The 62931-nt window shown below is 40.6% G+C and overlaps 10 protein-coding genes across 13 annotated transcripts; all 10 read right to left on the reverse strand.

Moving 5' to 3' along the window:
- Positions 1-491: 491 nt before the first annotated feature.
- LOC6573419 lies at positions 492-2162 on the reverse strand. Of its 3 annotated transcripts, none has more exons than XM_001999464.4 (2): positions 1952-2162; positions 492-1027 (listed from the first exon to the last, which is right to left on the reverse strand). In XM_001999464.4, the coding sequence occupies exons 1-2, from the start codon at positions 1973-1975 to the stop codon at positions 602-604; spliced, it is 450 nt and encodes a 149-aa protein (XP_001999500.1). In that variant the 5' UTR covers positions 1976-2162; the 3' UTR covers positions 492-601. The 3 variants fall into 3 exon arrangements, with proteins under 3 accessions (XP_001999500.1, XP_015022404.1, XP_015022403.1); XM_015166918.3 differs by lacking the exon at positions 1952-2162 and adding an exon at positions 1760-1877; XM_015166917.3 differs by lacking the exon at positions 1952-2162 and adding an exon at positions 1085-1475.
- Positions 2163-10558: 8396 nt separating this feature from the next.
- On the reverse strand, positions 10559-11914 carry LOC6573417 (protein lifeguard 1). The gene has a single exon (XM_001999462.4). It carries the CDS (start codon positions 11647-11649, stop codon positions 10858-10860), a length of 792 nt encoding a protein of 263 aa, XP_001999498.1. The 5' UTR covers positions 11650-11914; the 3' UTR covers positions 10559-10857.
- A 10311-nt stretch (positions 11915-22225) lies between these two features.
- On the reverse strand, positions 22226-25900 carry LOC26528623. Its single transcript, XM_015166916.3, has 3 exons — positions 25329-25900; positions 25025-25268; positions 22226-24963 (listed from the first exon to the last, which is right to left on the reverse strand). Exons 1-3 carry the CDS (start codon positions 25748-25750, stop codon positions 22729-22731), a joined length of 2901 nt encoding a protein of 966 aa, XP_015022402.1. The 5' UTR covers positions 25751-25900; the 3' UTR covers positions 22226-22728.
- Positions 25901-26434: 534 nt separating this feature from the next.
- LOC6573416 lies at positions 26435-29621 on the reverse strand. Its single transcript, XM_001999461.4, has 3 exons — positions 29091-29621; positions 28772-29024; positions 26435-28712 (listed from the first exon to the last, which is right to left on the reverse strand). Exons 1-3 carry the CDS (start codon positions 29516-29518, stop codon positions 26484-26486), a joined length of 2910 nt encoding a protein of 969 aa, XP_001999497.2. The 5' UTR covers positions 29519-29621; the 3' UTR covers positions 26435-26483.
- A 36-nt stretch (positions 29622-29657) lies between these two features.
- Positions 29658-32636, reverse strand: LOC6573415. The gene is made up of 2 exons (XM_001999460.4): positions 32051-32636; positions 29658-31991 (listed from the first exon to the last, which is right to left on the reverse strand). The coding sequence occupies exons 1-2, from the start codon at positions 32467-32469 to the stop codon at positions 29744-29746; spliced, it is 2667 nt and encodes an 888-aa protein (XP_001999496.2). The 5' UTR covers positions 32470-32636; the 3' UTR covers positions 29658-29743.
- Positions 32637-32693: 57 nt separating this feature from the next.
- Positions 32694-35855, reverse strand: LOC26527429. Its single transcript, XM_015166915.3, has 3 exons — positions 35275-35855; positions 34989-35217; positions 32694-34930 (listed from the first exon to the last, which is right to left on the reverse strand). The coding sequence occupies exons 1-3, from the start codon at positions 35688-35690 to the stop codon at positions 32849-32851; spliced, it is 2727 nt and encodes a 908-aa protein (XP_015022401.1). The 5' UTR covers positions 35691-35855; the 3' UTR covers positions 32694-32848.
- A 193-nt stretch (positions 35856-36048) lies between these two features.
- On the reverse strand, positions 36049-39531 carry LOC6573414. The gene is made up of 3 exons (XM_001999459.4): positions 38807-39531; positions 38492-38744; positions 36049-38434 (listed from the first exon to the last, which is right to left on the reverse strand). The coding sequence occupies exons 1-3, from the start codon at positions 39220-39222 to the stop codon at positions 36128-36130; spliced, it is 2976 nt and encodes a 991-aa protein (XP_001999495.1). The 5' UTR covers positions 39223-39531; the 3' UTR covers positions 36049-36127.
- A 95-nt stretch (positions 39532-39626) lies between these two features.
- LOC6573413 lies at positions 39627-41990 on the reverse strand. 2 transcript variants are annotated; one of them, XM_001999458.4, is made up of 3 exons: positions 41325-41987; positions 41007-41262; positions 39627-40932 (listed from the first exon to the last, which is right to left on the reverse strand). In XM_001999458.4, exons 1-3 carry the CDS (start codon positions 41741-41743, stop codon positions 40129-40131), a joined length of 1479 nt encoding a protein of 492 aa, XP_001999494.1. In that variant the 5' UTR covers positions 41744-41987; the 3' UTR covers positions 39627-40128. The 2 variants fall into 2 exon arrangements, with proteins under 2 accessions (XP_001999494.1, XP_015022400.1); XM_015166914.3 differs by having other exon boundaries at positions 40880-40959; positions 41325-41990.
- A 154-nt stretch (positions 41991-42144) lies between these two features.
- On the reverse strand, positions 42145-45388 carry LOC6573412. The gene is made up of 2 exons (XM_001999457.4): positions 44823-45388; positions 42145-44764 (listed from the first exon to the last, which is right to left on the reverse strand). The coding sequence occupies exons 1-2, from the start codon at positions 45266-45268 to the stop codon at positions 42319-42321; spliced, it is 2892 nt and encodes a 963-aa protein (XP_001999493.1). The 5' UTR covers positions 45269-45388; the 3' UTR covers positions 42145-42318.
- An 850-nt stretch (positions 45389-46238) lies between these two features.
- On the reverse strand, positions 46239-47871 carry LOC6573411. Its single transcript, XM_001999456.4, has 2 exons — positions 47291-47871; positions 46239-47224 (listed from the first exon to the last, which is right to left on the reverse strand). Exons 1-2 carry the CDS (start codon positions 47719-47721, stop codon positions 46288-46290), a joined length of 1368 nt encoding a protein of 455 aa, XP_001999492.1. The 5' UTR covers positions 47722-47871; the 3' UTR covers positions 46239-46287.
- Positions 47872-62931: the final 15060 nt, after the last annotated feature.

Here is a 62931-nt window from a genome sequence, read left to right on the forward strand (position 1 = left end):
GTCGAGTAATTATTTAAAATGTTCATTTGCCTCATTTTGTACAGCTTCGTTTTCGCCTTTCGACTTCTCCCTGGTATCGTCAACTGCAACTATCACCTATCTTATGTAGCGAGTGTATTCGCACTGGGGCTCTATGATAGCTTTCCTTTCATGGCATTTTGTTGCTATTTTTGCTCTCTATGAATTTGACGTAATGTTTGGCCCGCGGTCTGTGCTGGCCGATGACAAAAGGGGATTAGTTCTTTGTTGTGATGCTGGAGCTTTGAGTTGGCTTTAGTTGTGGCAACCAATTGACTGACAGTTATTAATTGCCGCTTGACGTGAGCCCGTGCGAAGCGCGTGAAATTGAGACTGTCAGGGGCTTTGGGGGGTTGGCGCTGTTGCCACCGCCCATCATTCAGCGGCAAATGCGGCCGCCTTTGTTATGGATAATTGAAATGGCATGTAAATCGTCTCGCCAAAGCGTGTCTGATAAGAGCCTTTCGGCGGTATTTGAACAACTCCAGAGGCATTTATTTATAGCGGCTTATATACATAACATAAAAAACTTAAAAGCTTAAGTGCAACAAGGATGCAGCACTCGGAACTACACTCCCCCTATTCACTTCTCGCCGTTGCGGAAAACGGTGATCGCATAGAACTCGGGCAGTCGATAGACCTTCAGGCGCTCGTGACTGAATTGTCCATTGGCTCGCGCCTTCACAAAGAATATGTCCTTAATGCTCAGCTCTTTGCGCCGCTGCGGCTTCTCCACGTGTCGCTGTTGCTTGGGTCGGTAGCCTTCCAATTTGTCCGGGAGCAACTTGACGTAAATTATGTCCTGCTCCCCATCGCCCGCCGCTGTGCGCGCCTGATAGAGGAACTCCTGCGTTTCGGGATAGATCAGCAGCGGCTCAATGGGCAACACTTCACTTGGGGCCTCTGGATATGACACGAGATTCCTGTCAAAGTTTGAGACTGGAGCACCAAGCGATTTATCGACAGTCAAGCTGAAGCACATGCACATTATCAATGCTGAATGGACGAGCTGTGGAAAGGAATGAATGATTTAGTTACAGAATATAATTAAAATAACGCTGAATACCATAAACATAATAATTTAGAAACGTGAGCATTATGCTCTGATATGATGAAAATAATTTTGATACAATTTCAGTTTAATTTAAAGTAAATTCTAAAACATGTATCTTTTCAAGATTACTTCGCGAAATAATAAAAAAAAATAGTAATAATAATTTGATATGAAATTTAGAAAAACAAATGCATTATACTGTAATTTAAAAAAAAAATTTAAATTAAGAAATTAACTGGCAATGTTACACTATTCAACATAATTTATTAACCATTAACTTGACAGTAAGGAGGAATATTTAAGCAACAAGCTTACACTAGTAATTCAATATATATGGTATGGAAGAAGATTTGAAGGATTATTACAGACGAAATAATGAAAATATATTATAATAAATACAATAAAAATATTATAATAAATTACAAGTTTTAAATTTTTAAGTTTTCTTTTGAATTTGTACAATTTTATAAGTGAAATATTTAAAAAATATATAAAAATTATAATATGAGTATAATAAATATAGTATACAAATAATAGCAAATTAGAACACTATATATAGTAATATACTATACAATTATTGTTGCCATTAGGCAACACGGTGGCTAAAACGAGATTTTAAATAGGCAAATCCCAAAACATATTATTTTAGATTTTGTTATTCGATTGTGATTATTATTTAAAATGTACTTAAGTTTGTTGTTATATAAAAATGCTTGGTAATCAAGCTACTAATTAGTTTTGCGATAGTATCCGACCATGGCCAGATGAAATTGTTTTGTTATCTAAACGAAAAATCATCTTTTTTTTTTTTTTTTTTTGTTTGTTACTATTTTTAAATCATTTGTACACTGTTTAATTTGTGTCCCGTTTTGCAGTTACCGTTTTGAACTTATGCTGCGACATGTTGACTGATAAATCGTAGCACGCTGATTAGGCTTTAAGGCAAATTGGATTCTATAATTTAAGCCGATTTACGCGCTGCCAAAATATATATAATAATAGCCGAATGTCGCGATCAGAGCCGCTGTGTGCAAATAGTTTTGAGGCAGTTGAGTTTAGAGCCAAGCGCGACGCGCAAATGTTAAGCAGAGACTGGCGCGCGACAAGGCCAGGTTACTTCATTTACCAAGTCCAAGTCCAAGCCGGCGACGGCGACTGTCTCTGCGTCTGCGTAAGCGTCGTCAGCGTCATCAGCGACGACGGCGACGGCGTTCTGCGCAAAATGAATCGTAAATTGAAGGTAAATAAATAACGGCTAAGTAAAATGTTAAATGTAGAGGCGTTGGGGCGTTGCAGCTTTGAAGTTGCTAAGTAGCTGCCGGTATCTTCTAATGACAGCAGCTAATAATAATATTCATAATATTATTGATATTAATTGATCACTAGGTCGTTGGGGCCGAGCCGAGTCAGCGCGGGTTCAATGCTATCGACATGCTGCGCTTCGAGTAGCTCTCTAACACCCGCAGCAGATGCTCAGCTCACAGGCATTTACATTTAGAAATAACAAGGTTTGCTTGTGTATTTTATGCTTTTACGCGCAATGATGTCAATTTTATTATTATTGCCCAGATAAATACTTCAGAGTGAGAGAGAGAGAGAGTGAGTGCGAGAGAGAGAGGGGGAAAAACATGCGCAGAAATGTTTAATTAGCAAATATTTGCGCATAGCTGAAGAACTGTTTGATTCTGCTTGACTATTGTCTTTGGCCAAATTATAATAAACATTTCTATGATTTGTGGTATTATTAGCCTAGCTGATTGGCTACTTTGAATTGACATTGATGAGTTTCTGCGACTGTTGATTGCAATTGAACGTTGCGCGCTGTAAGCAGAAGCGTTTATTCAATTTGAGATTTATGAATATGAATGACGTGGAAACCCTTACGAAACTTTTGCTTTGGTCGTATAAGTAGTATGTAATTGATAATTATAATTGTCAGTAAATTGTTGAATATTATTATTGCTGCTTGCTGGTGCGAGAGGAATTGCATTATTAGATATATTTTTGAGTATTCTTCGTTATGTTAATAATAAAATAATAATAAATAATATTGATCTTCTTATTGGGTCGATCAATAATGAACGATAGACTTGCCATGAGCATGAACTAAAATAGGTAGCTCCCGGTTGATCTCTTTTAAAGAATTATAGGCTTTAATTACATTTAGTTTTAGTTGTTGTTGTTGCTGTTGCTGTCCAGAAAGAGTATTAATCAGTCGGTTATTTATACCTATTTTCGCAATTTTGGGGAGTTTAAAGAAAGGTGTTAAATACCTCAACTAAGTGACAATAGGCATCAAATTATTTTTAATTTTTATTTTATTTTATTTTTTTATTTTGAATGATGTTTATGCTGATAAAAATACTTTTTGAGCAGCAAACTAACTTATATTAGATAATTGAAATTTTCTACATTGCATATATTTAATTATTAAATTTATGTTATTTCCAACATCTTTTAATCTAATTTAATAATAATGCCTTTTAATCTAATAAAAGAAAAATATATAAATAAAACAGCAGACCCATGAAAATTTTTTCCAGTTTCCTACTTCTATAATTTGTACTCACAATTGGCGTGAAGCCCTTAAATACTTTACATAATTTATTGGGTTGACCTCAAGTTTAGCTATTTACCAAATAGAAACGAAATATTGTTATTTTACTGTGTAAGTAATTTGTAATTAATCATGCGTCCCATGAACTCCACTACCTCACAAGCTTTCCAGTAGCAATGAAAAAAAAGCCTGCTTAACAACATTGTAGACACTATATCTAATGATGTTTACGCAAGCCAGAGGAAGCCATGCATCAGCTTTTGAAGTAAAAATCACAATAAACTAAGCCCAAATAATTGAAGTAGTAACACAACACGCTGCGCTCTTAAGAGTTACCAACTGGGCACCATCAAGGCCACAAGCGAAATTTAATCGCTTTAAATGTGAAATTATTTACAAGCTAGAAAAATAGAAAAAAGAGCATACAAACAAAAAATGAAACTGAAATGAGGCTGAAATTGAATTCGAAGCACATCACATAATCAAAACAGTTGTCGCTTGATTTCATTTTTGAGCGCGGGTCGAGTACGAATTCGTGATTTTTTAATTGTAGCAGCGCATCTCTCACCTGTTTTGATTACGGCTTACGGCTTATGCTTCGCCAATGGGCGATCTCATTTGAGCCACTCTACGCTCTGGTATTCAATGTTCGTTTCGTTTCGTTCTATTCCACCAGAAGCGAACACGATTAATGGCCACATTCGTATGCAGCCGGGGAGTTGTGTGAAAGGTGAATACTTATCGCATATCGAGTCGCCTCTGGCGTTACTTAGCTTTGATTCCGATGGTGCTACCGTTTCAGCAAATGGCACGAAAAGTGAAAGCCCAGCTGTGGCGCCAGCATTAGCTATAAATATATACACATATATGTATATGTATATACATATGTATTATGGTTTATTTGTATGGCAAAGCGATTAGCTCACAGAGTTATTGGTTTGTTAGTTAGGGCGCCGAATTTAAACTGGCGAGCATTGGCATTTCTCTTTAAAATGCAAACATGTTTATTACAGCAAAGTCAAAACTCTCATGATAGATAATGTTTCGGGCTACATTTTCAGCTCATTTTGCTTTCATCATTCGCTTCCGCATATCTGGATTATATCTATGTAACAATCTTTTTGAATATAATTTAATTGTAATAAGTATTTCCTTTAAGTATTTACTCTAAGTATTTCCTTTAAGTATTTCCTTTAACTATTTCTTCTGAGTATTTTCTCTAAGTATTTCCACCAAGTATTTCCTCCTAGCCTTTAGTGCTTAACTGAACGGTCACTCAATTCACTTCACTTTACTGCACTGCACTGCACTGCGACTGACCCTCACCAGGCGTGGGCGACTGAAGAAATGCTGCAGCTGCTGCCCTTTATATAGGACGACTTTCACTCAATCATTTAGTCGCTCTCAAATGTTGAGCCCGACGTCAGTCGAGCCTTAAGTGACCAATGGGAACACTCTCTGCTGCTGTAACACTCTAGCTTCGTTTTAAATGATCTTCGGTCCTCCAGCTTCGTTCCTTACTCTTGTTAGGCACACAGACAGAGACACTGCCAGAGAGACATACGAACAAATATGTGTCAACGCGTCGATCTCTATAAGCTATTAGAGCTAGAGAGCTAGGCTCATGCAGATCGAAGAATGCTAAGCATTTTTCCTCTGCGCGTGCACACATACATTCAAACACGCATGGTCTGTATTTTATGTGGATATGCGTGCAGTGACTTGATGAAAATCTTTCAAAGAAACTGTATGGAAATATAAACAACATATATTGACACTTATAATGCAGCTCATTATTTATACAAATTTTTGGGTAGTGATATATTATACATACATACATATATGCGAACCATGTTTAACTTGATGTCTGTTGCTTTTTAAGCAAACTTCGGGCTTAAATTTGTTAGGTAAACTTCACACCTGCTCACCTGCTCTTTTTTGTGCTTCCTTCTATTTATAGTTATTGTCAAGCACTTTGAATCTAAGCAGCTTTGCCCCTTTAATAAAATTGCTCTTTCCCTGCTCATTGATTTCAACTCAATCATAACACAATAACATTTTAACAAAACATATATATGTATATTTCATATATATTCAGCAGCTGAATTTCACAAAGATTTATTGAAACTATTTTAGCAAATTGGTTTTCCGTGTCATACTATTTAAACTAGAGAAACATTCAAAAGTCAAGAAAACTTCGGGAAAATAGTTGGGTACGTACAGACAGGCAGCTATAAAATGTTTATCTGTAGCCAGCTTTAATGGCCAAAACTTGTGTCTGCTATGGCTTGTTCAATGTGCTTTTCCAGCTACGTGATGAAATAAAATTATACTGAAGGAGAATCTCAAAAGCCAGAAAGGTGCTTCACTATACAATAAGGCACGAGGAAGACAAGTCGGTGCTCTTTTAATTACCATAATTACATAACTGCACACACGCACAGGCACACGCACACTCACACTCACACACACACACTTACAATGATAATATTGCGGTTGCCTATAAGTATGCAGCAATTTTAATTGGTGGAAGCGAAACAGCAAATGTTTGTGGAGTGGGCTAAGTGCAAAAACGACAGGAAGAGAGTGAGAATGAGAGAGAGAGAGAGGGAGTGAAGCTACAGGACAGGCATGTGCCACCCTGTTGCTCTGCTTTTATTGTCCTTATCGCATAAACTTAAATAGTTTTTACCAGCCACTTTGCGGTTTTTAAGTTATTTTGCGTGCAGCACTCTCAAGTCGCCTACTCAAGCACGGGGAAGCCAGCTCTCCTATACGCCTCTCTCTCCCTCTCTCTCACTCTCACTCGTTCTCTCTCCCTCTGCTGCTTTTCCTTGCTCGTATTTTCTTTATTGTTTGCTGCCAGGGCAAATTAAAGCTGACTTTTGAAGAGCTGTGCGAGAGCTGCAAGGAGCAGGTGTTTAGAGTCTTACGTGGGGCGCCAAAGTTCGAATGTTAAACTAGTTATTTGGCTAATTAAATCGCAGGTCCAGTCTGATATTCATCTGGCCGCAAGCCTTATTTGAAACTTTTAATTATTTCTCATAAGATGGGGTTAACCTAAGGTACATTCAGAGCCACAATTCGCACGCCAACCAAACCCACCTAATGCTTCCTACCATACCTTAGCACTTAGCCGCCCAACTTAAATGTTTCGCAATTAATTTTCATGCAACTCGGTTATTAACCCACCTAACATATGAGGCGAGTGGGTCGATGTGGTCTTTGTTGGCCTCTTTAATTATCCCAGCGATTTGTTCAGCTTGGGGCGTGTTGCCGGTGGGCGTGTTCACCGCACTAAATCAAAGCTCTTACCTATTTTTATTCAAACGCTCTTGCATTTATAATTGAAAAATAACTAGTGATTAGCACGTTCAGCTATTTGGGCCAATGGTCTGACTTTAGTTTTTATACAAAGGTGTTTACTGATGGGAATTAAATTTATATCAAATCTATTTCAATAAATATAAATTTCTAATTAGTAAAAATATGTGTTAATTAGTCACTGTTAAAGAGAATATTTTCCCACACAATATACAATATATACATACATATGTACATAAAATCCACATTTTTTATTGCTGTAAAATATTTTCATTTATTGCATTTGTTCGATCATTTATTCTGTCGGATACAAACTTATGCAGAGCACTAAAAATTTACATAAAAAAAAAAAAAAAAAAAAATAAGCCTTAAATTTGTTACATATGCAAATTCCATTCCATCAACAATAAAAAATATGCTGTCAAACAATTTAATTTTCAATTGCAAGCGAAGTATTTGTTTGTGACATAATTTAAATTTATATCAGATTTTCTTTTAAATGTGTTAACAGTGATTTCTTAGGCTTATGACATTAAACTGTCGCTCTATAAGAAAATTATTGTTAAATCAATTGCAATCAGGAATTGCAAGCTAAATTGTTGACTGTAACAAGTTGTCTTGTACTACTACTATTACTTTTACTACTATTACTACTACTATTTTTACTACTACTACTATTGCTTTTTCTACTACTACTACTTTTGATACTACTACTACTATTGCTTTTTCTACTACTACTACTTTTGATACTACTACTGTTACTTTTCCTACTACTACTTTTACTACTATTACTACTCCTACTTTTACTACTACTACTGTTACTTTTCCTACTACTACTTTTACTACTATTACTACTCCTACTTTTACTACTGCTACTACTAATACTTTTACTACTACTACTACTACATCTCTTCAACTACTATTGCTACTATTACTAATAGTACTACGACGATGTAACACTTCTACTACCACTTCTACAACTACTACCACTTATCACTACTTCTACGACCATTACTATTAATACTAATACTAATAATAAAGCTACTACTAATTATATATCTCAAACAATTCTATTTATGACAAATTACATATTTGGACTTGACTTGCGTTTTCTGGCTTGAGTCTGAATGCAAATAAAGGAATTTATTAGGAAAGCATTGGTACTTATGCTTACCTATTTATTTAGCAAACAATCTGAGACTAGAATTTTAACTTTATTGACCTGTTGTCCAATCGGGCAAAATGGCCAAGTTATACGTGCGTGCGTGTCTACCAAATTGCCTTTGCTGGCAATTTCAATTTCATGATTCGGTCACAATTTCCATTGTCGAGTGCCCCAAATGCATTTGGCTTTCATAAATAAATAAGTCCGTTAAATTGTCTATGCTCCAGAGGCTCAGTGCCTTTGGTAGCATGTTCTGTCTCCTGGCCATGCTCTGCTTTCTGCTTGTTTGTCACTTTGTGGCATCGGATTTGAATGTTACTTTGCTATGCTTATCACGTGCCCCAGTCCATGTCCATGTACTGAGTCCATGTTAAAATTGTCAGATGTTTGCTAGCTATTATCCCCACGGCTCAAGCGGCCATTTAAGCGGCTTACTGAAAATGCGATTGAAAATTTCCATGAATTTCTGTTTTGTCAAACGTAAACCGAAAAATAATATATATGTATATATACAAAACATTTACAGCATCCGATTTGTAACTAACGTCGAGCTTTAAGTTCGTTTTCTATTTACTCGTTAGCTGATTATAATTAACTACATTGAAATGTTGTCCAACGTCTTTCAACTGGCAAGTAATTGATTTTTGCAAAACACTTTTGATTCTCCATTAAATGCCAACAGTTCCTGGCCATGGCCGAAAGAACGAGGAAAAATGGCGTAACTTTGATTGAAAATTTTGTTTGCCTCAACCAAAGCTCAATTTGTATGCTCGTCGAAGTGAGAGAGGGTATAATGCAATATTACAAATTGTATGTGGAAGGTATTGCTGAACGCATTATCTATCAATATATTCAGAGAGCCCCATCGTTCGACTTTTTTATATTAAGTAAAAGAGAGCCTAGAAAATTATACTGGTTGTATGTATTCTTTTGTCATTAGTAAAGATTTTTCATTTTAAGGGGTATCTTCTAGTTGTTTACTCCCACGTCCGTTGAGCTCTTCGTTTGTCTGTTGCAATTGCAGTTGTGTCTGTGCGCGCTTTTTGCAGCTATTTCGACTGTTTTTCTTCGCTTCCTTTTCTTTCTATCTTACATTTTTTAGCAGATACTTTCAATTTTTTTTTTCGTTCATGGCATTTTTCATTTACCCACCTTGTGTACCTTCTGCCTTGCAAAACAAATCCTAAATCGAGTGTGGCCTGGCAATGTTTACTGCTTAGTTTTGCCAGCAGCTGCAGCATAAAACAATTTGATGCCAATGTCAACAGCGAAGCATTTAGAGCAACAAAAATTGTGCCATAAGCTCATCTTTATGCATTTTGCTTTTTGCTTATATAATAAGAGACAGTTGACTTCTTATATTGCAAGGTAAATTTCGACATGTCTGGTAGTTTTAGAAATGGAAATTGATTTTTCGGTGAATCAGGAATAAATAATAAATACTGCTTTTGCCTTGGGAAGCTTTGAAGTTTATTTAAAAATTGCAATCAATTAACTTTAGCAAATTTTTTTTTTTTTTAGATGATACGAATATGAAGCCAGATTTTCGTACTAAAATAACAAACGAAAATGTTATATTTAATTCACTTTTATGTTCAATTCTTCTTTTAATGTAAATACTGTTTCTTAAAAAACAACAAACTGACATTCAAGTATCATAAACTTTTTATACCTCTGCCTATTTACTTATTCGTGTGTATTTATATGCATGTGCATGTCTATATAGATACATTTTCGTATGTGTGTGTGTTCAAAGTTACAAGAGCATTGACAGGAAACACATAGAGGTCTAATGGCACTTAAACGGTAGAAAAACTATAATGTCGACAAACAGAATAACGATATGAGATTGTTGCTTGGACACTGCAGAGAAACAGAGACGGAGCAAGACAGACATAGAGAACGAGACGGAGAGAAATGGGGAATAAGAGATAGAGTCTGGCAGCATAGAAACTTTGCAGACACGCAGCGAAAACTTTTGGCGTACCTGGCGAGTGCGAGCAGTCGAAGATGCGTGTGCTGAGTTTTATTGATGGACAGAGGAAGCGTTTGCTGCTGCGAAATAAGGCAGCTAGCTAGCTGTATTTACAGCCTTATCCAGTGATGTCAACTGTCAACGGCTGTCAATTCTTAATTAAATGTATACCGGCAACTAGGTGACCAGCAGCTGTGCCTAAGCACACTTGATTTATATGAGCCAGTCAGCTGGATGCCGCCTGTCGCACTTTGTAGTATTCGAGGAAACTCAGCTCCAGTGAGTAGTGCCAAACTAGCAGACACTTTGTATTGAGAGCTGTTCCATCTACAACTCTATACAGGCTCATAAAAGTATATACATATATGCACATATAAATGAGATGTCTCATCCCAACTCGTGTCCGGAATACCCAGTTGTCCTGTTGTGCGGAGTGCAGGATATTACAAACATGATACACAGCAGTTCTGTGTGTGGTTGCCCTATGTTAATACTGGAATTGCCCTGACATTTTTATTGCTCGTTACTAATAACTTAATTGACATATTTGATTGCATGTGTGTGGGTGTATGGTGTGTGTGATTTATGTGTGGTTGTCTGTGTGCGTTTTATGAAATTTGCTCAATTGCTCATTTAAATGCTACAATTAAATGTCTGTGTAAAAGTAAAAATATAATATTTGCATATTTGCATTTCTTTTTGACTCCCGCTCTCCCTCGCTCTCTCACTGTGTGCGTGGCCGTTGATGTGCTATTAGTTTGATTTTAATCCTGAGTTATGCCCAGAATGTTGAGTATATCAAGAAATATGTTAATGACATCCAAGTAGAGATTGAGCGTCGCGAAAATGTATTCTTCGGGGCTAATCGCATATTTGTGAGTGCCGCCCATCATTAGCTGAGTATCGTAGACCAGGTAAATGGAGAATAGCACGGCTCCGGCCGTTGAATACATCAGCGATATGATTTTGCCGTGCATGAAGATGGTCAAGACTCCAAAGAATAATAGGGCCACCAAGCAAGCGATCAGAATGCCGCCCATCATTGTGAAATCGTATTTGGTCTGAAGGGCGAACACCGTCAAGGCCAAGCAAATGGCGGCTGTTATGCCAATTGCCATTAGCACCTCCTTGGGAGCGAAGCGACTGGCCGCGACTCCAAGCAGAAACGATTCAGCTACAGTGAACATGCCCAGAAATATGAAATTGGTGGGCGTCTCGCGGCGCACCCTCTCGCAGCAGATCATGGACAGCATGGTCAGGAGCATGGTACCCATAGCCACCCAGAAGAGCCATAGATTCTGGGCCGCAAAGTTCTTGGCGTCTTCGCTGTACACAAACACAGCCACAGCCCCAAATGTTATCACCAGCTGTCCCAGGAGTATCATGTACACCTTGCGTATGAATCCGCGGCGTATGCTCTCATTGTCAAAGGTCAAACCCTTCGTCTGGGCCTCGGCATCGGAGCCATAATCCCCATAGCCAATAGCGACATTCACTTCAGGTCGACTGTGATAGACAGCGTATGGATATTGTTGGCCGCAATCGTTTGATGCCATTTCCTTGGTTAGCCAAAGGTCTTGCAAATGATGAATGGTGCAGAATGTTTGAGTTGTTTTATAAAAAGCTATATAGCTAGATCGACGACTACTTGTGAATTGTTGAGAGATATTTGAAAGATGTAGAAAATCCTTGGGCAGTAGATTGAAAAATTTCACTTGATTTTTGTACTGGGAAATTTAGTTTCAAATATTATTATCAAATATTTTTGATGGCATCCTTTTCGATGAAATTTTAATGCTCTGTATATTTCGATTTTCAGCCTATTTCTAACTCATGAAATGGCAAATGATAGGTTCACAAATTATTTATAAGGCACCCGAATTTTAATCTGTCTATAAGCCTTGTTTTTATTTACCTCTATTAGGACTCCCAGCGTACCTACATAATTGGAATATTACACAAGATAATTTAATCAGTTAATTGTTTATTATCTATTGTGATTTCTAGTGCTTGCATGAATTAACAATGCTCTCAATGCATTGTCAATTCGATTTGGCTTGGCATACATATCACACTTGACAACTGATAACTCGCTGGAAAACAACAACAGGTGTGCCTTTTCCCCATTAAAGTGATTTGCATATGCTTTTCTCTGCTTCGCTCTCTCTCTCTCTCTCTCTCTCTCTCTTTCTCTATCGCTCTCTCGCTCGCATTCCCTCTCTCTGTTTCTGACTCTCGCTCGCATTTTGCGTTTGCGCTCTGCGTTTATTCAGCAAATATTGCTTGCTGTGAACCTCTGCTCTGAGCTTTTTTTTTTGTTGGTTTTTGCAAAATGATTTTCAGTATTTTCAGCGCCTTTGTCGGTTTAAGTGGCCAAAGGAATGGAAAATTGGGCTAGGCAGGAGCTGCGCTTGGCATCTTCTGATTGCCTGGTCACCAAAATTGTCGTATTTTTTTGGTTTTCATTGACCATTTTCAATTGATAGAAAATATTTCTGTTTGAATTTACAATTATCCGTCAGCTGTTTCTTTTTTTTTTTTTTTCAGATTTTGCATGCCTAATGACTAGAAGTCAACAGAAAAAATTCAAATATTAATGCTCAAGAAATGCACAGCGTACTAAAAACCCTGTACTGAAAACCCTGTTGCAGTCATCCAAAAGCAAATTCTGTTTGCATTGAATAGTTCTCCTATACTTGGGAAGGAGTGTCTAAGATTTCAGAATCATGCTCAAAGTTAATGAAAAAATAACCTTACAAAGCTAAATTGACTAATTGAATTGGATAAATTGAATCTGCCGTAGAAAAAACTTTTATTTCTTAGCAATTTCATATTATTATTTTCTTTTATAATTTTAATAATTTGAATTCCATTTGAAAAATCTTCTCTAAAGCTCAGTGTTGCCTGATACCAACGCGCATTTATTTCTTTAACTTTGCATATAAATATTACATTTAGTAGTTTGCAATTGAAAAGTTTGGGAGTTACTAACTAAAAGTTGATTTATTGCGCTAACTCCAGTTCTCCGAGCAGTTGCTGAAATTCGGGTTTGCTTTGCTGACTTGCTTTTTGTCCGTCTGTACAGGGTATTCAAAATATTGTGATAGGCGAATGAATTTTCACATGCCGTCTGTCAATTGCCAGCCTTTTGTTTTGTGCCACACATCAATCAAAAGGCCATTTGGGCAGGCATGCGATGCGACCCAACTTCCGAAACCTTACATTTTTTTCTTTCTTTTTTTTTTTTTTTTTTGTTGCTATTTTGTTGATTGAGCCTGAAATGCTTCTGCCAGCTGGCACGGCACGTGTACCTTTTTAAAGTTGGCTTAAAGCCCGCAAAATCGCTCAGTCGCTGTCTGCAAACTATCAACAAGTTTTATTTGCGGTCGTTCCCTTTTTGTTGTTAGGGCAATACGCAATAAGGAGGTCGCCAAAGTGATGCTAAAAAGCGGATTAGGCGATCAAATGGCCTGTGGGCAAGGCTCCAGGTTTTGAGTAGCATTTTTGTAATATTTCGAATAAATAGTTATGAGGCCATGCAGACTTGTTAATAATTTTGAATGCATCTATAAAAACTCTTTTTGCAACTGTAGATAAGCAACAAATGTAAATATAAATAGCATTTATTTTTGCTATATTAAGAATAAAGCAAAATTCAGCTGTAAAGTACTTGACTCAAAGTTAAACTTTTTTCCAACATTCCCTACGATTGCCGCATGTGAATCTTAACTCGAGGGTAGCCAAAAATAATAGAGGTGAAGTAAGTTACGCGTTGCCCTAATCCCCATTGCTGACACATCCAGCCAGTGAAACTGACTGCAGCCAAACTTTAAGAGCTCGGCGGGTCGCAAGGGTTTGGCTGCCAGTCAGTTAGGCATCTATCAACAACAAAAGTACGAAAGCGAACAAAAAAAAACAAAAACTACACTTTAAAACTTTAAATGAGTTTTTGTGCGGCGCAAAGTTTGGCCAAAAATCAGGAGAAATCTCCGAGAGGGAAACTGAGTAGGTAAGAGGGGGAAGAAAAGCCAGGCAGCCACAGCCACAGCAAATCGCTAACAATTTATCGACCAAATCGCAGGCGTTGACAGTCTGGCCAAAAATTGAAAATGGTCTAAGCCAAAGTTGTGACAAGTCTTGACCAGAGCCAAGATAAATACAAATACAAACACAAAGTACACAGTACTTAAAAGAAGTATATATATATTCTCAAAGATTTGGTAAAAATAAAATACGAACCACACAAAAAGCTTGTGCAGCTCGAAAAAAAATCGCCAAACAACAGCACAAACAACAATGACCACATCATTATGACATACTTTTCATCTAACCAAAAAATGCGAACTTCATTGCAGTTTAATCTATGCAAATCCAAAAGAAAAACTAATTTTGTGGCTTTCAACTTCATGAAACTCAGACGAAGCCTTTTCAACAACGACGACGACGATGACAACCGCAACTGCAAACAAAGACTGTTGAGTCCACGCGCAAATTTTGTAGTAGTCTCTGTGTACTTTAGTTGGCGAGAGCAGGAGATTTCTGGGGTGGGAATTATTATTGAGGTCCTTTTGTTTTTGTGTATTTTTATACTGGCATAAGATAACAAACTGCGAGTGCATCATACTTATATTTTAAAGCATCCTCTGCATCCTCAATCAACATATTAAAATTTTAAATATAGATGCCGAATTTTACATGGCTTTATTATTATTTCAGTTTAATTAACATTTATGAGAGTTTCATTAAATTGATTTTCACAAGAATTAGTCGAAGGCGTACTAATGAGGCATGAAATAAATAGCCCTTTGGGTATTTCAGCAGTCTTTGTGCTTTCCTCTAAGCTTTGACTAAGGAAGCAAAGTTCAAATCCAACGAGAGAGTGTTAGTCGAATATGATTAACTCAAAGATACCCTAAGTGCTGGGCAGAATCAGTAAAGATGTCTAAAAGCGGATGTTCCATTGAATACATTTTTTAACAAATTTTAAATGATATATATATAAACAAGTAAGAACGTTGCAGTCGGGCGTTACCGACTGCGGAATACTCATTCACATCCCATCAACAATTTAGTAGCTAAGTTTCGCTCTAATACTGTAGAATATACAGGTTTTTCCGATTTGCCACGCCCCAACTGGGCGTAGACACCTCATTTTTGGTCAGTTTTTAGAAAGAGATAACGGTACCCTAACTGCAAAGTTTGAATGCTTAACCTCAAAAAATGTGAACATTACAGGGTATTTTTCGATATGCCACGCCCCTAAAGAGGCGTAAAAATTATTTTTGGGGAATCGATAGAGGAGGCTACCAGTAACTCATTTAATTTAAAGCTTCTAGCTATTATACTTTAGGAGATATAAACTTTTGTGGTTTGCCACGCCCCCTGTGGGCGGACATATATCCGACAAAACTTTTTGGTCTTGGGTGATCAGTCCGAGTATATATACAAAATTTGAGGTCTCTGCCACCAATAGTGTCCAAAATATAGGAGAATTTAAAAAATCACTATATCTTCAGGTCCGATTTGCCACGCCCCCAATGGGCATAGACTTATAATTTTATCTTTAGACTTTATAGAGTCATACCATTAGCTGACGTGCAAAATTTCAGCATTCTAGGTTTACAACTTTAGGAGATACAGTTTTATCCGATTTGCCACGCCCCCAATGGGCGTAGATATATCCGCCATAGCTCGTGATCTTGGGTGGTCAACGCGGACCTACATACCAAATTTCAGCTTTCTAGCTCTTTAACTAACATAATTTCTGGTATATCGGAAAATGCATTTTCCGATTTGCCACGCCCCTAGTGGGCGGATCGAGAAAATTTTAACACTTTATAAATCGGAGATATACACGAGTATGTGTTCCAAATTTCAAGTCTCTAGCTTCAATAGCGCCGAAATAGATTGCGTTCATACGGACAGACGGACAGACGGACAGACGGACGGACGGACAGACGGACAGACGGACGGACAGCAAGACGGACATTGCACAAAACCAATATACTGATTCACTTTCGTGAATGAGTATAAAAAGAGCAATTAATTTATTTTTTTTTTTTTTATAGTGAATTATATAAATTAGTTATTCTTTATATTAGATCAAATTCATATTCTGAACACATATTTAATGGTATAACAGCTTCTCCTCTCAATTAGACTCTACTGGAGATATTTGTATCAGGTATATCTAATAATTAATATACAAGTTTCTTTGCCAAAACCATAGAAGACTTCAAGAAGGCACAAAATTTCTGCACTTTGTGAAAGCTTTCAAAAAGTTTTTGTTTTATGTTACCGCAGTTTATATACCAAATTTTGTTATTAACTCATCTAACGATTTTCTGATTGTCAAATAAAGGTTAGTAAAGCTAATATCTTATATAAAATATATATTTCATTATAAAATTATGCTAATAATGAAGAATATTATTTAAATGCATGTTTGTATATATATAATTATTAATATTTTCACTTAACAGTTTGACTTAACTCATTCTTAAGCTTAATTTATATTTTAATATTCATTTATTGGCAATTTTTATTTGGCTCAAACCTTTTGTGTGCAATTGCGAAAGCTAACTCATTTTTCTGTTCATTGACTCCAAGTATGCAAACCTTTATGCACATTTTGTTTTTAATGCGTTGCACTTTGGCAACGAGGTCAGATATACATATATTGCTGGACAGTAGCTGCTATTATTTTTGCTGTTGCTGCTGTGTAAATATTCTGCAAGTAAGCAAAACATTTGTCAAGACATCGACAGACAGCCAGACACCCAGACAGATAGATAGATAGAGAGACTGACAGACAAGCCACAGGCATTGACAACGATGTTCTGTGTCATCAAACACGTTCAGTCATTGACTCGTTCCATGTGCTCCTTGCCAGGAATGTTTGTTGGCAATTGAGTTTGCTCTAGCCAGACGCAATGCAAGTGCTTATTTAAAAGCATTTATTAGCTTTCAAGATACACACATTAAGGATTTAACCCACCCACTTAAAAATACTTTCATTATGCAATGCGAATGCTGTGGTTAATATCATCTGAGATACTGTGAATAAATTTGTTTAATTGAATTTCATGCGGTGTTCAGCCATGCAAAAACCTCTCGCTCTTTGAGTGACTCTGCACATGTGTATGTGTGGCTGTGCGTATGAGTGTGTGTGCTTGTGTGACCCACTTGTGCGCACTGCTGTGGATACTTTTTTGTTTCCCATTTGTGGCGAGTCGAAAAGAGTTGGTTCTGGTTGCAAGCCAGCCAGCAAATTGAATAATAAGTGTATTCGTAATTAATTGAATTTATGCCGTCATTTCCAACTCTTCATAATGATAAATAATAATGTAATATTTATATTAGTTTCCTGCCATAGAATATTAGTTAAATGGCATTACGCAAATGAAAAATATCCATATTCTGTTATAAAACAGAGCAGCTTAAAAAAGTTGATGTATTTTTTAAAATTCCGTTTTGGGTCAAAGAGTTGTTCGGGTATTTAAGCTCATTTTTACTGTTGTTTGACAACGCATTTGTGTGGCTAAAAATATTTATATTCCTGGCCGAAAATACAGGCAGCAAATAGAATAGTTTTATATCATTGGAACGAAAGGCTACAGCTGCTGCTGTTCTGATTTGATAAAATGTGAAAATGAAATTCAAGCATTTTCGGCTTATCCTATTTTATGCAAATATAATAAAAATGCTTTAGCATGGCGATTCGTGCGTATGTTTGCATGCATATTTTATTGCATACTTTGCGGAGCGCTGTGTCAAACGACCTCGCCTGCAGCTCGTATGGATGACACCCAAGCACGCCCCCCGGTCTCAGTGGGAATGCCTTTGCATTCAAAAAACGCATAATTAAAAAAGTTTTATTTTCAGCACTTTTTACGCCGATGCGTAGCGCCAAGGGCCTGCCCCTTTACCGATAAACAAACTGGCGACACTATATCATAGCTCTCGGGCAAACCTTTCGGGCAGCATTTCAGCTTTGTTCATTAAATGTGGATTCAGTGCAACTGCCTTGAGGACGTAGCAAAATGTGAAAGTTAAACGCTTTGAATATTAAAGATATAAAGCTAGAAAATAAACTCGATATTTCTGCTATTAGCTACCTTGTTTTAATTACCAGGGAGCAGAAAAAATGCTTCGCCAACATAGTCACGCAAAAAACTTAGTGCTCGAATCGTCAAAGCAAACCACTTTAACACTTTAGTCTAGGACTTTCCTCTTTCGACTTTTAACTCTTGTTTTAGCCTCTAGCCCAACCTAATTAAAGGTCATGCGGGCTAAGCGAAACTGTTTAATGAACTTAAGCTCTTGGAAATGCAATAAGAAACGTAAAGTCTTTAAAGTATGTAATATACAGAATTTAAATGTTAAATTTTTTTTGTCCATTACTCTCTGACATTCTTTACAAACTATATAAAATTTTCAAAGTTACCTTATGGATAACAAATAAATTCTTTCATTTATAATATATATAATTTAGTTATAAAAACTAAGCAATGAAATGAAAATTACAAAATTACACACAAAATACTTCGACCGAAAAACTTTAAGCCTGTCAAAGACTGAAAAATTCACTCGATAGTTTGAAAGCCTCGTACAGTTAAAAATTTGGCAATTTGACCTTTCAGCGAAAGTTTCTTTTATTATTTTTGTTCATGCTCTAACATCGCTTTTTACACATTTATAGAATTGTTGTGCGGTTTCTCTTACCCTAGAGTAGTAATAGTAGTAATACTAAATCTATATTTTTTTTTTAGTTTATTAAATAGATCTTATATTTTAATTAGCTATGGAACTGATATTCCTGTATCTTCATTTTAAGCACTCACAGCTAATATGCCACACAAATTCAATGAGGGGTATCTCAGCATTGAACTCTTTTATATAAGTTTTTACTATTTGCTGTTGTTTTCATTTTCTCGTTTTGCAAATTGCTTTACAAAATGTGTGTTTGTATTTTCCTGGACATAATAGTTGCACAATACACACACACATGCACACACACATACATGAATTCACTAACATTTTCCGGTTACGCTGCGTAGTTATAGTTGACGCTGTTTGTTCCTCATACGCAGCGTTGGCAGAGCGTCGCTTCGAGCAGTTTTGCATTAATTAGGCCAACGTTTGCATTGAAGTTGCATGACAACATGCGACTGTTGCCGTCCACTGCTAGCCGCTTGCATGGCTCTGGCTATTAAAATGCGAGAATCGAATTTTCAATTAAAATTGGGAATTTTCTGAACCGCAAACGTTCGAATTTTCGGTCAAATACCATTTGCCATTTCAAATCTTTCTCTTATGACAAAAAAAAAAAAAAAAAGAGAGCCAAAATTGAAAACTGATGCAGCCAGCTGGTTGCTTTCAGTGGGAGCAGCAGGTGTCGCATAGCTAGCGACTACATTCTCCCTCTTTTCGCTTGTTGTGTTGTTGCAATCGCATCGTATTGCATTTGGCTCAGCGGGCTGACAAAGCTGAAACAGAAATCTGCGAACAGCTAACTGCGAACTGCCAACTGGCCAAAATGGCAACCGGCTGGCCGACAGCTGGCAAATGGTAACAGCGACACGCGCAGCTGCCTTCAAATTGCAAAAAGTGCCAGAAGCGCAGAGCGAGAGCTGGAAAACTTTTGCAAATGATTTAGACAGATTAAGGCGGGGAGTTGGGGAGGGGGCGTGGTGGGCACAACTTCGAGGGAACTTCAAAATGATGGGGCAACGGCACGGCCTCTGGGCATTTACACAACTACAGTCATAATTATAATGAATTATGAAACAATAACTCTGCCTAATGGATCCGCCCCAGGCCACACGCTCAATACGCTTCTCCGCCCGGTTTTTGGCACTCACGTAACTAATTGACAAATGATGATAAAGTGTCTTGGTCAGTAGCCAAACGACTTGACTTTATTTTTAAACATTCTCATTTCTTCCTAATGCGGCTGTCCATGTTGGACGGTGTTTTCTTTCGCGATTGTGCTTCACGCTTTCAGGCGTTGGCCTTGCCGCATTTTACATGAAAATCTGATAAAAGCTTTGTCTCTGACGCCGGAAACGGATGTTAGCTGCCAGGCCGAATGGACACTGGCATGACTGGCATAAATTGGATTCGTGAGTGGCATGACGAGCAGATTTACACTATTGTGTGAATGCAAGCAACTGGTGTGTGATGCTTAACAATGGAGCTCATATATCATAAAACCACATTAAATTTTTAATATTATTATTGACTTGTTATTAAGTTATCAGAATTTGAGCAAATTTAAAAAGTTATCAATTAAATTTAAGTAACAAAAATATATAGCACTTTATATCCCTTATCAAACGTCAAATTATATATTTTTTTTCACCTTAGAGTATTTCGTGTTTTGTGTTCGTTTTGCTTTGCGCTAAAATCTGTTCGCCTTTTGACCTCTTGTGGCGAAGCGAACAAATGAACAAATATTTTGCATGAAGACTTCATAATGTTGACCCTTAAATTTTGACCTTTTGCTTTCTGTTGGTCGCGACTCCCAATGTCACATATTTGCCGCTGAGGCTTAATGTTTAATAAGCCCTTTACCAGAACTCTTGTTTTTTTCAGGCTTGCATAATGGTATTGTGTGTCGTTGAGTCATTAAAAATTTACATTTCATGTTTATTATGCACAAAGCATAAATATTTACAGAATACAAGGTGTAAGGATTTTTGTTGAAATATTTATGTATTGTATGAATATTACGAATATCGCAGGCGTCTAACCATAATTTTTGCAAACAAACAAAATCGAGAAGAGTTGAATATTGGAAAAATAATATTTTCGCATGAATGTGAATAATTTAGTAGGTAAACTTATATTTATTTATCAAAATGATTTATTTTCTATCGCAAATATCCCTAGGGCATGGTGTGATAGAGTGAGAGAGGGAGGGTCACGCTCCCCCGCTGACCACTTGAATAATTCTTCTTCTTGCTTACAATTTCTGCCAGCAGGTATTTGCTATAGACTTAAGCTTTCGTTCATAGTCACTTTGTTTCCCTGCGACTTTTTGCTTAATTGCCGTAATGTCTTTAATTAAAATTTTGTATTTGCGTAAATTTGATACCTTTTTGGGTCGCACTCCTTCAGCCTCACCTGTTTATGCCCTCAAAGTATTGCAAATGCGTGAACAGGTATATATTGCCATTATGCGAATGTATATACATATTTGGCTTCAGGCTCTGCAGCTAGGTCTGTCTAAGAATGTCTGTCTGTCAGTCCTTCTGTGTTATTTAATGTAAATGTGAGCTGAAATTTAAAAAATGGCTTCAAGCTTCTTTAAAATGAATTGAGCATATTTCAAGCGCTTTAACATTTCACACATTACAACATAGGTAAAAAATAATAAATAAATAATTCAAATATATGCACAGAAATTTAGAATAATTCTAGGGAAATGAGAAGAATTAAGGAGTATATAAAAGTAAAGTGTAAAGTGCCTTCGGCGAGCGTGGTTAAATATTTGTGTGTATGAAAGGAAGCTTGGGCTAAAAGGCTCATAAGCGTAGAGGCAACTGATTAAGGGTATCTCATATTTGCATACTTGCGATTAGAGAACTCTTTGTTATTCAGATTTTTCCTTTTTCCGCATTAGAGCGCGGGTTATTAAGCAGGCTTGATTGCAGAGTCTAATTTACGCAACTCAACTTCTCATTAAAAGCTTTATACTGCTCCTAGCTCTGGTTATCCAATCAAATACCAGCCTCCGTTTGAGAAAGCCACACATTGAAACAGCAATAGTCCGAGTGCCTACTTATAATTGATTATTGTTCTTGTTTCAGTATACGAATTGTGAGTAGCGGAACACATTGATGGAATGCTAATCAAGAATGCAGCCTAAGCTGCTTACGCTTTACATATTCGCAATGCTAAGCATGTGTACAATTTGTAGTTAATATATGAGCCTGGTAGCCTTAGTCTTCTTAATTTCATGGGCTTAATCAATATGTTTCTTGTAAAGTATATATTTAACAAATAATATATATTACTGTATTTTCGATTATTATCGGAAGAAATCAATACGAGACATTGAAAATCTATGAAATGACTTACCAAAGATATTTCATTCCGCATTCATTCGATTGATTATGCCCTGTTAAATGAGTTGCATCCGAAAAAACTTTTATTATTAAATGTATAAAAATTTGTCGTCTGTTACATAAAAAATGGTGAAAATTTGGTTATCCAAATGTAAAATTAAACTTGATTCATTTGCCGCGATACTTTTCGGCTTAGATAACATTTTCAACAGCACCGCTGCAACGTCGAGTCATTCTTTATGAAAACTATTAAAAGATGAAATATTGCCAGATAGGCAAAGAGGACATGGACGTCGAGATCAACGAATTTGTCTCATCACGTGGAGGGCTAACTGTTGTATTTAGGGCCTCGTCCCTATATCCAGATACACCGTCTTTAGATGCACTTCCAGCTGATGCACCATATGCAGGGCGAGTGTGTGACGTCCCCACGTAGTGCAGTTATAGCTGCACCAAATGAGGCTTAAACTGCTTACATAAATCGGCGCTGAATACAAATGAGCCACAAATGTATGGTTGGTGTTGCTGATGGGGACGTGCGTTAGTTTCTCATCTTGATTAGCCCTAATACGGGCAGTAGCAGCACGGATAGCAGCACGGGGTCATACAGGAATTGTAGTATTGGCAGGGGTCGTAGCCTCTGCCCAGCCGGGGCATTGTCTCGAGCGGCGGCATAATCATCGAGTTCATGAGTTGCTTCTTGTGTTCCTCGTAAGTGAGTCCATCGGGTGCCACGACGGGCGGGATCGGCTTCGGGTTCTTTGGCTGAGGATTGTTTGGATCCCAAGGCTTAGGCAGGGCGCCATCTTCTCTCAAATACTGAATAAGATCGATACCCTTCTTTTTCCGTGCAATCTCATTTTTAATCGCATCCTTAGCCGCTTGCTTAGCATCTTTAACTGCTTTAATATCTTTATCACGCATGCGAACAGGGATGGGTGCGGATTTCCCAGTTCCTTTCTTCTTAAGGCCGGGGAATGATTTGTCGAATAGTGCTCCTATTCCACCAGCGCCTCCACCCATGCCACCACCCATGCCACCACCAGCACCGCCTCTTCCGCCACCACCTCTACCACCACCGGCGCCACCACGCATGGGCCCGCCCTGACCGGAGCCCCATATGCCGGGTGGCTTCGGTCTTCCACCCGGAGCCGCAGAGGCCCCGTGTGGTCCACCACCTCCATGGCCAAAAAGGCCATCCTCAAACACAGGCTCACCAGGCTTGCCAAATGCTGTGCCGGTGTACCGATCGCCTGCAGCACAGTCGTAGACTCGCCAATAGGGATCGATTACCGTTGGATATTTCGGAGCTACTTTCAAGTCAGCCGCGACCGTCTGCGTTTCATGGTTATGCGTCTTGGGCTTGACGTGTTTCTGCGGCGATGCCGCTGGCGGTGACACATCAAAGTCGAATTCCATCTCACTGTCGCTGGTGTCTGTCAGCACCAACTGAGCGACACAGCTTTCCATATGCCGACGCTTGCACTCCTTCTGCAGCGCGGCCTCCAGGCACTTCTTCTCGAAGATATCACGGCATACGCACATCATCAAGGGCTTGTGACAGGTGCACTTGCGGAATCCCTTGGCTTTGAACTTCTTCTTGATCTGACTTAGAGCCACGCCCAGATCACTTTTGACCACCTTGAAGACAATCGGCTTCATGGTCACATTCGGATTATCGAGAGCACGCAAAGTGATGAAGATTTCGCCGTTCTTCTTGCGTAAATTGAGGATGGGCGGCTGGTCTTTCTTCTCTAGCTCCATTAGTTCCTTGCACTTCTCAGCGGCCAATTTCTCAGGTGAGCCCTGCAAGAAGAATTTCATAATTCTTTTTATCGGCTTGCGCACGAGTCCTGGCTGCCAGCCATGCTTGAGTGCCTCCTCGCTGGCGTACCAGTTCCAGCCGTGATTCGCCGGAATAGAGGGCACGCGGTTCGCGCATTTCTTGTGGGAAGGCGAAATTCTTCGATGGGGTTTGGAGGATCTGCGTTTGATCGGAGCTTTACGCTCGCTGGGAGCGGCTGCTGGCTTCTTCTCATCCTTTCCACAGGTACCAGCTTGCAGTCGTCCGGCTTGCATTCTTTCCGCTTTCTCTTTCCTCGCGCACTCCTTCTGGAGCACGTCGAAAGGTTTGATATCCTTGATATTATTTAAGTCACGTATTTCGGAGAATACGCGCGATAGAAATGGACGAGAGTCTATTTCTTTGACGCCCACCTCAGACACTTCCTGATCGGAATCCTCGTATACAAGAGACTCCCTAGGTGGCTTCTCAATGTCATAAAAGTCGGCCACCTTTTCGCGAACTCGACAAAAGGGGCACAATTTGCCGGCCCTGCAAGTGCACCGACATTTCCTCGGCTGCTCCTCAGCTAGTGGCGTTTCTTCTGGTGGTATAATTAAATTACTATAAATCAGATCGTCGTCGGGTACTTTTAAATTGGGTTTTTGAGGCAATAGCATCGGCTTTAGGCCGCACTTAGGACAGGCAGCCAATATGGGAAGCCACGTCAAATTGGTGAGGCAAATGGGACAGAAACGTTTTTCCTTCAGAAGTTCATTTTTCCTTTCACTTAGTGTATTGTAGTCTTCCGGATCTAGCGGTGGTATGCGCGTGAAATATGGAAGCCGGAGATTACTCTCCTCGAGAGGCATTCTACAGGAATTGTAGTGCATATTCAAAGTGCAAGGATGGCCGAGTGGGTCAGGAGGTCCTCGGCAAGGCGGTCGTAATTTCTTGTTATGATCCAAGCTGATCGTAATTGCGTCAACAGTATCGTTACAGTCCTGAGCCATTTCCTATATACACAGAAGTATCGTTAAGCGTCGTCTGCTGGAGGTCTACTATATTCATAGTTACCTTCACTTCACAACAGATAGCATTACCAACTGGATTATGAAGAAACTTAGGTGCAGGCGGCTTGCATTTAATATTCTCGTTTGCGAAACTCTGAGTGCCAAATTTGAGATATTCAGAGTCCTCAACACTGTCCAATGCACCCAGGCAGGGATCGGTGCACTGCTGGGACTCGCTCATAATAAATAGGATATCCTTTTCGTTGATAGTTTTGTCCTTGAATAGCTGGCACGTGCTCTCCTTCCCCCTGGCAAATGATAAAACAGGAATAGAAGCTCTTCACTTTTAAGCAAACTCGTTTACTCACTTTTCCTCGTCGACACATTTCAGCTGTAGAGAGCATAGCATTTCTACTCTGCCAACAACTTTGCCGTCGCGATCAACCGTACAGGACTCTGTGAGGACCAATTGCTTCATGCTGTCCCCTATCCCCTCCAAGTCTTCTGGACGAAAGCGAACAGCTCCCATACCCACTAGAAAGTCTTCATACCTTACTGATATGGGTACTCCGCATTCCTCGATAGTCTGCCGGAGAACGGTCGGGTCTATGATGACATCCGTGCTATACTCGGGCATGAGCTCGGGCACATTGAAGCCACTTTGACTTATTGTTATAAAAGCATTACAAAAATTGACCTCAACTTGTACTTTTTGGAGATCCTGAAAATCTGGATTATTTAACTCAATGCTAGTCAGCACTGCATTAAAGCCAAAAGTACAGTTAGCCATTTTTTTTATTTAAAAGTGTGCGAAAGAGCAAAATGGTAAAAAAAATTTAATGTCAATTTTCAAAAAATATTGAATTTAAGGCACAGCAAATTTTAAATGAATAATAATGAAACAGAATGCTATGCTGATACACCAAAGGTCTCTATGATTTTGTGTTGATGGCTTACACAAATGCCATAATATACATAATATGTATTCAAATTTTAAAATGAAATGAACTCAATTGTTTTACCATGCTGAATCCTAAATAGCTAAAGATGTTTATTGTGTGACTTTACGCTGGTAATTCAGAAGATGTCTATTCATTTAAGATGTCTATATGTATGCAGCAGTATTATTTTGTGTGAAAGTCGTCGTATATAAAGGGCAGCAGCTGCAGCATTTCTTCAGTCGGCCAGGCCTGAATTCGTGCAGTGCAGTGCAGTAAAGTAAAGTAAAGTGAAGTGTGTGACCATTAAAGACGCAGAAAGAAGAAGCACTTGGAGAAATGACTAGGAAAAATACTTAGAGGAAAGACGTGGAGGAAATACTTGCAGAAATTACTTAGATGATATACTTAGAAAAAATACTTAGAAGAAATACTTGGAGGAAACACTTAGACGCAATACTCAAATCTGAAATAAAAGGTTATTAATCTAAAGCTCTGAGGCCATCACACAAATAACAATATAAACTGATTAATAATGACGTTTGATTACATATACATTGCATTTACTTATACAATAATTTATGTTTAGAAATTGTTAAAACTAGTACATAAACATTTGGTGGTACGCGTATTCTGGCGCTCGATGTCCTTACGATTGGCCAGCTCGATGGGAGGTGAGGAAATTTGCAAGAAAACGCGTTGTCTCTTCTGTAAGTCGGTCAGGCCATCCTGGCTGAGTAGAGGCTTTGGCTTAGTAAAGGAGCCGCTTTTCTTCAAATAATGCATGTCCCTATTCAGTTTTCTCTTTGCTATTTCGTTTTCCTTATCTGCAGTCTGGGAGTTGACGTTATTTTCGGTTTTCATTGCCAACCGCTTGGGCACTGCTTTTGGCATGCACTTAGAATCGCATTCCCCGTTAGCCGGCTGCTTGTTTAATCCAGGTATTAGCTGAACAGCCATCCCGCCAGTAAGGCGTCCGTCGTTGAGAAGACGACCCTTAAAGGCTGGGACAAACATACTTTTGATCAGCTTTCGTTCAGGGGGTTGAGCACGACCCATATACTCATTGGTTTTATAATCACATTGGAGAGAACCACTGCTGGTGCTCCCCGGAGTAGTATTCCCTTTGTACAGACCGCCACCCATTTGTCCAAAGACCCCGTCCTCAAGCACTACCGCTGCCGGTCTGCCGAAGACTGTGCCCGTGTATCGGCCACTGGTAGCACAGTCATAGACACGCCGGTAGGGATTTTGCTTGAGGGGATATCTGGGTGGGATGCATAGACTAACATTCTTCACCTGGGTGGCATTATTAACGGTCGGCGGTTTCAGATTCGCCTCTGGAGTCGGCGCCGTCACATTAATGTCAAACTCCATTTCGCTGTCGCTGGTGTCTGTTAGCACGAGATGATTCGCACAGCTTTCTATGCCGCGACGTGTGCACTCCTTTTGCAGAGCTCCCTCGAGTTTCTTTTTCTCGCAGACGCTGCGACAGACGCACATCATCAGCGTATTGTGACAGGTGCACTTGCGATAGCCCTTGGCCTTAAGCTTCTTCTTGATGTCGCTTAGAGCGGCGGCTAGGTCGCTCTTAACAATCTTGAACACAATCGGTTTTACTTCAGCTTCCGTGTTGTTGGCAGCGCGCAGCGTTATGAAGATTTCGCCACTCTTCTTGTATACGCGGAGAGTGGGCAAGTTGTGTTCATTCTCATTCTGTTTCTTTGCCACGCTCAGGCACCTGTTGAATGCATTGCGCTCGGGCAGGTATTGCAAAAAGAATTTCATAATCCGTTTGATGGACTTGCGCACGAAGCCTGGCTGCCAGCCGTACTTGCGGGTCTCGTCGCTCTTGATCCAGGCCCATCCGTGATTTGGCGGCACGTTGCCGGGCAGCTGAGTACAGAATTTATGGCCGATTTTGACGGGCAATCGCTTTTGCAAGGCAGTTGTTGATACGGTTTTCTCGACTTTTACCAATGGTTTAGTTTTCAATTTGGGCTTGGCACTCGCATTCAAGTTGTTGTCCTTTGGTTTGCATGCCACTGGATCGCATTTGTCTTTAAGCTCTTCCGAGAGCTTAGTTGCATTGATGTCGTATAGATCGCGGAGCTCGGAGAATACCCGCGTCAGATGTGGGCCGCACTTCTCTATCGTCTTATTTTCCATGTAAATGTCCTCGATCGTGTGCTCTTTCACGTCGAGGCAAGCAACGGGCTTCTCATCCTCATGGAAAATATCGGCGCAGAGCTTACGTATTCGGCAGTGGGCACAGGTTCTTCCGTTCTGGCAAGTGCACCGACATGCGGGCTTTAGATCTTTTTCCTCAACCACGACTGTGGCGGGTGGCTTACTGCAGTAGTCTTCAATAGTTTTTGGCGGCTTGCCCAGTAAATCCTTTAAGATTTCGTCAGCCGTTGGCGTCTTCTCTTTGTGGCGCTCCTCGATAACTGGCACAGGCTTAGCACCGCACTTCACACATGCCGCAAACTTGGGCAGCCACGACATGTTGGTCAGGCAGATGGGGCAGAAGCGTGTGCCCTTTATGTCTGCATTTTGCATATCTTCCACATCCACTTCCACGTCCACTTCCATTGGGACTAGCCGCGGGCCATACAAATTATTGTTGCTGACCGCGCTGACTGGATCGTTTACAGAGTAGTGAATATTTGGGGTGCTACGACTGTCCGACAGAAAGCTAACTGCATTGCTGCTTCGTCCAATGGATTTGCGGGCAGACAGCTTGAATGGATGAAATTCGTTTCCTCCCCTTGCGACTATGTCGGTAAATCGCTCAGGTCTGCGGCCCAAAGTCTGTGAATAGAAGCAAAATCTAAGAGGCGAGCTTTTCCAAATGTTTTATGTGTAGCAACCTTTATGCCACAAGTGGCGCCACTAGTTACGGGTTTATTCAGCAAAGGTTCCAAGGGCCGAAGGGGATCAGTTTTTGGCCCTGCACTTTGGTATGACTCCAATTCGAATCGTAGCTTGTTGTCATCTGGCGGCAGTATATCTGGGCAAATATCGCTGGCCTTGGGGCAGTGGAGCACATCTCCCATAAGGAACATAATGTCCTGCGGGTGAATGCTATTCTTTGCAGTTTGGCTACAGTCCGGTTCGCGCGGCCTGAGACGAAACACGATTAAGCAAATTAGTTCATTGATTTGTGAATCTGACTAGAAAGCTGCATACCTTGATGTATCCGTACATTTCATATAGAGGCGACAGAGTACCTCAAGAGTGCCGGCAACTTTGCCCGCCAGCTGAAACCTACAGCTGCTAGCGCACAATATATCATTCATGTTCGCATCTATGCGATCAATGAAAACGGGAGGAAATCCGATGTTTCCCAGCCCGATAACCTTGCCATTGTATTTGACGATCACTGGCATGCCATACGCTGCTACATTCTGCCGCAAGATTTCTGCATTGCTGCTAAACTCAAAGGATGACTCGCCCTTGAAGTCCTTCACATTAATCCGACTCGATGTTATCTGCAGCGGCTTGTTATCAAAGCAAACATCAACTTGCAACTTCTTGGGATCTTCGATCTTGATTTCTGTTGTCTTTAAATAGGTGACAATGACATCGAGCATATAAGTACACGCCGCCGTGTCCATCTTTCACTTGCTCATCCAAATTTATTCAAACAAATAATTTTAATATCGAACAGCTAGCTAAATCTGATCTGTGCGCAAAGCTCAATTGAAACACAATAAAACTGTAGTCTCTTAATATTTTATTGTCAAAATTTTTAAATCAAATGGTGGCTTGATTAAAAAAAAAAAAATTAAAATAAATATAAATATTTAAATATATAAAATTCTATACCAGCTACACAGCTGCTACGCTTTGGCTTTGGGTCTCTGTGTCTTCGACTTGGCGCCCTTACTCATCATGTACTTCATCATTTCAGCTGTCTTTTTCTTAGCCATTTCAGCCTGTGCGATCTTGGCTTCTTGGGCGGCTATTTCGCGAGCCCTATAGTAACGCTTTGTCATTCTGACAGGAATTGGATCGCTTTTGACTGGTGGTGCTTTCGGAATACCCGGAAATGATTTTCCGCCCGGAATGCCCCGACCACCGCACATTGGTCCACCAGGTGCCGGCCCCCAAATGGCTGCATTTTTCGGCTGGGCACCAGGAGGCACTCCATGTGGACCCCCCTCTTTATATCCAAAGAGCCCATCTTCAAACACGATTTCGCCATAGTCGCCAAACGCCGTGTTTGCAAATCGATCACCGGCAGCACAGTTGTAGAAGCGCCAGTAGGGCGAGTACTTGATAGGAAAGGGTTTCGGCTCTGGCACAGGCTTGGTGGCTGTCTGCATACCGAAATTAACTGTAGATGGCTTAGGCGAAGGCGACTTAGCCACGCCTGCTGGCGTATTCACATCTATATCGAACTCCGCCTCGCTGTCGCTGCTGTCCGCCATCACAAGCTGATCCACGCAGCTCTCCATGCCACGTCGCCTGCATTCGCTCTGTATCGCCTGCTCCAGGTATTTTTTCTCCACGACATCGCGACAGACGCACATCATCACCGAATTGCGGCAGCTGCACTCGCTGAAGCCTTTAGCCCTCAGCTTCTTTTTTATCTCGCTGAGTGCGACGGCAAGATCACTTTTGACCACCCTGAAGACAATGGGCTGCATCTGCACATGGCTGTTGCAATTGGGCCGCAACGTAATGGTGATTTCGCCGTTCTTCTTGGCCAAGTTGAGCACTGTGGGCCCACATTCATTTTCCTCGTGGCTTCTCAGCACATCCATGCACGTTTTACGTGTGGATCTTCTTGCCGAGCCATATAAAAAGAAATTCATCAGTTTTCTTATTGACTTGAGTATGGCGCCGGGTCGCCAGCCATATTTGCGTGCCTCCTTGCTGGATGACCAAGCCCAGCCGTGGCGGCGCGCGACGGGTCGTTTAGACTTCACGCAATGTCTGTGAGTTTTACTTTTATTCGATTTTCGCTTTCGACTCTTGCCACTAATGTTATTTGGTGGGGTTCTTTTCTTAGCCATGGGCTTGGCTACTTTTTCTACTTCTCGGACATGCTCTACTGGAGCAACTTCCTTTCCCTTCTCCTTCTCCGGCTGAGCACAAGTCTCCTCGTTCGGCTGCTTTCCCACATCAATGTCATACATCTGGCGCAGCTCAGAGAAGACGCGTGATAGAAACGGACGGTATTCCGAAGACTTCTTCGTATCTAAACAATAATGCTCGGGATCCGAATCGGTGTCCTCCTCAGATGGCATTGGGACATCTGTTGACCTGGGCTGCATAATGTCCGGATACTGTTTGCGCAATCGACAGTTGGCACAGAGCTTGCCATTCTTGCATGTGCAGCGGCACGTGGACTTGGATGACTTTTCCTTGGACGACGCGTTGGATGGAAGCCTACACAAGTCGTCGAGGGTGGGCGGGGGCTTGCCCAGATAATCGTTCAGTATTTCATCAGCTGTCATTCGCCTGGGCTTGCGCTCTTTAACGATTGGTATCTGTTTAATTCCGCACTTGGGACAGTTGGCGTATTTCGGCAGCCACGACATATTATTCTGGCACACAGGACAGAAGCGCAGCTCGTAATTAGGCTGTGAGTTGATTGCACTGGGTGGTGCAGCTGCACACATGTTGCTGCTGTAATTATATGGAGAGTACTGGCTCGATGACAAGTTCGACAAGGCTAGATCTATGGGACTGGGGGTCGCTGTTGAGTATGGGTAGCAGCACGGTGTTCCACAGGGACTTTTCAATGCTCCCGCTGTTTGGCGGGATGTGCTCTTCTGACTCGCCAGCTGTGTAATTGAGTCGATTATTTCGCCATACTGAGTTGCCATTTTTCTCAAGTCCTCACAAATGGAGGGGCGCATTAGGTCGTATTTAAAAATCTCTTCATGCTTAAATTGACTTGGCTCCACATCGGGATAGCGTCCCAAATCCAATTTTATATACTCGTCCTCATCTGGCTGCCATGCATCTAGACTAGGCAAAGCAGAGTAGGGGTTGCGCTGGGAGTCGCTCATTATAAACAAAATATCCTGCGGATTAATGCTTTTGTCCATATCACGAAGGCAACTACTGACATCGATTCTGCAAAGAAAAGTTTCACATCAAATAAAGTAGAGTAGTAGGAAGACTCCCGGACTTACTCTGGCTGAGCTTCGCATTTCATAACAAGACGACAAATCAGCTCTAGGGAACCAACAACTAACGATCCCTTCCCTATAAAGCAGGTATCCATATGTTGAAGCTCGGGCATGTCCTTGTTGATGTTGTCAATGATATCCTGGGGAAAACTGATCTGGGCGGTGCCTAGAATTTGACCCGCACACTTTACAATAATCGGCATTCCACATGATTCCAGACTTTGACGCAACTTCTCTGGTGATTCAACGAATTCTGTACTTGAGCCGTACTCAAATTCTGATACATTAATTCGACTCGAAGTTATCTTAATTACTTTATTGTGCAAAGTGACCTCTACACTAATGCTGTTCAGGTCCTCATTGCTTACATACGGTGACTCGAATTGATTTACTATAATATCGAAAACAAAATTGCATGCCATGTTAGTTGATCTCAATATGTCACTTTGGGCAATTTCTGGACTCTGGGAAAATTAGAGGAAATAACATAAAAACGAAAATTTCAAATTTATTGTAAATTTTTAGAATTCAAATTTCGATGACTGTGTACACTTAAACATTACAATTGAAACAATAAATAATTTGTTCATTTCTGTACCACATATACAAAAAAAAGCAACTATGATGAAATAAAATTAGCTTCGAATTTCTTAAACAGTATTATTATTTTAACAGTATGTTAACATTAAAATAAAAACAATGGATTGTTCTTGAATTGATGAAATACTTCTGTTTATAGTCCATTGCGGCATACTTGGATATTTTACAGATTTTCGTATATTATACAAATAGCTTTTCGCCTCAACCATAATAAGTCCATGGGGAGCACCATTGCTGATAACATTGGTTATAGTTTTGATAGCATTGTGCAGCACACGGATCAAAGCCCCTTCCGAGTCGGGGCGCAAATTCGATGGGACACAGGGGAGCCTGTAACTGAGAGCGTCGCATACGTTGTGCCGCGGCTTGAGCATCTGGGCCAGCTGTAGAGCTTGACTTGGATTTTACTTTCGTAAATACGTTATGATTTTTTAAATACTCCAACATATTTATGTGTTTATTCGCTGGGATTGGAGCCGATGGGGGTATTTTTTTCATAAACTTCTTGGTTAACCTTACAGGAATTGGCTTTTTGCTCGTGGCTTCGTTACCCCGTTTTTTCAGTCCAGCAAACGGTATACGGTTTTGTTGGCTAAATACATTGTCAGAACGTCTACCTTTAAAAACTGTGCGCGCGCCAAAGCGATTCCTCCATGGATTAACACCGTGCGGACCGCCACCCATGTGCCCAAAGAAACCGTCCTCAAACACCATCTCTCCTGGTGCGCCGAAGACTGTGCCCGTGTACCGACCACCGGCAGCACAGTCGTGGGCACGCCAGTACTTACCTTGTTTGATTGGATATCTAGGGGGAATCTTTCGATTAATATTAGTTATTTGGGTAGCATGCTCAACGGTCCGTTGCTTCAGTATCGCCGGCGTCTGCGGTGCCCTGGACGGTGGAGACACGTTAATATCGAAGTCTGCTTCACTGTCACTGGTGTCTGTGAGCACCAGATCGTTCACACAGCTTTCTAGGCCTCGACGCTGGCACTCATCCTGTAGAGCCACCTCAAGTTGCTTTTTTTCAACGTTGCTGCGACAGACGCACATCATCAACGACTTGTGACAGGTGCACTTGCGAAAGCCCTGGGCCTTAAGCCTCTTTTTGATGTCGTTTAAAGTCACAGCAAAATCGCTCTTAACTATCTTAAATACAATAGAGCTCTTCTCTAATTTACCGCCTTTAATTGCTCGCAGAGTAACATACGTTTCGCGTCCTTTCTTACACACTTGTAGAATCGGAGGGAGATGCTTCATTTCCTCTCTGGCATGCCATTTCTCCTTGCGCATATTATCGGCTTTTTCAGCGGGCAGATAATACAAGAAGTGGTCCATGAGCCTTTTGATGGGCCTGAGGATTGCACCTGGCTTCCAACCATATTTGCGGGCCTCTTGGGTAGAAGGCCAATCCCAGCCGTGACGACGCGGGACTAGAGCCTGCTGTCTCGCGTAGGCCTTCTGAGTTGTCCGTCGTCCCTTAGTTGCATACTGATTCCTATTGTCCTTGTGACTAATGTTTGAGCTACTAAGTTTTTTACTATCTCCAGATACGATTTTGTCCTGTTTAGGAACGGTGTCTAAATTTGTATTGTGTTTTCTTTCCTTACATTGATGATCGAGCAACGAAAGGTCTTTGGTGTCCTTTACATTATAGAGATCGCGTAGATCGGAAAATACTTTAGCCAAATGTGGACGAGAGTCCTCAGATTTAACACAATGGTCGGACGGCTTTTGCTCAATGCACGCTTCAGAAGATTTAAAGATATCGGAGCACAGCTTACGTATTCGGCAATGAGCACACAGTTTGTTTTCGCACGAGCACCGACATCTTGACTGGCCTTGTTGGGTTACATCCTCCTCAATTGCCAGTTCATTGGGATCAACAGACCTATCTAGTCTGTCAGTCTGGGGCTTATCCAGGTAATCCTTCAATATTTGATCGGCCGTCAGATTCTTCATGTCGTCAGGCTCACTTTTGACCGGTATGGGCTTGACACCGCACTTGGGACATGCGGCGAATTTTGGTAGCCAGGACATATTATTCAGACAGAGGGGACAGAAACGAATGGGCTTTATCTGTTGGTTATTTTCATTAATGACGATCATGTCTGGCGGCTTTGGACGACAGAAATCAACGAGCTTGTCAGAGGTTGAGTCCGAACTGCGGTGAGCTTCGTGTATAACACGAAAGTTTTTGTCTCTTGAATTAAAACCTGATTCACCGCAACAACTTTTCAAATTTATAGATTCAATAATGCTCTTGCAGTCCTCTACCAATTTCTGTAAATAGAGTTGCGCATCAGAAAGTTATATAAAAGCCGATGTGAAAAACTAGAACCTTAAGTGGCCTGAGGGCGTCAATAATATTATTGTTATTTATAAAAATATTCGAGTACTTTTCTTCATCAGTATTAACGCTCTGATAGCGATGCAAATCCAAGTCCAGGCATTTATCGAAATCACTCGATTCCCATTTCTCTACACAAGGCTCGCAACTATTGGGATCGTGCTGCGAATTGCTGACAAGGAACATGATATCCTGCATGTTAATGTTATTGTCTAGCGGCCTTCAAGGATGTATTGAGCATTAATACCAACTCCATATACTCGAAAAATATACTTACTCATCATCGCATTTAATAATGAGACGGCAGCGAATATCAAGCGTGCCCACAACTCGATTGTGATTCACGATTTCAACGGACTGTGTGTGGATGAGGTCAGACATACCTCTCTCAATACTTTCGATGTACCTATCTGGAAAGTATATCTGAGCTCTTCCCACACAAGCAGCTTCGTTATATAGGGCCATGGGCAAGCCACATCTTATGAGGGCCTCGCGTACCTTTTTTGCCGGCGCTCTGAATTCTGTGGCTGTACCAGCTTGAAAATCATTTACATTGATGCAACTAGATGATAGGCATATATCTTTATTATAAATTTTTGCCAACACTTTCAATTTACTGCCATCATTAATAGCCATGTTGGCCACATTTAATTTTGTGACGACAATGTCAAAGACAAAGCTACTAGCACTCATGGTGTCTTTTGTGCGATTGGGGCTTGTTAATTTCTTAAAAGATGCAAATAAATCCCAGAGCAAAAGTTAAAAATTTGTAAAATAATTTAGTTTGTAAAACAATAAATCGTGATTCGTGTGACAAAGTAAGAGATGTTGTTAAAAAAATTAAACATTACGTTTTAGATCCTATAACTACGCTCGACGAATTTGTATAGTAAAAACTAAATGTTGCGATTGGGAAGCAATTTCAGAAGACTCCCCTAATCTTTTAACGAAATTCCTCTTGATAGCTCATTGACTACAAATTCTAATCCATCATTAAATCATCATTAATCTGAAAATCCAAACTGTACACAATTAGCAACATACCGAAAAATGCAATTATGATATCTAGTTTATTGTAAAAGTTTATTCTGACAACTGAGCATTGGCATTTTACTGGTACTTAAGTGCTACTACTGATAGGACCAACACGGATAGCAACACTGGGCTGCGCAAGGATTGCATGGATTGCATGGATTGTAGTAGCATTGGCAGGGATCGTAGCCCCTGCCCAGACGAGGCATACTTTCGAGGGGCGGTATGCACGTGCCCAGCAGGGCGCGTCGTTTGCGTTCTCCAGCCTGGAGTCTTTCCTTCTTTTCTATTTCCTCCTTTAGCAAGTCCTTGGCGGTTTTCGTTGGGACTGGATTGTTCGGGTCCCAGGGTTTACTAATAGCGCCATCTTTCATTAAGTAATCAATGAGGTTAACGCCCTTCTTCTTTTTGGCTATCTCATTAAGTTTTGCCTCTTTTTCAGCCTTAGCAGCCTGTTTCAGCTTCTCATAGTGTTTCTTGGGCATTCGAACTGGGATTGGGGCGCTCTTACCCTTGCCTTCCTTATTTTTATTACCGGGGAACGATTTGTCTTTAAAGAGGGCAGCTAGTGGCCCTCCTGGTCCGCCTGGTCCCCCTGGTCCGCCTGGCCCTCCCCTTCCGCCTGGTCCGCCTCCTCCGCCTGCGCCGGAGCGTCCACCACCAGTCATAGGACCCCCCTGGCCGGAGCCCCAAATTCCTGGCACCTTTGGTCTTCCACCCGGAGCAGCAGAAGCCCCGTGTGGTCCACCGCCCCCGTGACCGAAGAATCCATCCTCAAACACAATCTCACCCGGTGAACCAAATGCCGTGCCGGTGTAGCGATCGCCCGCCGCACAATCATACTGTCGCCAATAGGGACCCAGCTTAGTTGGATACTTTGATGGTACTACTAAGTCCTTCTTGACTGTCTGAGTGCCATTGTTCATAGTGATGCGCTTCGAGCGCGGAGATGCTGAAGCAGCTGGCGGCGACACATTAAAGTCGTACTCCATATCGCTCTCACTGGTGTCGGTGAGCACCAGCTCGTTCGCACAGCTTTCCATTCCACGACGTTTGCTTTCGTTCTCTATTGCCTTTTCGAGATGCTTTTTGGCTATCGGATCCCGGCAGACACACATTCTCACCGTATTGTGGCAGGTGCACTTTGGGAAGCCCTTTGCTTTGAGCTTCCTCTTGATGGCGCTAAGAGTAACGGCTAGATCACTCTTGACTACCCTGAACACAATCGGTTTCATTTGCACAGTTCCATTGTTGATGGGTTGCAGTGTGACTAGGATCTCGCCATTCTTTTTGCATACGTTCAGAGTCGGTGTCTCTTGTTCCTTTCTGATTGCTTCTTCCTCTGCTACATTTGTGCAGGTATTGAAAGCTGTGTCATCTGGAGAATAGCGCAAGAAGAAATCCATCAGACGCTTGACTGACTTTTTGACGAATCCTGGACGCCAGCCGTATTTCCATGCCTCCTCCCGTAGGCCCCATGCCCAGCCACGATTGCGAGCGACTGCCCCTTCCGATTTCACGCAATTCTTGTGCAGGGCGCTGATAACTGGTGGCTTGCGCTTGATTGGCTTATAACTTTTCACAGTCTTTACACTCTTGCTGACCGGTATTTTTTCCAACGAGTCTGTTTCTCCTGTTTCATTCTGTTTCATTCCACAATTATTACTGCGGAGCGTGTCTTTGATCTCGTATAAGTCCCTCAGTTCGGAGAACACACGCGCTAGATATGGCTTACAATCTTGAGAGTCTTCATCTTTCACACAAAAATCTTCGGAGGATTTCGGCTTAACCTTGGGGCATATCATCTCATTTTTAGTAGCTTTAAAAATGTCTGCACAGAGCTGACGTATGCGGCAGTGGACACAAAATTTTCCACCCTTGCACTCGCACTTTCTCGAGCATTCACCCTCATCGTTCCTCTCCCTTTCCGCTTTTTCGCAGGGATCTTCGCAGAAATCAGCATTGGTAGTCTTTCCCAAATATTCTTGTATTATTTGGTCTGGAGTCAATTTTTTCTCTTTATGCCGTTCCTCAAGCACCGGCATTGCCTTGGCACCGCACTTCGGGCAGGCAGCCAACTTGGGAAGCCACGACATGTTGGCCAGACAGACGGGACAAAAGCGTGGTGGTTTAATAAGTGGCTTATTTAAGTCACTAATTGGGGCAGGTATTAGCGCGGGATCGCAGAAATCGGGAATATCATCTTGTCGTGCTGGTATATACGAAAAACATGGACCATAGGCATCAGCCAGTGCTATACTATCCTGAAAATATTGACTCGGTATACTACAAATACCATCCAGTTCTGGGCCTTCTGGTACACGGCAGGGTGGCTTGATATCCTTGGGTTGACCCACGCGAGCGGTAATAGAGTCTACAATCTGTTCACACTCATTTGCCATTTGCTGCAACAAAACCAAAGCTCAATTTCAGAGTCGCTACGAAATAAATCGTCGACTTACTTTGAGCTCACAACAAGCTCTTGACCCTGTTGGTTTATGTGTAAAAATTTCTGATATTCTCTGGCTCTTTCCGGTTGGGCTACGATAACGTCCTAAATCGAGAGTCAGCCTCTCATCACCATCATCTGCCTCCAAGGCATCCTGACAAGGATCACAAAAGCTCGGACATCGCTGGGTATCACTCAACACGAACATGATGTCCTGCTTATTAATCGCCTTATCCACATTACTCACGCATGGAGTGTGTTCCTGACTGTTAAATACATAGCGCATATAAGATCAATAAGAACAAACTTTGCACACGAGTTTACTCACTTGGCCAGCTCATCGCATTTAATGATGAGGCGACAATACACTTCTGCCTTGCCAATATACTCGCCTTCCCTCTCGATTGAGCAAGAGCCCACATACATTAAATCTGACATTCCTGCGTCTATCATATCTATTGTCTTTTGAGGCACTGATATTTGGCCGGTCCCGATCATCTTATTGTTATACGAGACCGTCACTACTATGCCACATTCCTCAAGACTCTTACGAAATTTTTTGGGTGAAGTTTTGAGATTAACTCCAGCACCACTTTTGAAGTCTGTTACATTTATGCTGCTCGCTGACAGATTCACTTTTGCATTGCCAAAATTAGCGGTTACTTGCGCTTTACTGAAATCTTTAATTTCGGGACTTTCCAACTGGGTTACGATAATGTCGAGCACAAAGTTAATGCTCTCCATTGTACAGTTTCCTTGATTGCTTATAGATTATAATGATATTTTAGATTCTGTGTCTGAGCTTATTTGATTAAAACCAAAAATTTTGAAGGGGGTTCTCTTGTAATGGTATTTAGTACATTAAATTTTAATTACAATTTTTTTAGTGTTTTATACATTAATTTTTTATAGACAATACTATTGCATTACTTAAGAATTTTTCAAAATCTGATTTCTGAAGCTCCGGATGTATACACGTTCTAAATCAAATGCTACTATGATAAAATAATACAAATGCTTGCCGTCGTTATCTACGCGGCTAGCTTTTCTAATCAAATCGAACTATGCGTATTTTTCCTAATTTGAATACAAACCCATTTATCCATTTGAACGCAGATTTTCGAGCAAGGTAAACAATACGCAAATGCTTAGTTTTCTTTTAAGTGTCTTATTACTTATAATTAGTATCTAAGTTGCCTTCTAAATCATCAACTTTCAAGAATAGCAATAATGACAACAATTATGTGTTGCATTCTGCATCGGTCGTTCCATCTGGCCTTAAAAGAGGTCCAGTCTTCCATTTAGATTTGACTGAGCGTAGTAGGAAGCGTTAAGGCATCGAAAACAAGTCCTATATCATATATCCAGCACAAGTGACTGCCAGTCACTTTCACCATGGCCCCCGCCAATGATTTCTGGGTTCCGAGACTGTTTGAAATCCAATAAATATTGCGATGAATGTTTATTCATTGGAGCAGTTTTCTTCTTTCTCTTTCTATACAACGATCTCGAGGGTCAGCAAATACTAAGGGTCAGCAAATACTGAGGGCTATGTAAGGAGTGCACGTTGAAAGTGATATAGTGTTGAGCTCCACTATAAAACAAGAGTCTTCATATTCATTAGGTTCTTTCCAAATCGTTTAATGCTAATTAATAGTTATTCTTGACTGACCGCTTTTTAGCCGGTTTATGTCCACAATAAGCCCTACGCTGCATGTCTTTCATGCGGTACAAGTCCCTCAGCTCAGAGAACACGTGTGTCAGATGTGTCGTGCACTCTTGAGGGTCAATCACTCTCACACAAAAGTCCTCGGAGGCACCTGGCGTAGCATTAGGGCATTCAACTTCATTTTTTGCAGCTTTGAAAATGCCTGCACAGAGCTGACGTATGCGACAGTGGACACAAAATTTGCCACCCTTGCACTCGCACTGTTTATTGCATTCCCCCTCATCGTTCCTCTCTCTCTCCCTTTCCGCTTTTTGGCAAGGATCCTCGCATATTTCGGAGCCAGTCTTCGGCTCTCCCAAAATCTCTTTTATTATTTGCTCCGATGTGAGTTTCTTCTCCCTATGCCGTTCCTGAATGACCGGCATAGCCTTGGCACCGCATCTGGGACAGTCAGCCAGCCTGGGAAGCCACGACATGTTGGTTAGGCAGATGGGACAAAAGCGAGGTGGTTTTATAAATGGCTTATTTATGTCACTGATTTGCGCTGGTATCATAGTCGGATCGCAAAAGTCCGGACTGTAACCTTCACGTGCTGGTATATAGGAGAAGCATGGACCACGTAAATCACTTGGTATTGTACTATCCTGATGATATTGATTGATGGGACTGCAAGTACCGCCCAGATCCTTTCCGTCTGGTCCCCAGCAGAATGACGTTACAGCCTTTGGCCGACCAAAGCGACTGGTAAGGGAGTCAATCATCTTCTCACATTCCTTTGTCATTTGCTGCAAATAGACACAATTTCAGGGGCGCTAAAAACAACTAATCGACGATTTAAACCATTTCCACGCAGTCTCACCTTTAGCTGACAACAGGCGTTGCTACCAATGGGCTTACTTGTGGTAGTTGCTGCAGTTACTCTTTGGGCCTTGGTCGTTGAGCTTCTGTAGCGACCTAGATCTAGATTAAGCCTTTCATCGCCTTCATCTGGCTCCAAAACTTCCTGGCAAGGATCACAAACGTCTAGACATTCCTGCGGATTGCTCAAAACAAATAGGATGTCCTGCTTATTAATCGCTTTTTCTACATTGCGCACGCACGCAACCTTCTGCTCCCTGTAAAACACATGATGCATATAGGAGCCACACTTTTACACTTTACACAGAGGTCTACTAACTCCATTTCCACTTCATCGCATTTGATGATGATGCGACATAGGACTTCTGCCTTGCCAACATACACGCCTTCCCTATCAATGGTGCAGGTGTCTATATAAATCAGATCAGACATTCCCGCTTCTATCATGTCTATGGTGTCTTGAGGCACATCTAGTTGACCGGTACCGATGACCTTATTCCTATACGAGACCGCCATCGTTATTCCATTGTCCTCAAGGTTTTTGCGCATCTTTGCCGATGGTACTGCGATATCCACTCCCGCACCAGTTTTGAAGTCGGTTACATTTATGCAGTCGGCTGGCAATTTCATTTTTGTGCCACCGAACTTGGCCGCAATTTGCACAGTACTGAAATCTTCAATGTCGGGACTCTCCAAGTTTGTAACGATGAGGTCGACCACAAAGTTGAGGGTATCCATTTTGATTGCTTATATTTTAGAAAGGTATTCTGATGCTGATCTTATTTTATGAAGGAACTGCAGTTTTTACGGTTGTTTAATAGCCGGGAATCTAAATGCGTCTAATTAAAAATGTTTTTAAAATTGTTTTTGTTTTTTTTTTTTTTTTTTTTTATAAAAATAGTATTACATTATCTAAGAATTTTTGAAAATTTGATTTCGGACGTTACAAACATAAAGCAAAATGTGTAACATAAAATGCTACTGCGATGAAGTTAATAGTTTTGAATACAGTTACCCAAAAAAGTACATGTGCATGACTTTATCGACTTCGTTCGCTGTCCCGATAAAATTCTCTAATCATGCCCTTATCATATTGAAGTCCGATGCATTTAGAAACACAAAATAAAAATACTTTTGAATTCTCTTAATAGTAAGATAAAATTTATAAACTTTATACTCAAATTATTAATTTGTTTATATATATATATATCTTGACATTCATCACATTCACCTAGTCCGATGAACTGCTTAAATTTGATTAGTAATGGGCATACTTTATCTGGCATCCCAGTATAAATATCTGCCTGATTATTTTAACAATAGTAGGGACAAGGATTGCAATATTGGACGCATGGAGTGTAGCACTGATTAGCACATGGATAGTAGCATTGATTGATGCACGGATCGATACCCTTACCCAGCTTGGCTAAGCTGTCAAATGGTGGTGCGCAAACCTGGTTGAGTGCCTTTCGTTTGCGCTGCTCATCGGTTAACCCATCTGCCCCAACAACTGGACCCGTCTTGACCTTAGACTTGACTTCAGGTTTGGGCTCATTCGGATTCCACGGGGTGGGAATAGAGCCATCTTTCATTAAGTACTTCATCAGGTCAATACCCTTCTTCCGTCGAGCGATTTCATTCTTAACTGCATCTTTTTCGGCTTGGATAGCTCGTTTAACAGCTTCAACGTGGCGCTTAGGCATTCGTACAGGGATGAACGGAGTTGGCTCTGGTTTCTTTTTACCGCCTGGAAAATCTTTTGCGCCTCTACCTCCCCCAATACCCCCAGGTCCACCCATGCCTCCGGGACCACCACGCCCACCTCCTAGCGCACCGCCACGTGCGCCCCCACGCATAGGCCCACCTTGGCCAGAGCCCCATATTCCAGGGAGCTTAGGTCTGCCCCCGGGCGAACCTGATGCACCGTGCGGTCCACCGCCTTCGTGTCCGAACAGTCCATCCTCAAATATAGCCTCCCCGGGCTTACCAAAAGCTGTTCCAGTATACCGATCGCCCGCAGCGCAGTCGTAGACACGCCAATAGGGATCGAGCTCGGTTGGATATAGTGGTGGAACTTTTTTATCTTTTTCATCTGTTTGGGTACTCAATGTAAAGGTACGTGGCTTAATCGCTAGCTGGGGCTTGCCGACAGCCAATGGGGGTGTCACATCGAAATTAAACTCCATCTCACTCTCACTGGTGTCCGTCAGGATCAAGTGATCTATGCAGCTTTCCATTCTTCGTAGCTTACACTCCTTCTGCAGTGCACGTGCGAGATGTTTCTTATCCACGGCGTCCCGGCAGACGCACATCATGACGGACTTGTGGCACACGCATTTAGGAAAGCCTTTTTGCTTCAGCTTCTTCTTGATCTCCCTGAGTGCGACAGCGAGATCGCTCTTGACTATCTTGAACACAATGGGTTTCATCTCCACGTGCGGACTATTCACCGCACGTAGAGTTACATAAATTGCGCCATTCTTCTTGCGCATGTTAAGAATCGAGTGCTGTATGTTCCTCTCGTCCTCCTCCGCTTCCTGACAGGTGTTAAATGCATTATTTTCCGCTGAGCATAAGAAAAATCTCATCACGGCTCCGGCATAGCGACAAATAGCTCCCGGACGCCAGCCGTATTTGCGTGCCTTCTTGGTTGACGGCCACGCCCAGCCATGGCGTCTGGATACATTGAGATCTTGCCTTAAACAAGTCTTGTGGCCAATTTTCGGCCCATGCGGCAGGCGATGCATAAAGGTTGGACTTCCGGTCGCCTTCACGATGGCACCCGTCGATGACTTTTGGGTCAGCACATGCGAGCTGTTCTGGGATAGTTTGAGCTGCAATAGATTCTGCGCGCATTGCCTCTTTAATTGAGCAGCCTTATTCTCGTCTCTTTTTTTATAAAGATCTCGAAGCTCGGCAAATACTCGTTCCAAGTAAGGACTGCATGACAGCTGATTGGGCTCAACAATAACACAAAAGTCCTCATTTTCCTTTGGCTCCACTTTGGGACACCCCTCCCCGGGGCCAGGCGAGGGACCCAGAATGTCTGCACACATACAGCGGATGCGACAATGGGTGCAATACTTGCCTCCCTTGCAGGTACAGGTTGTCGTACACAACTCCTCTTTCTCCTCACTGGCTGGCTCTGCACAGGGATCTTCGCAAAAGTCGTCGGCTAGTTTTTTGGGTTTTCTCAGACACTGATTAATGATTTGATCGGCAGTCAGAGGTTTCTCTGGAATAAGATCAAGCATGGGCATTGCCTTCGTGTCGCACTTTGGACAGGGCGAGTATTTGGGCAGAGAGGACATTGGGGTGAGGCACACGGGACAGTAGCGAATGGGCTTTATGCCCATCACTTCAATGTCGCCAAGCGGAACACTTATTGTGCGATCGACATACTTTTGCCTGAACGGCGTCTGTTGGCCACTCCAGTCTGTGAATATAAGCTCGTTTTTGGGCAATTGCTTTACTTTCTTCATAACGGAGTCAATTGCAAGACCGCATTGATCTGTCATAGCCTTCAGCACGGAGGTCGCTTCCAGCTTATAGTTCTCCGCAGGCGGCAAACTTGCCCGCTGATTGTCGCCGCGATAGCGACTCAGATCCATTCGGAGTCGTTCATCGCCCTCCACAGTATCTATCTGCTCTGCACACGGCTCACATACCGAATCGCAGGGGTCATTCCTGCCAATTACAAACAAAATGTCTGCCTCCTTTATGGCCTTTCCTAGGTTGGCACAGCTCTTCTTACAGGGTCTAAGTGAACCAGTAGAATGTCAATCGAATGCTTTGGATACATTACAGGTTGACTTACTCCGTTGTTTCTATTAGGGTCTCACACTTGATGATTAGACTGCAAAACACCTCCAAAGTGCCAGCCACTGCATCGCGCTTAACTAGAGTGCACGAATCCTGATGAAATAGGTCGCTCATGCCGTCCTGAATGCGATCGATGAAGGATTGGGGAAACTTTAATGTTGCAGTTCCCACAGTCATTCCACTGTAACGCACAGTCATCGGCATTCCTTGCGTCTCGAGACCTTGGCGGAGGATCTCGGGATCACATGTGATTGCTGACTGACGTCCTGCCTTAAAGTTGTCCACGTTTATACGGCTGGGCGTTATGGACATGGGAATATTATTAAACTTTAGATTAACAATTAGTTTTGATGGATCATCGACTTTATCCTTGGTGAGCTGCAACCGAGTTACAATAATGTCGAAAAGGAAGGTCGGTACCTTCGACTGATGTTCCGACATATTTAATTTACTATTAAAATAAAAACTACAAAGAATCTAAGAAAATAAAAGTAAAATTATAAATTAAGATTTGGCACTCCGAAACCCGTTAAAAACTCTACAATAATGAATTAGAAATTTGTCATGACTGAAAATGCTGTTCGGTTCGATTTCTATAAACTTCAAACGAAAATAAATTTCTATTTTTAAGGCGGGTGAATTCTTAATGCAAGATGCAATACGACATTGAAACAGGAATAACTCATTTACAAAATACCAAATATAAAATATCGTTTCGTCTTTCAATTTTATTGAAATTCTCATTGAATAGATTCGGCCTAAAGTCTTTGCCTATTACAATATTTGCCTAGTTGTGTGTGGAATGCACTTAAAACCAACCCCACAGACCCAAACAAAGCATTCCGAACTAAGCCACTAACCTGCTTTAGCGCCACACATTTATCGCTTCGGCTGCCTTTGATTTGCCTGTAAGCCGCTTAGCACGCAATGTGCCGCCACCACGCGCTCCACTCGCACCACTCGCACCACATATATGTATTTTTGTTGCTCTCGTGCTCGAAGTGTGTGATATTATTTCACCTCATGCACTTATCTAAATTAAGTTCAATTTTAATTAAATTTTGCGCATTAATTTGACGCTCAGCATGCGTCTGCGCTCCGTTCATAACTATGATAATACATTTACCGTTAACGTTTTGGGGAATAATGCTCGATTATTTTTGTATGACTGCATTCTGGGGGATGGTGTGTGCTTAATATACTCTAAAATTTATTGTTTAATTTTTGGTGATAAACAAAAATACAAAAAAAAGAAAATTTTTTTTATTTATATTGAATTTATTATTGCATGAATTTATTCAAAAACATCAATTGCCATCATAGAATAGATGTCTTCTCGCTTGACATCGCCTATTATAAATTATTCATCATTATAAATTCACTGAGTTAAGCTTAAAAAAAAACGCTTCAATTCTATTTATATAAATTAAGATACATATATTTGCATTAAATACGATATATTACAATGATTTGGTGTTTAGACCCCCACCGAGTTGGGACTTCGTGCGAGACTTCTGCACTTTGTGGTCCCTTTGACGGTAGAGATAATTGAGCTCCATTAATACATTTCTCAGTTGTGGACGATTATTGATGGACGACATGTCATCTTCATCTGTTTTGGGTGGAGCTATCTGGTCTGTTGATGAGATTAGCTGCGCGCACATTTTGCGAACACGACAGTGGGAGCACATTTTGTGTCTCTTGCACTGGCAACGCTCACGGTGCCTAGTCGTCTTATGCTCTTCCTTCTCTGGAGGTTCACAGACCTCCTTAGCAGACTCTTCTTCTGTCGTGGCAGACAGCTTCTTCATGGCGGCTTCTTCAGGCTCCTCGACATAGGACTTTATGATTTGGTCAGCTGTGGGCAATCCCTCCGGATCGATCTCGACCAGTGGCACAGGCTTGGTCCAGCATCGAGGACAGTGAGCGTATTTGGGCATCCAGGACACAGAGTTACAGCAAATGGGACAGAACCGTATTGGCTTGATATCCGTCTCGTCCGGATCAGTAACGGAAGCTGGTATAAGGCCATCCGTGAGTTCGGAATTGTTAATATACTGTAGATCCTCGTCATCTGCGTCTTGACAACTTATATCTGGCGACGACGAAGATAATTCTGTAATTTTCTCAAGCACCGAATCTATGATTTGTGCGTACTCCGTGGCCATGGCCCTAAGCAGATAGCACGCTTCTGTTCCGCTTGAATCCTCAGATGACTGGCTCATACGTTGATTAATGCTGCGATATCGGCTGAGATCCAGCCCCAATTGTATGTCATTTTCTTGCTCTTCCGCCTCCGTCAAATATGATTTGTCTGCTATTGCGTCGGTATCTGGATTGCGCATTAATATCATGATATCCTTCTTCGCAATGTTCCCGCAGGCGTCTTTGCATGGTCTAGGAAGGTTAATATGGCATCAGTGCTGGAATACCTATCGATAATAGCGACATATGTCCTCTTACCCTACGAAATCATCTTGACTCTCGCACTTAATGGTCAGCAAACACATCACATCGATAGAGCCCACAAGGCTGTGGTTTCCAAAGAGGTTGCAGGTGCTTGCATAGGTCAAATAGTCCATATCATAGTCAATCTGGTTAATAAAACTTTCGAGGAAGGGGACACATCCTTTTCCTAGGACCACACCGTTGTATCGCACGATTACGGTCAGACCATTCGCTTCCAGATAGTCACGTAGTACTGCTGGATCTGTTTGGCAATTAATGCCTTTCATTACATCGAACTGGTCCACGTTTATGCGGCTCGATGTGACTTTAAGCTGATTTTTATTAAAGTCCACATTCACCAATAGATTTTGTGGCTCATCGATTTCATGCTTACTCAGCTCTAGGCGCGTTACAATAATGTTAAATAAGAAACTTGCTTTAGCCATTATCGTTGAAAAACCTGAAATTTTCTATAAATAATTGCAACTTAATAATTTTCTGTTCGTCGAGCAAATATTTAAATGATTATATATAAAATTTTGTGAATGAAACTTATGTGAAGATATAAATCGAACTAAAATTATGTAGAGCTAACTAGTCATGACACTAGGTTCAAGGGTTGCTTCATTAAGTGCGAACCTTAGACAGCTGCTTCTACAATATCGCCTCGATATAGCCAATTATTAAACACGGCCGCACTTGAGCCAAAATTGCCCACGAGAATTGGCAAGCGATGGCCGTCAAATTGGGTTAGGTGTCATTGTTTAAGGGTATTGCTCATTAAGACGGCAGCTACTTAACAGGACAATGCACTTGGCGGCTGCGTAAATCCCGCGAGAACAGCCACAGCAACAACAAGCCAAACGCCTGGCCAATTTCTGCCTTTGATTTACTCATAAGCGCCTTAGCACGCAATGCGTTGCGAATCACACCTTCAATGTTAAGAGCTTCAGAGACTCTCAGCAGGCAACAATAGTTAGCCGCAGGTGCTTATCTAGATTAAAATCATATTAATTAACTTTTCCGCCCTACTATGGCTTCTAGACTAGAGACATTAAAGTCAAACTATAAACTTTAACTATTATTACTCATGCATATTCGAGGAAAACAAAAATTGTAATGACTAAACGAATATAAAACTTAATCTTTTACAATTTGGCGCTGCACTATCTTTAAGAATTACTGGGTAGAAAATAATTCAAAATAAATGATTTATGATTTACAGAAATTACTATATAGCTTTAATGCTTGAGAACTGATATGATATGACAAAGCGAAGAAATTAAAGAAGTTACCGATGACAACCAATGAGGGTAGTAAAAAGTGTTTTCAAGATTAATTATATAATCTAGAGCTGTCATTTATAAAAAGAAACCCGGGGAGCCCCGGAGTAACAAATTAACTTTGCTGCGGTTAAAACTTAAATAGTTATCAATAATTTTAAATATAACAGTGTATTTACACACACAACCACTTTTTTTTTACCTGTATATATGTAAAATATTTGCACTTTACCTTTGTAGTTATGAAATGAACAAACAAATTTCAGTAAATAAAAAAAAAAAATTTAATTTTCATACAGTTTTGGTCATAACAAAAGAATAATTGCGTCATATTGTTTCAATATATGATTGTTGAAATTGAATAAATCACACAATGGAATAATAAATTTGTAAATTATTTAAGCTCTCGTTTCTACACAGCCGAGAAGAGACTTGATAGCTTCCAACAAAAACTTTTAATCGTTTACAACCTCTGCATAATAGGTAATAGAAAATTTACTTTGGGCATGTTATCGAAAACTTCAACAAATCGTTTTATTCTCCCATAACACTGAAATCAAGTGGTTGGAATACTTTTATAAATAACAGTATACATATGTATTTGTTTACACTACAAGTTCAAGCAGCAGGAATATTTGTTTATATATACACCTATATGTATATATTATATATGTATGTAAGATACACACACCTGCACTCTAATCAGTTCACACTCCACTTCTCGTTCAATAAAGTTCTGTGCGAATGGAAAAGTGCAAGTCTGTGGCTGCAGCCGTGGTTTCGGCAAGCCACAAGCAGATTCTGTTGCTGGTAGACAAATGAGCAATGCCATTAAATGCGTTTGAAATATGCTGGCAAATCATTTACAGCAGCCACAGAGGGGCGGGTCTGACTGCCTCACTACCTGCCTGCCTGGTTGCTTGCTGGTTTTCCAATAAATCTGAAAATGCTGAAACTGACATGGCTTAAGGCTGCCAGCTAAATGAAAATCGGTGGAAAGTTCAATAGAATTTTGGTTAGGACTTTGCTATCCTGCAGGCAACGTGGCGCACATCTATAAATATGTTCCCCCCCTAACCCTAACCATAACCCTTTAGACGATTCAGTATAGAAATATATACTGAGTCTATATACGTACATATATGTACTATAGCTAGCCATGTATGTGTGCATTTGTTTTGCTTTTTATTGCTTTTCCGAATTTGCAGTATTTCTGGAATTTGCACTTTTTGTTTCTATTGATGCTTAACGATCGAATAAAAACTTTTTTGTTTGTCTAATTTGATGAAAATAACTAAATAGTTTTTTTGTGTGTTTTTTTTTTTTTTTTTTTTTCTTATTACGCCATTTGCAAGTATAGATTCATAAAAAGTTTCTCTTTACTTAATTTTATATATTTTTTTAAGAGCTCTAATATCTTTAGGTAAGTTTTTAAATGAAACTAGATTATATAGTTTATATGTGATGTGAATAGTCCCTCTGCATACAGCACTAAGTGGCATACATCAGCCTGAGGGTTACATCACGATTGGTCGTTTGCCGTTTGCCAGTGAATTTTATTTTGGGGGCTGCCCCCAGATATGCAAACTTATCGGGTATCATTTGCTGACTGGTTTTACCCTGTGGAAAAATGTGAATGCTGGGTATGATGATGAATAAAAACAAAACACATGTCTTGTAATTTTGTTCAATTCAAGAGCCGAGCAAAATTTTTTTAATAAATAATATTTTCCAGCTCCCCATTTGAACAATAAATAATATTCGTATAAATTTATTTATTTTATATCAATTGTACGGCCTAACTCGTAGATAATTATTATTATTATATTCTCTGCATGATGCTCAATACGGTACAGGATATTTACCAGTCGAGTGATGTTGTCTAGACCATTTTTTGTACTTTATTTCTTTTAGCTTATCATGTTTTTCATTAAAATTTTTTGCTCACTTTAATGTGTTGAACTCTCGCATTGCCTTGAGGTTATTTGTACGTTTTATTTGAATCCTGCTGCTGCCGCTGCAGCAGTTGGTCTGAAAGCTAAATAAAAGTACATACACGATTAGCCTTGGAAATTGGATATATGCAGACAAATATGTTAAGCAGATGTGAGCCAGCTGAAGAGTGTACAGTAGAGCCTTTGTGTGAGAAATGTAACAAATATGTTCAAACATTTTCAAAAGAGTTTAATAAATTCATGACGAATTGCATAATCTGTTAACTAGAAAAGGGTATTATCCCTATAATTATAAAGCAAGCGAAATATTATTATTATTATATATATGTATATATTTTTTTTTAAATCTCAAAAATACTTATTTAAAATGTATGAATATATAGCTCGTTTTTTGAAATGAAAGTAATCCCCTGTAAAAAATAACACACACTGTGCGATGGCGCATAAAACGAAGTAAGTTCATCTATTTTTTATTTTTATCTGCTTTAGCCAGATGCCCTCAAAGGCATAAATGTATATTGTGAGTTTGCATGTAGACTCGGTCCATTATGGTTGAAAAGAATCTTCCTTTGGCTTTTGTTGCATTCCTTTTTTCATTCCTTTTTAGCATTCGTGCCGTATTCAGATGGCAGACATTATGCCAAGGTAAACAAATTTAGCAATAGAATATTTATTAAAATTTAGACTTGACTAGCTGCAGAGCGGGTTACATCTTGACAAAAGTACCTACAGAGAGACCTGCGCATTGCAAAAAATATTAATAATAACAACAATGCCGACGAGGCTCCTCTTCATAAAACCTATCAAAAGATTCTTGTTGTAGGCTCGTGTTCAATCCTTACTTCATATTAAAACCCTGTAACATATTTTAATAAACTCATATCGCATGCTGTGAAGTTAACAATGGATGTATACCCAGAGACATTTGGGATGAGCATGGAAAACAGATTAGAAATGCTTTGAGCCATGCATTCCTTGTACCTTTTCATTACTACAATAGAGAGAATGAGAGAGAAAGATTGAGGGGGGGAGAGCGAGAGACAGAGAGAGAGAGCGAGATTACTATACCATTTAGATAGGCTTTGACCTCTAAAGCTATATGGAATTACAAACTTCATTTAAATTTAAAGAGCAGTATAAACAGTCTTAATTACTAAAATATAACAAATACTTACCCAAAACAGTCTGATTACGAACCAAGTCCCTCTACATAAATAAACAATGATGAGTTTTCTTATTAATATATTCAGTATTTATTTAAGTAATGCTCAGTAGGTTTTTAACTTAACAATAACTTTGAAATGTACAATTGATAATCATCAATAATTGAATTCATAAAGCGAAGAGAACAGCTGCGGCTTTTGCCAATGGGGTGATCCAAGTTCTTAATTAAATATGGATTATCATCTGTATATAGACATTCACACATAGAACTAATTCCTAGCTCTTTCGAGTATTTTACAGGGAGTTCTATTTGCTTCATATTTTGTTGTTTTCGCTTTTGCTTTTGGTTTTGATTTTGGTTTATCTATGCAATAATACTATATATGCTGTTATATATGCATACAATGATTGAACGCACACATTTACATCAATGCTATTTTAGACAGTAACATTTAACAATAATTTCTGGCTACATCGAAACATAATGTACACATATCATTAGTTATATACGTATATATTGATAATCCATGTGGGGCTTTGACTATACTTTTGCAATCATCGATAAGTGTTTAGCTATCAATATTTCTAGTCCTCCTCAAGGTATATTTATACTATTAAATGCTTTTAGCATAGTTTTTACTTAAGATTAGCCTGTGCATTGGTTTAAGCAATAAAATTCATTTCTGTTGTCCGTTTCCATTAATTCATATAGTAGTATATAGTTGTTGTTGCTTAGCCATATATATATTATATATACCGTTTTATAAGTTATACTTAGTAGTTAGTTGTAGGGTTCCTTAATAAATTCGAAAGTGGGAATCAGAAGGTACAAAAGAGCTTTGTCATACACATTCATGGGTCTAGTTTTATAGATAGATGCATACAGCTATTCTGAGAGAAACACACACATATTGATATTATATATGTTTATATATGTAAGTAATAGTCTCTATTTGCGTATATCTGTATTCTGTCATCTCAGCTTTTAGTCAATGACATATAACATAATGTAATTCTCGTAAATTTGTTTTAATTTTCTTTTTAAACTTCGAATTATACATTTATTTTTTATATTTGTTTTTATTAGCTATTTGTTCTTTGGTTATCTAGCCAATTTCTGGTTAAGTTCTCATTGAGTAGTTATTTACATTTAGCTATTTGGTTACAAGTAATGCAGTTGGCTTAAGTTGCTAAGGTTTCGGGATGTGGCTTCCGTAGACTTATCTGAGTATGTATGCATATTGGGGGTCTGTTTGTGGGCTAAAGATATGTGGCCAATGCTATCAAAGTAGCACGATACTCTTCGAAGTCAAGAGTCTTCTGATATGTCTCACAATGTCTGCGTGGCATTCCTTCAGACAGCACATCCAGTGCATTGTGTATAAGTATGTGTAAGTGTGTGTATGTGCGTGTGTGTGTGTCTGTCTGTGCGTGGGCTGACAAACGTGTGCCGACACTATGCCGCATTGTCATTTCCGCCTCGGGCATTCGTATTGACATTTGCACTAATGGCACAGACGCTTGGCTTGTGCATTTGCCGTAACCCAGAAAAAGAGAAGTCTACCCGGAGTCATGCGGTTCGTTATTTTATATTTTATAAAAGCAACATTGCAATATCTATCGTCAGCTCGTGGCTTGTCTGTCACTGGCTGTGTGCACCAGCCGGGAACGATGCGAATGCTCCGCAAAGTGGAGCTCAGCTATGGGGAATATCCTAAAATACTTGGCGCTTCGCTCGCATTGGGGGCAACACTAAAATAAATATAACATATATAACTGTATATACTCTCTGAAATATGTCAACTTCTGTGCCAATTGTGCACCCATTAAACTATTGCGCTACAGATGCGATGCTGGCTCAGCAGCGCCCCTCCTCTCCGCAGCTGCTCAGGTTGATATGAAATTCGACATCTTGACAATTTTCAACAATTTTGACATTTCGACAAATTTCGCAATTTCAAGTTATCTCCCGATGCAGGCAACTGGATGCAAAAAACATGCCAATCGATGAATGTCTTTGTGCTTTATTGGGGGTCAACTGTTCCTTTGACAGCTCAAGCTCTTGCTCGTAAACATTTTAATAGTCTGCCACTTAAATCGAAAGAAATGCTGAAATTGCATGAAACAGTGCAACCAGAGAGCTGGAGGCTTGCCATTCTTATACTCCTGATATTATTGCCTCAGTATAGTCGAAGAAGAAGTTTAAGAAGAGCTGTCTATTCCGGATTTTTCATTTCCATTTTGCTGAATGCAAACGAAAAGAAACTCCTTTCAAATACTTTCAACGGAAAGCAATTAAGAACCAATCCGGTACAAAGGCTACACTGTCTGTAGCTAGTAGAAAAAGCATTTCATTTTTTTAAGTATACACACAAACAGCTGATTGTTGCGGTTTTAAGTATGTAAATATTTAACAAACGGAAAAAATAGACAAACAACCAAATAAAAGTACAAGAGTATTGGGAAAGGACCACGCCGGCATTAATTTATGCACGGAAAATGGACGCAAACGTGTCGAAACTTGCTGGGCGATGCCAAAATGGGCGGGGCCGAGAGGGAGCCGGGCCCGAAATCTCGCAGAGCATTGTTTGCGCTGCTCCGCTTTCAGTTTTTTCCTGCGCCAATTGCAGCTGAAACTCAAACAAAAACAACATCGCAAAAAAAGTGCGTGTATATATTAAACAAACAAAAGCAAAGAAAAAGAAAATAGAGGCGAAAATTGCAGGCGTGGTGAGGCCTAGTGAGGCCTGGTGAGGCGCAGTGAGCAAACATTTCAGAATTGTTTTTCGCCTTTCCTTGCATGCCGTCGTTAAATGAAAATTCGTGCGAAATATTTAAGCCAAATCTATGTCAGCAGCTCCAGCCAAGCCGGACCAAGTCATAACATTGCCAGCCAGCATACAAATTCGCAGCAAAGCTCGTCAACTTTGACCCTCGAATTTCAGCTTAGCAATGCAACTTGATCTATTGCACTCAATTTGGAACTTTACGCTAAAGTTTTTATTCATTAGGAGAATGCTTAAATTTCAAATGGCAAATTTATGTATTTACTTAAAGTCCCAGGGCTAAGGTAGTTAATTTTTCTTCAAAAGACAAGTATGTTAGCATTATCATGTTTATTTTCAATTTAACGATTGATCACTTAAGTGTAATTAATTTGCTGCTTCCTCTAGAAAGTTGTATACCTCTCTGGAATTTTTCTAATCTTATATTTCAGTACTCTTGGCATAATGTCTCTAATAGACACTCTCTAATCAGCGGCTGAGTGGACATGAAAGTTTCAAACTACAAATTATGCCATAGATGTAGTGTTATATAAACAGGCAAGGAGTCACATTTAATAAGCGAGCATTAATGCTCAAAGACAGAAATAATTTGTATTTACTTGACGTATAATTGATTGCAGTCCACTCTCAACTGCAATCAGTATGCCAAGGATAGCTGCTCTATCCTGTTTTAACTTCGGGCGCCACTTAATTGAATGTTGGGGATGCAATTTATTTAATTTCCAAGTGGAAAACTCTGGTTGCGAAACTGCAAGTGAAAGAGGAGAACGAAAAAGAGGGAGATATAGAGAAAGATAGAGAGAGACGGAGAGAGAGAGAGAGAAGGAAAACTTTTTAATGATGCTTATTGATTGGTTTATTGGTCAGCAAATCCAAATCAAAGTTTTGTTAAGTTCGCATCTTCAAATTGGATAATTGAAGTTTTGGCAAATGTTCTCGCACTGTAATTTGCGGACAATTAATTTGTCATAGTAAGTCGGTAAATTGTCTTGGCTTCGGCTGTGTCAATTAATTAAGGATTCGGAAAATTCAAATTGCAAATCACAGTAACTGAATAATGCGTGAATTCCGAGTCAAGCCACATTCATAGTCGGGCAATTAAATTTCTCTCTGGCTAATGGCCATTGTATTGAGTAAATCAACTTTAAGTAAATGCCACATTTTGGCTAAGGTCAAGAGAAGCCTCTCCGACCTGAAGCATTGCTGCTGTTAGCCCACATGATTAATGATTGCTGCCGCAGAAGCAACAGGAAAGAAATGGAACGCCAGAACATTTAGACAACAGTTTCATGATTTATATCAAACAAATGGTTCACATTTACACGCACTGGCAAGGGGAGGGGGGCGTTGCCTTTGCTGAGCTGACCAGCAGCTAGCAAGAAGGCGTGCTACACTTGAGGGCGTGACAATTCGCAGAACTCGCCGTAGGCGTAGCCCTGGGCTCTGTCAGAAGAGCACTAAGAGACATTTTTAAAAGAAATCTTGCTGCCTAATAGGCAATTAGCCGAAATAATAAAAGTACACTGCGAGTCGCTTACATTTCGATGAGACTTCAGCGTAAAAGGCGCTCAGGGAGCCCGTGCTTGAGCTGGAGCTTGCTAGCGCGTATAAATTACAATTAAGTGTAATTAATCATTCACCGATGGCCGGCCGAGCCGAGGCTGGGCCTGCCGTCCTGCTACAGTTCAGTCAACGTCTATTTCTTGGCCCGCAGGCGTCTGTAATTTATTAGCCGGGGCCACGGTCAAGACATCAACATCAACATCAACAGCGTTGTCGACATCGTTGCACAAGACGCAACATGCGGTCCAGCCGCACCTTGCCCACTTGTGGGACGCGCGATTGGTCAATCACACGGCCACTTAGCAAGCTAGCAAAACAACAACAGCAACAGCAACTAGGCCAACACCATCTCTAAGTGACGGAATAGTGCTGGTGACTTGCAAACGCTTTTAATAGCCGGCCAAATGGCCAGCTTTGCCTCGGTGCACACGCTCTTCTGCGCTAGTTGGTCCTGGCAAAAGCAAATCAATGAATGGATATTCATTCAGAATGACGCATAGCCAAAGGGTTGCACGGACTCTGAGGAACAATGGCAGTGCTCACACAGTGGACTAACAGCACCACTACACCACTACCACCACCACCAGCACCAGCACCAGGAGAGCAGTAGCAGCAGGAGCCGGCTCGGGAGCGGAAGCGGCAGAGCGACTCCATCGACAGCTCGTTCGGCTGGAAAACTTACTGCGCCAGAAGTAATTCTATAAAGAAAGCTCAGTAGCTGTCTATCCCTCCCGCTCACTCTCTCTCACTCTCTCTCACTCTCTCTCTCTCTCTCTCTCTCTCTCTTTGTCACGTGATATCTTTCTAGCCTTGTCTAACCGAGCGGCTCGTTTAGTTTTCTTGTTGATGAAAATGATTTGCTTTTGGCTTCTGCGGTTGCTGCTGCTGCAAACACCATGTTATTTTGGTGGCAAACACAAAATCGAAATATAGAATACGTGGAATACGTTAGGTACATATACATATATAAATATATGAAAATATATATAAACTGAGCGATCGATATTCTCGAGCACTTGGGCTATTTACAGCTCGGCCAGCGAGCCAGCCCTATAGCAAGAAATTCGACTTGGGGCAGTAGATTGACAAAAATATTCGATTTCCAGCATCGAATTTTTGGCTACTGTATTGTATTGGTTTGGGTTAGGATTTGGTTCTGGGTTCGGGTTTAGGTTTGGGTATGGGCTTTGGATGGGGCTTGGCTTCGGTTGCTTTCGACTGTATCGAATTTTATATTTTGTAAAAATAAATTTAATTTGATTAGTTGGGTTCATTCGCACGACTCAAGCGCACACACGGGCTACAACCCCGTTAGCCGGCTGGTCGAAATTGATTTTTCTTCAACGGTTTAATTTGACAACATAATTTAATAATAAACTTTGGCACTTTTAGCCATTACAAAGTCTGGTAAATCGGCACGCAAGCGGAACTGCGAAGCCAGCATGGAGTTGAGCTGGGGCCCGTTGAAGCCTGAAATGCAAGCCATAATGCCAGCATTGTTGGCCCACAGCTAGCCTAGCCGTAAGAGCTCCCGCTCCGTTACCCTCGTCCAGCTGCCTGTCAGAGCCATGCCCGTATCCACTGGCGGTCCTTGGCGTTAGACTGTGGCTACAACTGTGCCTGCGGCTCTGTGGCCGCACTCGCATATTTATGGCATTTGTTGGCTGGAATTCGAATATTACGCTGCCAGCAGAAATGATTATTTTAAATAGTTTACTCGTATCGCAGTCAGCTGAAAGGTTGTTCGAGTTGTTTTATTTTGCGGCTGTCGCAGCTGACGATTATTATTGTTTAATTTAGGAGCAACAACAGCAGCTGCGGTTGCCGTCAATAAAAATATTTATCAATTAATGCAACACTAATGTGAGCTGAGCATAAACACCATTTGGCCGACTAATTTATGGGAATCTGTCAAATCTAATTTATGCTCAAATTGTCACGCGCACAGCAATAAATGCAAATTATTGTGTACATATATATATATATGTATACATTGCGAAATTATTTGCTAATTACGAATTAAGCGGGCTCAATTAGAATTAATATATTGATGTCGATTTAAATTGACAAGTCATCGTTATTATTATTGCTCATTAGCATTTCAATGTGTTGATTTGAGGATTATGAATGCGTTAAATATTATTTGTTTCATTATCTGATATACGATATACAGCTAATAATACTTTTTTAATGTTTAGTTTTCAACAGGATTAAAGCACAGTAGTTTAATGATAATTTACATTTTTGTTATTTTAGCAAAATGTGTAAAGAAATGGATTTTAAAGAAATATGTGCTGGCGAAAGATTTGATTGGAATATGAAGCTGCTTATAATAATTTTATGAGTAGCTCCATTAAATTATGTAAATTTTATAATTTTTGTTTAATTTTTCTCTATTGGAGGCGGATACACTTAATGGTAGAGAATAAATATATTTATACATAAATTTATGATAATCACCGTGCTACATACGACGTTTGTATTTAATGTCATGAGTCCTTACACACAACAAACTAACAGATTTATGAATAAAAAAAAATAAAAAATGAAATCCAAACACACAACTATACAGTATTTGTTATTAGTGCATAACTTAAAATGTAAGTGAATGAGGAAGACTGCATAAACTATGCTTAACAAGAATTTGTTCACCAACAAGCGAAAGCTACCAGAGGCACAAGTCAGCAACAAACTACATAATTAAGGCCAGCATATACCCTGTAAGATTATGAATATTGACAGTAACTAAGACTCATTTAAATCAAATTTCAAAAGTTCAGGAAATCGAAGTGGAATGAGAACTATTTGTAGGTTTTTTTTTTTTTTTTTTTTTTTAAATATCTTTAACATGAAATACTCATTAGCATAAATTGCATAAGTATATGTGTCTCTGAATAACATTATTTGTCGCTTTTATATAGGGTAAAAAATGTACGCTACGCAACAACTTTAGCCTCGGGGGGAGAGTGCGAGGGGGCAACGATGACGCGGTAATTTAATTTGGGTTTAAAATTGCAAACTATATGTCGTTGGCTGTCAGGGCACGGCTTACGCAGACATATATGTATGTTTATTTGTATGAGTATATGAGTATATGTATATGAGTATCGGCTGATAACGTGAAATGGAATGGCGAAAGGAGGAGGCAGTGGGTGCGGCGCAAGAGATTCTCAGGATGCTGCTGTCCAACTCTTTGCCGTGCTCTGCTGTGCTTGTCGCTTGTCACGGCCTTTTTAATTAAAATGCATGTCAGGCAACTGTGTCTGCTGCTTGTACTTGTGCAGATCGATTGAGTGCAGCTTAAGTTAAGTAAGTCGTCACACATCCACTGGGAGTGCAGGGAGTGCTGTTATCCACATGAAAGATTAATTAATCAATGTTATTTTGTGCACGAGCAACAATTAAAAGGCCAAGAAAAACGCAAACTTGACTCGCTTTACATTTTACAATTTGCAATTTGCAATTCTCGTCGCTTTTGCAATACGAATTTGCTTTCAGGCTTTCAGGCCGCCTATCAACCGTCAGTCGGCTGAAGCGAAACAAAAACTTTCCAGCAGGAGTCAAGTTCGAAATTGAATTTGTTTTTCAATTAAATTGCCATAATTGAAATGGCGGAAGACAAATAGAAAACGGCACTAGAAAATGATTCGTGAATCGAGAATCTGGCATCGAGAGCTCATTCGAAATGTGCATTATGAAAATGTGCAGCAGCAGTGAAAACTTTTGGCTCTAGGCGGATGTTCTGAGCATTTTCATTTTTAGATAATAGCAGAAGCAGGGTGTGGCCCGTCGGCCAGGTGGTTGAATCTGACTAAGCCGCCAGCGACTCCCCAAGGTGGGCTGAGGCGAGCTGTCAAAACTTTCTGCATTGTTATTGTTGCAGCTCGAGAAACTTTTGGCGCCGCAACTTTGCCACTGCAACAAATGGTAAAATACAAAATGAAATAAAAAAAAAAAAAAAAAGACAGAACGAGCCAAAGTTTATGCGGCAAACGAAAAGTTGGTGTAACAGCTTTAAGCGCTTTAAGTTTTGCCAAATGCCAAAGATTGCGCATACGCAGTGTTGCCCTTGTCAAAAGTCAAAGTAGCTGCACTGCCAGGTCAATGGAGCAGCTGCCCTTTAACGTTTACCCCCACAATATCTGCCGGCCGCAAGGTCAAGGCATAGGTCGGCCAACGGTACACTCACTGTACACCGTGCTTATCTAGCTCGGCCATGTATGCAAAATTTGCGACATCCATCAAACGCTTAGCCAAAATCCTGGCGCATAAGCAAAAATTGTGATTAAAAGTGTGTTTTTATGAAGCCTTGAGTCGTGACCCGGGGCAATAAATGAAGCGCGGTGCCTCCATGTATAAATTAGCACGACCCACAACTCCGGCAATAAAACGCTTTCGGGCGACGTATACGTCGCGTATACGTAATACAAGCCACGCTCCACTCTGCTGTTCGGCCCCAAAAAGAAAAGTAGGCAACCGAATGACACGCGCCAACGGAATTTGTAGAAAGTCGTAAAACGAAATAAACACTTTAAGGCGCAAAGTCATAAAAACACCGAAATAAATTCAGAGCCCAGGGGCTAGGAGGTGTTGCGAGTGTTATGAGTGGTGCGGGAATGTGAGCTGGGTGTGCGCTCCACTAAAGTTTCAACTACAGCTCCGGGCGACATTTTGTGTTAGTTATTGGGCACACTGTTGACAACTGTTGCTTGCGGGGGAGGGGTGCTGGCTGGGCAGCAGCTGCAAGTTTCTCAGCTCAGTTGGTTCCGCTCTGCAAATGAAATGTCAATCTGTGGATCTGGCAGCCACTTAAAAAAAAAAAAAAGAGGAACTCACAAAAAAATCCGTCCAAATGTAACTGGCATTCAGCGCTCGCAGCTCGCACATCAGGCATTTATCCAGCCATCAATCAATCAGTGCGTTTGGCCCGCCTGATGGCCAATGCTGCTCGTCTCCTCGGCAATCGTCATGCAATTTATGCAAAACGTTGACATTTATCGCCGAGCATTTGGAGTCGCCCACACTCGGCTTATTTGACTTTTAGCTTTGCCCAAATGGCACGAAGAGCGACGTCAAGTGTAAATGTACGTAAATTGTATACAAACATTTAAAGGGTCTCAAAGGCTTTAGCAACTGCATATATACATAAGGGATATGTCAAAGGACTGCCGCTGCTGCTGCTGTTGCTGCTGCTGCCTTGTTGACTTTGCGTAGGCCGTATTTAAGGCCAGATTTTGAGTCAGTTTTAAGTCGGCTTTAATTCTGGAGAATATTTTTGCCATTATCTGCATTGAAGTAATCTGTTTGAATTGCGTCAAGGACTTAAGGAAAACTTTTTAAACATATATGCTCTTATCAAACGGATGTTAAAGCTTTTAAATTATGCAAAGGAGCAAATAGCGAAAGTAAGAGAGAAATATATAAATAAATAGCAATTTCTCATTTCAATGTGTCAAAGCTCTTGAATGCAACGAAAACTGATTTCACTTGTGTCAAGCCATAAACGCAGTGGCATTTTTTTAATGACGCAATAATTGGAGGTAAATGTTTATTTAACATTCATTTGTGTTATTTATTTTTTTTTTTTTTTTTTTTTTGTTTTTTTAATCGAACACGCGCTGAATTGTAAGTGAATTGTATTTGTGTTTGCATTTGCTTTTTTATTTGTATTGAAATTTTAATTGTTTGCTCTGGCTGTTGACACTGATGGTTCTTTGTGTGTTTTGCTTTCCTTTTCTCAACTTCTCTGTGAATCTTTGTGGCAAATAATTGAATTGCGAAAGCAATTACAAGAAATCTGTTTGTTTAAGCAGCAGCAGCGACAGCAGCAGCAGTAGCAAGTGCAGCGGTGCGTATGAGTAATGGCCAATAGAGCATCCCATGCCGACGGCTCCATTCGCCACACTCGGGCAGCACGAGCGATTCTTTGTTCAGCGATTATGGTAATGAAGGGGCAACTGTGGTATGTTTTATGCAACAGTGGGCTGATTTAGGCCCAAGTCCGCTCAGGCCAAGGGACTCGTTTGATTCTTGTTATGCACGGCACGTCGCGGACCAATTGTATACATACCTACACACCTACATACATATCTATGTATATAAATACAAAAATACAGAAATATAAATTAAAGAACACGCCACATAAAATAGGTCGACTTTCTGCAAACGAAGCGAAACGATAAATGATTCAATTAAACTACCCAAAAAGTCAAAATCATCACGTCCAAAAGAACGGGACAAAGAAGTTATCATGGCAAAAGAAATTGCATAAAAAATCGAAGTGATTTTAATTGAGGTGACCAAAAAAGAAATTCCAAGAATCTACAGTGCGACACACTAAGGTGTCTCGCATGCCAGCCACGCCCCCTAATGTCAAGAGACATCAATAGAGAGTTTGGCAAAGACAAAAAGCAATCGATGTAGCAAATCCAAGGAATGCAGCCTTGTATCCAATTCTCTAAACTGAAATGGGCGCAGCAATGAGACTGGCTTCTAAATATAACCACATATTACTGGCACGTGGCATTTGCTTGGCATATTTATCATGCCATTTGCTGTTTGCCATTTGCCAGTTGGGCGGGCTGCAAAACACCAAAGTCAATGCCAATAGCAATGACAATGGCTCGATAGGAACTCCGTGCCCCGTCCCCACCTGCCTTCACGGTGCGTGCTGAGCACAGTAGGCGCTGTGCACAATTCAAGCCTTTCGTTGACTTGGAGAGTCACAGCTCCTAAGCCCCGATGCCGGAAAACTTGGCACGTGCGATCAGCATGCGCAGGGCAAACAAAAGTGGAATTGATTGCGTGCCAGATGCTGAAAGGAAATGAGCCAGAGGCTCGGGCAAACCTTGGCATAGGCTCACGGGCGGTGGGCGTGGCAAAGTGAATGAATGAATTCCGTCGCT

Source organism: Drosophila mojavensis, unplaced genomic scaffold, assembly GCF_018153725.1.
Source record: "Drosophila mojavensis isolate 15081-1352.22 unplaced genomic scaffold, ASM1815372v1 contig_16, whole genome shotgun sequence".
NCBI lineage: Eukaryota > Metazoa > Arthropoda > Insecta > Diptera > Drosophilidae > Drosophila > Drosophila mojavensis.

Excerpts from the sequence above, each read along its gene's own strand:
- LOC6573415 (XM_001999460.4), bottom strand. The coding sequence starts at position 32,469 with ATGGCATGCAATTTTGTTTTCGATATTATAGTAAATCAATTCGAGTCA. Across the intron at positions 31,992-32,050 it reads AAATGCGAAGCTCAGCCAGA|AATCGATGTCAGTAGTTGCC; the intron begins GTAAGTCCGGGA and ends TTTTCTTTGCAG.
- LOC26527429 (XM_015166915.3), bottom strand. The coding sequence starts at position 35,690 with ATGAGTGCTAGTAGCTTTGTCTTTGACATTGTCGTCACAAAATTAAAT. Across the intron at positions 35,218-35,274 it reads ATTATTAAATGCGATGATGA|GCCGCTAGACAATAACATTA; the intron begins GTAAGTATATTT and ends ACATCCTTGAAG. Across the intron at positions 34,931-34,988 it reads ACGCCCTCAGGCCACTTAAG|AAATTGGTAGAGGACTGCAA; the intron begins GTTCTAGTTTTT and ends CTCTATTTACAG.
- LOC6573417 (XM_001999462.4), bottom strand. The coding sequence starts at position 11,649 with ATGGCATCAAACGATTGCGGCCAACAATATCCATACGCTGTCTATCAC.
- LOC6573411 (XM_001999456.4), bottom strand. The coding sequence starts at position 47,721 with ATGGCTAAAGCAAGTTTCTTATTTAACATTATTGTAACGCGCCTAGAG. Across the intron at positions 47,225-47,290 it reads AGTCAAGATGATTTCGTAGG|ACCATGCAAAGACGCCTGCG; the intron begins GTAAGAGGACAT and ends TAACCTTCCTAG.
- LOC6573412 (XM_001999457.4), bottom strand. The coding sequence starts at position 45,268 with ATGTCGGAACATCAGTCGAAGGTACCGACCTTCCTTTTCGACATTATT. Across the intron at positions 44,765-44,822 it reads ACCCTAATAGAAACAACGGA|ACCCTGTAAGAAGAGCTGTG; the intron begins GTAAGTCAACCT and ends TGGTTCACTTAG.
- LOC6573414 (XM_001999459.4), bottom strand. The coding sequence starts at position 39,222 with ATGGAGAGCATTAACTTTGTGCTCGACATTATCGTAACCCAGTTGGAA. Across the intron at positions 38,745-38,806 it reads AAATGCGATGAGCTGGCCAA|TCAGGAACACACTCCATGCG; the intron begins GTGAGTAAACTC and ends TGTATTTAACAG. Across the intron at positions 38,435-38,491 it reads GAGCTTGTTGTGAGCTCAAA|CAAATGGCAAATGAGTGTGA; the intron begins GTAAGTCGACGA and ends GTTTTGTTGCAG.
- LOC6573416 (XM_001999461.4), bottom strand. The coding sequence starts at position 29,518 with ATGGACACGGCGGCGTGTACTTATATGCTCGATGTCATTGTCACCTAT. Across the intron at positions 29,025-29,090 it reads AAATGTACGGATACATCAAG|GCCGCGCGAACCGGACTGTA; the intron begins GTATGCAGCTTT and ends GTTTCGTCTCAG. Across the intron at positions 28,713-28,771 it reads GCGCCACTTGTGGCATAAAG|ACTTTGGGCCGCAGACCTGA; the intron begins GTTGCTACACAT and ends TTCTATTCACAG.
- LOC26528623 (XM_015166916.3), bottom strand. The coding sequence starts at position 25,750 with ATGGCTAACTGTACTTTTGGCTTTAATGCAGTGCTGACTAGCATTGAG. Across the intron at positions 25,269-25,328 it reads AAATGTGTCGACGAGGAAAA|GGGGAAGGAGAGCACGTGCC; the intron begins GTGAGTAAACGA and ends ATCATTTGCCAG. Across the intron at positions 24,964-25,024 it reads CTATCTGTTGTGAAGTGAAG|GAAATGGCTCAGGACTGTAA; the intron begins GTAACTATGAAT and ends CTGTGTATATAG.
- LOC6573413 (XM_001999458.4), bottom strand. The coding sequence starts at position 41,743 with ATGGATACCCTCAACTTTGTGGTCGACCTCATCGTTACAAACTTGGAG. Across the intron at positions 41,263-41,324 it reads TGCGATGAAGTGGAAATGGA|GGAGCAGAAGGTTGCGTGCG; the intron begins GTTAGTAGACCT and ends TGTGTTTTACAG. Across the intron at positions 40,933-41,006 it reads ACGCCTGTTGTCAGCTAAAG|CAAATGACAAAGGAATGTGA; the intron begins GTGAGACTGCGT and ends GTCTATTTGCAG.
- LOC6573419 (XM_001999464.4), bottom strand. The coding sequence starts at position 1,975 with ATGTCGCAGCATAAGTTCAAAACG. Across the intron at positions 1,028-1,951 it reads CGCAGCATAAGTTCAAAACG|CTCGTCCATTCAGCATTGAT; the intron begins GTAACTGCAAAA and ends TCCTTTCCACAG.